Source organism: Myotis nattereri (assembly GCF_964212035.1).
Source record: "Myotis nattereri genome assembly, chromosome: 21".
Lineage (NCBI taxonomy): Eukaryota > Metazoa > Chordata > Mammalia > Chiroptera > Vespertilionidae > Myotis > Myotis nattereri.
This window is the reverse complement of record NC_138097.1, coordinates 6,146,329-6,218,417: the sequence shown is the minus strand read 5'-3', so window position 1 is coordinate 6,218,417 and position 72,089 is coordinate 6,146,329.

Below are 72,089 nucleotides of genomic sequence, written 5' to 3'. Positions count from 1 at the left end.
CCAGAGCTGGACGAAGTGGAAAAAAATAACACAATGAAAGAAACACCAAGAAAAGGAGAGAAGAACGTTAAAAAAATCAGGAAAAGTTAAGGCAGACAAACAAAGGACTCTAGGAAAAAAGGCAAAACTTCATACAATTTGGCAAATGAGACTGGGAGAACAAGACTGGGAAGTCGGTAAATAGGGAAACAATTAGAAATATCCCCTAATTAGATGCTGAATATAATTAACATTACATAACCTATACAGAGATATTCTTTACTAACAGATAAAAACTTAGTTTCAGGAAGAATTCATATCATTTTACTAAAAACAGATGCCCCATGAGGCCTTGCTTAGATAATCTTTGTTCTGTGGCCATAGCTAACTGAGATGGGCCTTAGAAGCTTTGGTGGCAAAAACAAGGTCCTATTTACCACTACAATTGTCTGGGAGAGTAAGATAAATGCTTAAGTTAATGCCATGACCCTTTAATACAGTTCCTCATGTTGTGGTGACCCCCAACCACAAAATTATTTTTGTTGCTATTTCATAACTGTAATTTTGCTACTCTTATGAATCATAATGTAAATATCTGATATGCAGGATGTATTTTCATTGTTCACGACCCACAGGTTGAGAACCGCTGGCTTAGACTAACTGGGCCTCCTAGACCAGTGGTCGGCAAACTCATTAGTCAACAGAGCCAAATATCAACAGTACAACGACTGAAATTTCATTTGAGAGCCAAATTTTTTAAACTTAAACTATATAGGTAGGTACACTGTGATTAACTTAATTAGGGTACTCCTAAGCTGGCCTTTGTTAAAAAATTCCTCAGTCTGATTGAAGTACATTCCCTGAGGTCTACCCCTTCCAACTCTCCTATCCACACTCATCTTGTATACTTGTTTCCTCTATCTTTTGTCACCCGCACACGATTTGCAGATGCGATTAGCATTAACCACTGCACCATGAGACTGCTGACTGACTGGCTCACTCAACTTGTGCATGAATCACAAGCACCTCCCCCCTGGTGCGTATCCTGTGGCCCGCCTGCACCCTGTCTCCCTTCGCCCAACCAACCGACACCCCCCACTTCTTCTAAGGCCACTTCTTCAAAATCAACTCGCCCAGGCTGAAAACCGACTTCTGCGTGTGGGCCACCAATTTTCAATTGCACTGTATGTGTGTGCCCGCACATGGTATTTTGTGGAAGAGCTACACTAAAGGGGCCAAAGAGCCGCATGTGGCTCGTGAGCCGTGGTTTGCCAACCATTGGTACAGGGTATAGCCCACAGTACAACACTTTAGAAATGTTAGTTTCTTTTCTCTGCATTTTCTTAGTGAGCATATAATTTTGAAAAATCCTACCTGCTTAAAGAGTCTTCTTTAGAGACATCACGCACTATTCAAAAAGAAAAGTAAAATATATTTTAAAACAATAAGAATACAGGACTTTAAAAGTACTGAATTGATACATTGCTAGAAAGTGTAACTTTGGGACCACACCTGAAGACTATACTAGAGTAAATATTATTGTAGGCCACTAATGCATTAAGAACATTTACTTTCTCTTTTTAAGCATATACAACTAAAAAAAGAAAAGAAAAGAAAATGGGATCTATCAAAATTTGATACTTACCTGAGCCCTGCTATATACAAGGAACAATAATCCTAACCAAACCCCATCAGACTGACAGAAAATATTATTGTTAGTGGGAACAGAACTATAGACTAACCATGTCAAACTTTAATAGCTCAAGCTTTCTGGCTTCTTCCATTAGGAGCAGTTAGAGGAGAGTATACTTATTTTTCCCTAACACAATACAAATTCTCTAGCTCTTACTAGTAGGTGCAGACTAGCTAGTCAAGGATGAAACACTGCTATCATAAGGAAACATTGTCGTGAGGCACTACACGTTGCAGCACAGTAAAATATAGTAAACAAATTCTCTCTGGCTCCATTTCCAATTGGAATGTAAATAGAAAAGACTTTGTGATTCCAGGTGTATAAAGTTGAACTACTTGAGGCTGTCTCCTTCAATTGGGAGAGTCTCTTTGGACCCATCTCGTAGAGCAGGGTGGTCCAATTGTTAGTGCTCTGCAATAGTGTGTGAGGTCATCTTTCTTAACCCTTCCCAGTAGATTTAACATGCAAATAGAAATCATTCTCTTTCAGCTTATACGGCATATATCTTCAGATCCTATGTTAATAAAAAACAACAACGAAGGCCACAGAACTTCTTGGGCAACTACATCCAATTACCTTGGAATTCATTTTTAATATTCAAAAAGATACCCACTGTGTGATTCCAACTACACAACATTCAGGAAAAGGCAAATCTAGGGAGACAGTAAAAAAGATCAGTAGTTTCCAGAGGTTAGGGAAAAGTGCAGTGTGAATAAGTAGAGCACAGAAGATTTTGGTGATAGTGAAGAGATACTATCTAATATAATAATAAAGGAATATGCAAATTAGCCAGGATACCATAATGTCACAACCAATCTACAAGAGGTGGAGAGTTCCAGGAGATTGGGGCAACAAGCAGAGAGCTACAGGAGGGTGGGGCAGCAATTACGCACAGCAGAGAGCTACCAGCATTTGTGGGCAGAGTGGCCAGCTGAGGCGAGCAGAAGCGAGCTACTCACGCACAGATTTGTGTGCAGGGCCACTACGATGATATGATTCTACATTCTATGGTGGATATTCAAATGCTTTCATGCATTTGTCACAATCTATAGCATGCACAATACCAAGAGTGAACCTTACTGTAATTTAAGGACTTTAGTTGATAATTATGAGTCAGTGCACATTCATCCATTGTAATAAATATACTTCACTGTTGCTGGAGGTAAAAAATGATCAAGCCACCAGTCCGGGGTGGCTCAGTTGTTGAGCATTGACCTAGGAACCAGGAGGTTAAGGTTCAATTCGCAGTAGAGTCACATGCCTGGGTTGTGAGCTCAATACCCAGTGTGGTGTGTGAGGAGGCAGCCTATCAATAATTCTATCTCATAATTGATGTTTCTATCTATGCCTCTTTATCCCTTTCTCTCTGAAATAATAAAAATAAATTATTACCAAAAATGAATAAGGCTGTGTATGTTTGCAATTGTGTGGTTTATGAGCACTCTATACCTTCTGCTCAATTTTACTGTGCACCTAAAACTGCTCTAAAAATATAACTTATTAATTTTTGTTCAAAATAATGTACTCCTTGCTACAGCAGGCCTAAGTCTGCTATCCTCAGAAAGTCCTTCTTAAATGGCTACCCTTCAGTTGGTGTCTGAAAACCTAAAGCGGGGGAGGCTTTCCACCTTTTCCTAACTGAGAACAATAGCCCCTTGTGTCTAAACATCTTGTAAAACCAATGGAGTTCATACTGCACACTTTCTTTCCTTCTGGGAATCTAAACTTTTAGTACATGCTATTGGAAGATGCCTTAAAAACCTCTCATTGAGTGTCACAAGACTGGTAGAGGACATATTTCACATGAGTTGTCAGAATTTGACACTGGAATATCTAAGCACATCCTGGTAACTCCACAGGGAGAGGGCTCAAGGAAGGTTGTGCCTGCTGTCCTCAATATGTTGTCACACACACCTTTACTACTTGCTGATTTTTCTCCAGTCTTTTCACTGTAATAAATCTCAGGAATGAGCACCACTATATGCTGAGTCCTGTAAAGTTTTCCAGTGAATAAGCAAACCTAGGGGTGGGTTTAGGAACCGCTAATAAGATTGCGTATGTGAAAATATTATTTGGATTGATGTGTTAGACATGATTAGAATATAGAAGTTGATTTCAAAGAATACCTGTCATTGGTTTTGTTTTGGTCCGTGCTTTTTCTGGACTTTTCTGTAGATTTATAGCTATTGGAATAAAGACATGAAAGGGATAAATCAAACACTGATGTCAGAAAATAATGTGAAATAAGCAACATTCCTATTTAGTCACAATAGGAATTACAGAATTCTAAGGACTCACAACATGTTCTACAGTATCAAAGTTTCTATAAAGGAAATGAAGACATCACACTGACCATTTTCTCCAACAAAACAAGGTTCAATTCCTTTGTACAACAGTTGTGAATCAATCAAGTAACTGGGATAACTCTAAAAGAACAGTAATTATCATATACGGTATACTAAAGGAACATTCTAATGATTACAGAGTTCTTTTTATTTATTCCTAATCTTTTTTTTTCTTATTGAAATAAAATCAGGGCTCACCTATTGAAGGCAGTTGTTGATAGGATAAGTCAAGTAATAAAAGAAATTGTATCCAAAATGTAGGGATATCCATAGGTAATCATTAAACTCAACCTGTATTGAAAAAAAACCGGTCTTTCCTGTTGAACTGTTGCTCTTTTTTGCTCATCTGATGAAGTCCTATTCTTCATGTCCAATCTAAATGCCAGTGCACCACCTGGGAACCTATGAAGCACCTTAGAATTCTCTCTCCCGACTAAATCTTTACATGCAATCATCACCACAATCATATGAACTCAACCTCTCTACTGTCTCTGCTTTATTTTGCTACTGTCAACTGCCCTTTGTCTCCCAGGCGTTTTTATGATTCCCTTCCATCTATCCTCTACATGAGGTGTCAGTAAACTAAGGTCCACAGGACAAATATACGCTGCCAACTGGTTTTACAAATAAAGTCTCACTGGAACACAGCCCTGCCTACTCATTACAGATGCTCTAGGACTGCTCTCACACTACAATGGCAGACTTGAGTAGATATGTCAGACCACATGGACTAAAATCAGGCCCTTTGCAGAGAAAGGTTGGTGATCCCTGTTTCATACCACAATGAGAGGGCCCTCATCAAATCTGATCTTGTTCCTCTTCTGCTCAAAACTCCAATGAATCCCGGCAGTAAATATGTCTGGCTCTCTACCTTAGGTTTCATTCTCGCGGGAGAACCACAGCTCATTATGGACATTCACTGTCCTGATACACAAAGAAGCTAGTATTATCTCCCTGAACTTCAAACAGGAAAAATGATTATAGTAAGCTCCTCAGAGTCACTAGTTTACCACTTACTGGTTTAGGTATGAGCACGCGATTAACCCAAGCCTATAAAAAGGTAGGGAAGCCAACTGCAAGCCTCTCAGTTTCTTCCTATTTAAAACAAAGACATAGGCCTAGCCAGTGCGGTTCAGTAGATGGAGTCCTTGGTCCATTGCACCAAGAGATCGCTGGTGACATTCCAGGGCAGGGCAGATGCCAGGGTGGCAGGCTTGATCCCAGGAGGGGGTGTGCAGGAGGCAGCCCATGGATGTGATGGTTTTCCCTCATTGTTGTTTCAATCTCTCTCCCTTTCCCTTCCTCTCCCTCTAATGTCAACAAAAACATATTTAAAAAAAAATTAAGGAAACACAAAACTCAACATCACTAATCTGGGAAACGCCAATGAAAGTCATGAGGAAGTAAATCCTCACTCCTCTCAGAATGGCTGTCATCAAAATATAAATAAATAACAAGTGTTGGCGAGGATGTGGAGAAAAGAGAAAGCCTGGAGCACTGTCCATGTGATTGTCAATTGGTACAGTCACTGCGGGGGGGAAAAAGCCTCAGCCACATTTTTAAAACTCTAAATCTCATCATGGACTTAAAGTGTCTGACACATACTAAAACCAATAAAATGAATAAATAGGGATAATTATAAGACGCTAATGAGCTCTGACACATACGAAGCACTATATAAAGTAGAGTAAGTAATAGAAATGACAATGATGCTAACAAGATCTTAGAGGGCAATGACTGTTTTTAAAATGTTTCAATTCTGCAACATTAGAATAACACTTAGTACCTGAAAAACACCTGAAAGTTAAAAGGCAGACCATTCAGCTGAAAAATGAATACCTAAATTTTGACATTTTCTTTGAAAATTCTGTTTAGAGAAACAGAGAAATAAAACAGCGACACCTCTTCCATATTATGAGCACCTCCAAGGTCGAAATGCCATTTCATCCTTGTATTTCCTATCATTTGCAAACCAACTACCCAAGTCCTCTGATAAAGGTCTACTAAGTCCAAGGTGTCCTCACACAGTAAAGATTGTACAATGAACCAGGTGCCACATCTGGCATTTTTGTTATTGGGAAACATTTTTGTACATTTATTAGAATTTGTTGAGTCCCAGGTTGGGCTATTTGAATCTTGGTTATCATTATCATCTGACCAATGGCAGCAGAGCATCTTGTTCTAAAGAAATTCCAGTGTCCTGATAATTATCAAATTAATGAAGTCAACATATCTCCTTCTGTTTTGACTTCTGAAGAATGAAGTTGATAATAGTGAGACCTTGTTGGTATAATAGAAAAAACAGGCTATGCTTCATATCAGGCATGGTCTTTCTGACGACTGTACAATGGTTATGTACCTTTTATAAACAATCTCATTGGGATTCTTCCACACTGGCTAAGTGTTGTAGCTCTTATCATTTGCCATAGATTTTGGTACCAGAGAAGTATTGTTGAGGTCCTAGATTTATTTACTTTTTTAGTGAGAAAAATCACTATGTAATAGCAAGTATTCTATTACTAAATGTAATCAATTCGCAGTTAAAACGAAAGATCCATTTTAGAACAAGTCCAATTTGTTCTTGTGAATTTAGAGGAAACATACACCACACTAACTTAACATCTTTTTTCTTTTTAACATAAAAAAACAATGTGGGATTTTAGGGGCCAGAACTAAATAAATGAACTTCTTTTCAAACCATATTGCCCCAGATTTTAAATGACCTACAATTAACTTTGTTAATCAGACTAGATACTATGGTACTAAGAAAGAGATTAAGAAAAACTATATATGCAACTTGCACATTGTTTGGTAATTTTTCCCTGTTCTTTCATTATCAAAACTTCCTTACTCTTACTTCATACATGGTGGACCCCCAAGGGAAATTCACTATCAGAAGTCTTACCAGGAGTACAACTTTCAGTTGTTTGGGGTCCTTTTTTTTCAGAAGTTAGTTCTTGCTTACTGTGTACAAAAAATGGTGATAAATAATATTACTCTCTTAATATTAACATAAGATAGTTACAAATATTGTAAATTCTTAGAATATTTCAGATAATATCAGCACTAATATTAAAACTTTATTTATACTATCTGCTTTAAATTTGTAAGTTATACAACTGTTTTATGAAGTATGGAATTTAAAAAAGTTGTAACAAGTAATGATTTGTGGGTAGTTCAATGAATTAATTAGAGTTAGCTTGACATTATCACAAATGTCTTGAACTCACACCTCTTAGTTCTATATCCCACAGCTATTTCTCCTCAAACAAGTCACTTTTCTTCGGCTCAAGGTCCTCCTCTACAAAAGAAGAATCTTACTACCTTATTTCAGAAGGTTGTCATTAGGATTAAATGAGATGATAGAGCAAAAGTACATGTTCAGTAAAACAGTAAAGAAAAAAAATAAACTTTATTTGTTGAAATTATTTTTGAATCCCAAATAAATCCCAATGTGAACTCTTCATGGTTTCTAACATCCAAATGTTGCAGTTTTCAGAAAACGTTATGAATTTTGGTTATTACCTGTACTGACATTGTGGTTTGTATTTCAGGGCATCTCAGCTATTATGTAACTGACAGCTAAATGTAGGTACTAATATATTACCTCATGCAGTCAGATAACACCATGCTCCCTGCTTTTTGCAGCGAATCATACCAACCACAGAAAACTAACAGAAGCCAGCACCTGGCCTGGACTCCTACTACCCTTCTCTGCCTCCTCACACTGTGACCCAGCAGATCTTTATGAGAACGATGCTGAATCTCCCTGGCCACCCCAATTGGCTTGGAAGATGCAATCCTACTGGTCACCCGTGGATACTGATGAGTCGTGGATGGGCCCTTAGCAATTTTATGGACCAATAACCTACTTGGGATTCAGAGCTTTCTGTTGACTGGCTTCCATGTGAGGCATAATTTACAATATTTTGAAACCTGAGGTAAAATTAAGTCGCTTGGGAAAATTTCATTGTTATGGCAAAGAGATCCCTGGAGGGGCCAACTCAGTTAGGGAACCTCAGGCAAGCTGGTGCTTACTAGTCTGGAAAGGCCTGAGGGGACCTTCCACTCCCTAAACAAAGATGCTCCACAGGCAGAGCGTGACCTGGAGCGCAGATCTGGTGACAGAGGAGGAAGGAGCCTCTGGTCTCCCCGGCAGCACCATTGGTGTCTCTCTGGCAGCTTAGCATGGTTCCAACGAACACCCGCTTCTTCTAGCCGAAGCTCTTCCGGTTTTACTGCCCCCAGCTTTCAGAAATGTTCTCTCCAAATAAAATTTTAAAAACAACAAACTAAAGTACCTGTTGTCCTCATCCTGTTTTGCACCTCTGGATATTAAAAATTCCACTATGTTACTCTTGTTTAGAAGTTTAGCAAGTGCAAGTGGTGTGAGGTCACACTGTAAAGCAGTAAAAACAATTCTTAATTTAAGAAATTACATAGATCCAAATTGAATATTAAAAATTATGAAATACCCTCTGAACTTACACATATAATATAGAAAGTAAACAAAAAGTAGCCCCTTTTGCCCTGGCCAGTGTTACGCAATGGCTGGAGTGTCAGCCTGCACATGGAAGTGTCGAGAGTTAGATTCCAATTCAAAGGTAAGTCCCTGGGATGCAGGTTTGATCCCTAGCCCCAGAGGGGGCCCCTGGCGGAGGCAACCAATCCATGTGCCTCTCTCACATAGATGTTTCTCTCTCTCTCTCTCTCTCTCTCTCTCTCTCTCTCTCTCTCTCTCTTTCTCTCCCTCTCCCTCTCCCTCTCCCTCTCCCTCATCTCTCCCTCCCTCCACTCTCTCTAAAATCAATGGGAAAGAATATCCTGTGGTGAGGATTGAAAAAAAAATAAGAGCCTCTTTCTTCTCACCCCTGTGCAGTCACTGGCTGTCCTTCCCTTTTAACATGCCCTCCACTCCCTCTTCACTAGATGAACTGCAACATCATTCTCCCAATCTCACTTCCAACATGGACAGCACTGGCTCCAAGAACCTTTGTTCCTATCGTGGTACACTGTCATGGCTTTGTTGCCTGTGGACTGGGGCTTCCTCCTCCCACTCGCTCTCACCCAGCTCCCCTTGCCGGGTACTACGCCTCCTCCTCCCACCCAACCCCAGCAGCACCATTTCCTAAGCGCCTGCCAGCAGAGCAGCCAGTCCACAGCATCACTTCACGCCCCCAGGCCTTCAGTCCTCAGTGGGCTCTGAGCCTATCTCCCACTCCCAGGCACTAACAGGAAGTTCTTCCTTCTGGGGTGGAAGGGAGGCAGAGCTTTGCCCCCTTCCATGGATGCTACATTTCTCCAGCCGCCTCTGACTGGGCTTTGGTGTTGTTTCCATGGTGACAGGGCCTGATACATTCTCTTCAGTGTATGGATGTGAGAAAGAAAATGCTTGTGCCCAGCTGCTGTGGCTCAGTGTTTGAGTGCAGACCCATGAACCTAGAGGTCACAGTTGATGACAAGTCAGGGCACATTCCAGATTTGTGGGCTCAATATTCAGTAGGGGATGTGCAGGAGACAGCCAATGGATGATTCTCGCTCATCAACGATGTTTCTCTCTCCCTCTTCCTTCCTATCTCAATACAAACATAATTTTTTAAAAAAATGCTTGTAACTAAACTAAAAACATGTATTTCAAATATTTTGTAAATAAGGTTACTTGAGCTATACCTTGTTTCTCGCTTCAATATCTGCATTGTCCGAAAGCAGCCTTTCCACTATGACTATACTGTCACCACGGACAGCATGGTGGAGCGCAGTGTCGCCTTCAATGTCCACTATATTTGGATCGGCGCCATGGTCTAGCAGCACATTTGCACAGTACGTTTTCCGGTGTTGTAGGGCCTGTCAGTATTATGTCAAGAAATAGATGATAAGTTCTAGGAATCAAAGTAAACATTCCACAAGTTTCACCAATGACTTTTAGTTCAATGAGATGAATTGATTTTTATTCTAAGTAATTAAATCAAACCCATCTCATTCTTTCACCAATGACTTATAGTCAATGAGGTAAATCCATTTTTATTCTAAGTAATTACATCAACCCCATCTAGTGCTGACATAGTTGGTGAGTGCATACCTGCATCAGAGCTGTCTGATTCTCAGCGTCACAGAGGTTCAATTCGCATCCTCTCTTGATTAGGTATTTCACGATCTTTGAATGGCCATAGGCACATGCCACATGGAGAGCAGTCCTATGGATGTTAGAGGACTCTTTAGGAACTTAAAGGGCACTGTCTCAAAACACACATTACCCATGTCATTGAAAACATGTGTCCCTATGACTTCAAAACCAACATTTCTTTTTCTTCTGCAAACAGTGCAATCATTACTAGTTCTCGTTACTCAGCACATTAATGAAAGAGCAGCCTATTTGAGTAGAGAGAAGCCCTGGGAATTCAGCTCAACGGGGGTCTGATCCTATCTTAACTGCCACTTATTAGTTATCACTTGGCCTTTCTGTGCCTCAATTCCCTCATCAACAAAATCAAGATAAAAAGAGTAATTATCTCCCAGGACATCACTGTTTGCTTAAATGAGAATCTATGCAAAGCGTTTACTACAGTTCCTAGCACACACAAAAAAGCCGGCTCAATAATTGTTAGATAACATTATTGTCATAATTACTACCACTTTATAAAGGCATTTCAATTAAATAAAATGACCTCATTATACCTACTCTGCAGACCTGTTTCAAAGATCAGAAAGAACACAGTATCTCAATGATTCTAAAATGTTTATCTTCTCACACTTTAACATCTCTGACACTGGAATACAATTTCTAATTCAGAACGTGTTACAACTATTATTGGCAGCATTTTAAAAAGTTTATTGATGTATAAAATACTGGCATCATGCCATCCATGGTGCCTTACATTAAGTGACATAACGGTGAGTACAACAGAGCTCTTGCTGTTCTAATCAATGGTTGGCATTTAAATAAATTTTAGTTCTTAAAAGCCTTATGGAGGAAAGAGACTAAAAAAGCAAAACAAGAATTTTTTTAAAGTAATTCATACTTTGATTTTCAAGAAAACATAAACCAAAGGAAATTCAGGATTCAAATAAATAGGATGACTCATTTTGTCCAATATTTAGATGTACCTGGTATAGATTGTCTGGAAAACAGATGTTCCCAATGATCAATATTATTTAATACTATTATACTTTTCAAAAGGGCAGGTAACGGTTACCCTTTACAATTTCCTCCCTTCAGAAACACTTTTGTTTTTTTTGTGTTTTTTTTCATCTTTTAATTCTTTATTAGTTAAGGAATTAAAATGTGTCATCATCACCCCCATTGTTGAAAGCAGGGAGAAAAAAGCTTCAACTGTGATTAAGTCCTAATACTTCCATTCTTAATATCTCATTTTGCTCATATTGGCCAACATGAACCTTTTAAGAATGAAAAAAGGGTCTGGGAGACAGACTGAAAGGGTCCTGAGTATACTATGTCTGCTATATAATAGATATTCAGGTTATGTTTCATGTAGAAATGGATTGAAAGAATGAATAAACAGTGGGAGAGTTCAATATTTTTAAAGAAAACTTTTATAAGTTAAAATGATACTTCTGGAATAGTAATAATCACTTCTATTTTCTACTTTTTTAAAGAAATAATCCAGTTGAAGAAAGACAAATATTACATTATCTCACTTATATGTGGAATCTAATGAACAAGATAAACTGATGAACAAAAAATGTCCAGAGGTATGGATGCATGGAACAGAATAACAGATCTCAGGGTGGGGAAGGGGGAACAGGAAGAGATTAGCCAAAGAACATATATACATATATGGACAACCCATGGACATGGACAATAGTTTGGGAAAGGCATGTGGTGGGGTGGAGGCTGGGTTGAGGGGGGACAAAAATGGAAAAAAAAATAGGAGACATCTGTCATACTGTCAAAAACAAGACAAAAATAAAAAAGTTTTAACTATAAAAAATTATTTTTAATTCATTCTAGAGAAAGAGGGAGGGAGCGGGGGAGAGTGAGAGAGAAAAAACATCAATGTGAGGGAGAAGCATCAATCAGTCCCCTCCCATAGGTACCCCGACCAGGGATGGAACCCACAACCTAGATATGTGTCCTGCCCTGGAATGAACCCACACCCTTTCAGTTCAGAGGAGGGGTACCAGACAACACTCCAACCAACTGAGTTATACTGGGCGCTATTTTTGATTTTTGATTTTTATAAGCACACAGCTAAAATGATTAATCTATAATCATTTCTAGGTAATAAATATGTATATAAAATAATATATAAAACACATATGTGTGTAATTAGATATAAGCATACACTCTACAGTCACATATAAAAAGCAGCGCAAGTGCCCATCGTCAGATGAGTAAAGATGTAGTACATTTGCACAATGGAATACTATGCTGCTCTAAAAAAGAAGGAACTCTCATATGCTTTGTGACAGCATGGATGAACCTGCAGATTATTATGCTGCGCAAAATAAGCCAATCAGAGAAAGACAAATACCGTATGATCTCATTTACATGTGGAACAAAATAAATTAACAAACAAAATAGGACCAGAGGCATGGATATAGGGAACAGACTGACAGATCTCAGAGGGAGGGGGTTGGGGGAACTCAAAGAGATTAGCCAAAGAACATATGTGCATATTTGCACAGCCCATGGACACAGACAACTGTGAAGTGAAGGCTAAAAGGGGCTGGGTGGAAAGGCACTAAGAGGGGAGATGGGGGTGGGGGATATCTGTAACAGTGTCAACAATAAAAAGAAACGTAAAAAAAGATTCCCTTTACTTCTGAAGATACCAATCCTCAAAAATCTTTCAAACATAAGTCCAAAAAATAGGAAGTAAGCAACCAATTTTATCTGTGTGGGATTCATATTATTGCTCTTCCCCAGGATTATTTCATTCATAATAATACTTACTAGAATTTTTGTACAGGATCCTTGCAGAAATCAGATTTTTTTAAAATGTTCATTTTTAATTCAAATTCTCAGAAATAAATTGTATCACATTTTGCATTTATTTTTGGCTATGATCATAATCTGTTTTTGTGTTTGTGTAACCAGACTGACCTTTTTCTTCTCATTATATTGCTATTTTAAGCAGTGCTGAATAAAACAAACTATGTAAATTGTCTATTTCATAGAGATATTTTAGTATAAATAGAATTGATGGGTATAGGAAATATAAATATGTTTTTAAATGTGGTACTCAGCACCAAATTGCCTATGGACAAAGTCAGAAGCAACTTAAACATTAAGCAGCAGTATAAGGATAATCACTGGTCATCTTCACAAACCTTGTGGATGGAAAATATTATTTTCCTCTTTTAACTTAAATTCCTTTTGCTACCAAGGACAGTAAATATTGTTTCCTTTGTCATTGGTCACTTGCACATATGCAAAAAGTACTTTGTCCACTTTCGAATTAGTTTTTTTCTTGCCAATTTCAAAAAACTTCTCCATAAAGTGAGGACTTTTTTTTCTCTGATAAACATACATTGCAAATATTTTGCTAGTACTTCTTCTTTTAGCCTGCTAATATTATTTTCTGACACACAGAGGGTTTGAATTTTTTATATTGCTCAATCAACCTCCAGGGGTTTGAAGGGTTTAGAATCATTTAACAAAGTATAAATAGCCCTAGCTGGTTTGGCTCAGTGGACGGGGCATCAGCCTGGGCACCGAAGGGTCCCGGGTTCAATTTCGGTCAAGGGCACATGCCCGGGTTGCAGTCTCAATCCCTAGTGGGGCCCATGGTGTGTGTGCATGAGGCAGCCAATTAATGATTCTCTCTCATCATTGATGCTTCTATTTCTCACTCTCTCTCTTACTCTGTGAAATCAATAAATTTTTTTAAAAAGGAAAAAAGTATAAGTCGGTATTTGTGTTTTCTTCTGGTACTTTTCTTATTTTGTATACCTAAACTTTTTAATCTGGAATTTATTTGGAGGTGATAAAAATCTAGCTAGTTTTCTCCAAATACTCAACAGATATTTCTCCACCAGTTGTCAATGACCTTTTCCTACAAACATGAAATGTCACCAGCATCAAGTTCTAAGTCTTACATATATTTGGGTGTTTGGGCATTTTCCATTCTGTTCCAATCATTTACCTGTCTTTTCAGCTATTAGTAAACAACTACTTTGTGGAAATCTATAGCACACGCTGATATCTAAAATGATCAACCTGTGCCTACTATACAAAAATGTTCTTAATCTCATCACAATGATAAATGATAACATGTAACTTGAAAATTTTAAACCATATCTATTTGCTTGTAAAATTGATAAACATAGCACACATTTTGAGAAATTGAATCTTCCTAAACAGGACCACAGCCATCTCCCCAGTTCAAATTCCTTCTGAGGTCGCTCCATAAAGAACATAGGTGAGCCCTGATGTAGCTTGGTAAGTGAGCTTCAACCTATGAACCAGGAGGTCACAGTTTGATCCAGGACAGGGCACAGGTCTGAGTGGTGGGCTCAATCCCCAGTGTGGGGCATGCAGGAGGCAGCTGATGAAACATTCTCAACATTGATGTTTCTATCTCTCTCCCTTCCTCTCTGAAATCAATAAAATATTTTTAAAACATAGGCATACATTGATATAAAGTGGTTATTGGATTTTATCCAAAGAACTTTTAACCTAGAGGTTGATCTATTATGGGAATTATCTCTCTCATTATTCACTTTCCTATACTATGCAACATTATGGTATAAAATGTGTACATCAAATATAAAGTGCAATATATGCTCAATTTTGTTTCAATTATTGATATGTAGTTAAATCACTTAAAACTTGCCAGTAAAGGGTTCTGTAAGAGGAATTATGAGTGCGTCTTTCTGTTTTTGTTTTTGCTGCTCACAAAGTTGGTCTGAGAGCCCAACCCCAGGTCAGGTGTCCACCAGGGAGGTGCTGCGGGGCCCTGGAGGGGAAGTCAGCCCTGCACCCTGGCTGACAGGAGGGCTGATCTCCAGCTGCTGAGCCCAGGCCAGGGTGTGCCTCTCCCAGGTCTACCCACCTCCTCCCAGTGGACCCCAGGCCCCAGCCTTGCAGTCCCTATTACCTGGCATTCTTGTCTCTTTCGTTCACATCACTTATCCCCAAAGAGAGGATTAGCTGCAATCTCAACCGGTTGTTATCTCTGGCAGCTCTGTGGATCTCATGCAGACTTTTGTCTAGAATGCAGGGATCTCTGAATTCCCTGCCACGGGACCCCTGGCTGGTAGCGCAGACCTTGGCCCCTCTGGGAGGAGTGACCACATCCCCGCTGGTAGAGGAGTCCATGACTCCTTTGGTAGGGGAGACCTTCGCCCCTCTGATAAGGGATTTCTTCACCCCATTCGTAGGAAAGTCAACCACACTGGTAGGGGAGACCTTCGACGCCCCCCTAATAGGGGGTTTCTTCGACCCGCTGGAAGGGGAGTCCTTGCCTGCCACGCTGGCATTCTTCAGAAAAGAAAACACTTTCTTCATCGTGGAGAGTCTAGGCTTCAGAGAAGCCTCACCTTCCCTTCACTTTTAGCGCCTCCTGAGCCCAAAACTAGCTCTCTAGCCAACCACCTCCCACCACAGCATTCCAGCAGGGCAGTTGGGCAGTTGGGCATCTCCCAGCTCAGAATCATTGTAACCAAGCAACAGCCTCTGACATAACTGCCCATGTGCACAGAGCCTTGTGGTCAAGGGCAGCCAGAGCCCATGTGCAAGGCCCAAGCCTCTCAAATCTCAGCAACTGCCTGTGGGCAGGTGTGGGTCCTGTTCAAACTCCCTGGGAGTTGGCCAAGTGTTTCCAGGCACTTGCAAAGGTTACTCACCACAGTGAAAAGGCAGTCTTTGCCTAAGACCAGGGCTAGGGTGGTGTGGAACTTCAGGATGCTCAAGGTCTGGGGCCCCAGAAAACTCCCCTTAAAAACTTCTCCAAATCTCCTTGTGACTCAGTTTATTTCTCTTCCTCATCCCTTGGTGCCCCAGCCAAGCTCCAGGGAATGCACCTAATGCAAGAACAGATGGATGTTTTCATGGCTTCAGAGATTGTGGCGATATGTGTCTGTAAGTGCAAATTTGTGGGAAACCAGTGCCTGTTCTCCAGATGAAATAAAACCTCTTTCCGCGTGCCTCTTAATCCCCCCTGTGGCCCACCTCTTACACTTACATTTCCTTTCCCCCAAATAAATATTTAACCAATCAAAGATTCATTTCGTAGCATGGTATTAACTTTTGAGAACTTCTTGTTAAAAAGGGGCAATTCACCTGTCACAAACCACCTTCTCTCGCCTAGTTTAAAATGTCACTTTACTGTGCATTCAATTCTCAAGTTATGCTTTTAGTTTTGGGGTTTTCTGTTCTCATCCATCAAATGGTCTGCTTCTTTTTGCATCCGTGATACCGCTGTAATAAACCCAGTTACAAACAAGGGGAGAGGAGCAAAGGGAAGGCCAAATTTCAAAGGCATGTCTTTTGTGCAGCTTTGCCAGAAAATGGCAATGTAACACTCCCCTGGGGTTTCGCCCCAGAGGGCAGGGGGAAGGGACTGGACAGGGGAAGAGTAGATGCATGCCCAGTCATGTCTCCGTGAAATAGGGAAGGTACTTACTTGACTGTCAGTAACACCTGGGAACAGGTCATTGGTTACAATAGGTGTGGCCACTGCAAGTGTGAGAAGATGTAAGACACTTGCCTCCTAAACAAAGGAGTTCTCTTCCTTGCTAGGCACACAATCCTGGCCTGCGGGACTCTCGTGCTCCTGCTTTTGCCCACAGAGCCCAAGGCCGTGTGGACCCCACACACAATGGACTAATGGACTGCAACTAAGCTGATGTCATGCAGGACCCAGCTCCTCCAGGGGAAGGAAACTCTGGACACTGGCTCTGCTTCAAGCTCTGCTGAGTCCCCAGCTGCACATTTTCCAGGCCTGGATTAAGGGACACGGGACTTGGCCAACGCAGGGATGTCAACCACTCCTCCTCCAGTGTGAGTCTCAGACATTTCTTTTTCTCCAGATATTGTAAGGACCCGACTCCAAGCACCCAGTGGGGAAGGGGATGCCCACTTCCACTGATAACACTGTGTGGGGACTTTAGGTCTCTGAGTGTAAGGGCTGCCAGGCACCTCCCCTGAGCTCGTCAGGTTTAGTATGTGGTCACGTTTTTGTTCACACTTGACCTGTTAAGTCTTTGTTTATTGTCTACTTTCTGCCAACTAGAATGTGCCATCCGTGAGAAAGCTAATCATTTTCTTCACCATCTATCTGCATTGCTTTTAGAAGAGTAGATGCTTAATAGTTTCTCATTAACTAAATGACTGAACTATGAAATTGCCTCACTTATATGTCTAATTTATATCTTTATGTCTCCACCGCTTCTCCACATAGAAATACTTGAAGACAGCTGTATAGGGGTAGAGGAGATTCATGCAACCCTATTTACAAACCATAATGGATTTTAACTGCTGTATTTTCAGATCTCCCCACATTCTCTCAGGAGACTCCCATCCACAAAGCCACTGGGGTTATTCCAGTCAGTCAGTCCTTGGCTGTGAAAAATGGGGGGGGGGGGGCAGAAAGGCCCTGTGCATATGCATTACTTCTTGTCATCACTTGATCTTTAGAATATATTCCAGAAGAATAATTGCTGGATCAAAGGGTAATTCCACATGTAAATTACATAGCTATTGCCTAACACCACTCCCATCCCTATCCCCAACCCTACCCACACACTGCACAGGGCACAGCCCCCATAAGCGCACCCACAGTCTGTTCCCCCCAGAGGAGGCCTGGGCTGCCCTGGGTCATGCAAGCAAACTGGCTACAGAAAGAGGCCCCGAGACTCATACAAGTTCTCCTGGGGACCCCGAGCCGCTGTGCTCAGCCCTTGGATGGAAGACACCTGCTGCCGCACCCTGAGTCCCGCAGAAGGCTAAGGCGCCATGGAGTCTGCTCCTGGCGGAGGTCGGACGCCTGCTGCTGCAGGTTGAGCTGCTCCTCCAGGGGGACTCCCGGGGGCACCGCTGAGCTCCGGGCACAGCCTGTTCTAGAACCCGAGCCCTTCCAGCTGCACCCAGAGACACCGGCCCGACAACATCAGCACCCGGGTCCCCTGAGCCAGTGCCCAAGGCACCAGGAGATTTGTAAGTTCCCCGTGTGAGTGTAATAAACCGTGTGATCCACAGCTGCATTGATGTCTCTGCAGTATATTCCTCCGGTGGTTCTTGTACTGCTAAGTGGAAAGGAATTAATAAGCCCTCGAGCCTTAGTGCCCCCTAGAGGAGCCTCCACGGTGCAAGACCACTTGCAGTCCTGCCCCGGACTCACTCCTGTGCACGCTAATAACGTTTATAGTGATGGTTTAGCTGAAGGAGATGAGTCCACATAGCCTACTGACTGGGACATCACTCAGTCCTCAAGGACTCAACTTCTTTCTTTGCCATTTGGAGCTATCTGTCTTGAATACTGGGAGGAACACTGTTTTTCTAAAATTGTATCCTATATACAATTTAAAGCCCACTTGCATGATACACTTATAAGATTAACCTGCGTTGCTAGTATTCTCCACCATTCAGTTTAAGTTGAAGCATTCAATAGTATATCTATGCCCTGACAGGTTTGGCTCAGTGGATAGAGCATCAGCCTGCGCACTGAAGGGTCCCAGGTGTGATTTGGGTCAAGGGCATGGACCTTGGTTGCAGGCACATCCCCAGTGGAGAGTGTGCAGGAGGCAGCTGATCGATGTTTCTCTCTCATCGATGTTTCTAGCTCTCTATCCCTCTCCCTTCCTCACTGTAAAAAGTCAATAAAATATATTAAAAAATAGCATATTAAGTGAAGTATTGTAGTATTTGTCCATTTTTTCCTGGTGTAAATACTCTCATCATCATCACTTTCAGACTTCAAAAGTGATAGCACTGAATATGGGCTGATGAGATATTTCAGTAGTAAATTATTATATTTTATTTCCAACCAATTGTTACAATAGGTATAAACATGCTCAAGAACTTTCATAATAAAATAGAAAAATAATTGGGAAGTGGCAAGTTTTAATCATTTCTTAAACTTTGTTGTAAGTATAATTGATTTAAAACATACATTTAAAAAATATTTTCATTGATTTCTGAGAGGAAGGGAGGGGGGAGGGATAGAAACATCAATGATGAGAGAGAATCACTGATAGACTGTCTCCTGCATGCCTCACAATGGGGAGCCAGACCACCACCTGAGCATGTGTCCTGACTAGGAATGCAACCGTGACCTCCAGGTTCATAGGTCAATGCTCAACCACTGAAACATGAAGCAGGAGGTCCCTCAGGGGTGAGGACCACGGAGCCCAAACGCGCTAGGGCGTATGCATGCACGACTCCGGAGACCAGGTTCAGTGATGAGATCCGTTTTATTGTGGAACGACAAGGGTATATATAGCATGAGGGGACCAATCAGAGGGAGATACATTATGTTAATGAGATAGTAACTGGATGCTAAAATTTTCCACTCTCTGCTCCCAATATTCAGGGTCAACGTTTCAGAGAAATGATGCAAAATTTATGAACCTAGAGCTATTTTAAGGAAAATTCATAACAATGACACAGAAAACAGGATGAGGCCAACTGAAACCACAATAGAGTGAGTGCCAGCTTAGCACAGTGATGAGCATGATGCAGACATTCTATCTCATTTAATCCACTCAAAGTCATCAAGGTGTTCCATGAACTCCCATTGACTTAGCTGTATTTTGGATCTCAGAGATGCAGAAATTTAAGGAGTAATCCAAGGTTATCTTTCCTACAACTTGGTTCCATGACCTGGCCAGTGTGGCTCAGTTGGTTGGAGCACCGCTCTACACACTGAAAGGCTCTGGTTTCAATTCCCAGTCAGGTTTCATATCTAGGTTGGGTGTTCAGTTCCCAATGGGAGTGCCTATGAGAGGCAACCAATTGATACTTTTCTCTAACATCAACATTTCTCTCTCTCTCTCTCTCTCTCTCTCTCTCTCTCTCTCTCTCTCTCTCTCTCTTTCTCTCTCTCGTAAGCATACCCTCAGGACAGTATTTAAAGACAAAATGAGTTCCACTAGGTCTTAGAAGGTAATTTTCAAATTTTAGTTTAAATTCTTGCCAAATTTCGCAATAGTTTCAAAGAATACCTTGGAGTAAACTAAACCAGCAATAACATTCCTTTATTTATATAAGCAGTTTTACTGCACCTGAGCCTGGTCCACCTGGCTTAGTGATTGAGTACCGATCTATGAGCCAGGTCAAGGCACATGCCCCAGTTGTGGGCTCAAACCCCAAGGTGGGTGTGATGGAGGTAGTCAATCAATAATTCTCATCATTGATGTTTCTCTCTCTTCCTCTCTCTCTGAAACCAAATATAGATAGATAGATAGATATGATGGAATCCTTTTTTAAAAAACTAAAAATAATAAAGGAAGGATAGAGAACTCACCCTGATTAGAGAGGGCAGTTGGTCTCAGCTATGGCCCACATAAAAAAACCTGGGAAGGATAAACAGACAAGCCCCCTCTCCTCCTAGGATAACACCTCTGGTCCTAACACCTCTGGCTAACACCTGTGGGGCCTCTTCCAAAGTGATCAGAAAGTTCTAGGATGATTCTGCTGTCCAGTCCAGTCCAGCACCACAAGGTAAGGGTGGAGGATGCTTAACTAACAGGGACTCACTGCACACAGGCCAATCACAGGGTCTCACCACAGAAACACAGAAACCTGACTGATTGCCATTCAGTCCCTCGGAACTCTTGCTGACCAGGCCGGTCACCTGACTCACAGCTCCAACTACCGCCCAGACTTCCACGATGGGTCCACGGCCACAGGGAGCTCAAAGCACTTATGAGTGAAAGTGACTCCCCAAAGCTCTTAGCAATTGCCTCAGCTTCTCTACAGGCTCAGGGTCAGAGCCCAGAAACCTCTGCATGTCATTGTCCTCAGTACCAACATCTTTTCCAGCATCAAGCGAATCCTAAAAATAGAAACACACGAAAGAGAAAGCCATCATTTCAAATTGTCTGTACACTGACCTTCAACTTGGGAAGAAATAAACCAACTCTGCTGGTGGCCATCACTGCTGATAAACCTGATGGTCTGAGGCAGACCATCCCTCTCCCGCCTCTGCAGCCTTTTAACATCAATCTGACACTGAGCTTCCACCAGACCTCCACTGGGGCCTTGACCACTACCCACAAATCTCTGGTTGTTCCTCTCCTGCTCTCCCACCCCCAACTGTTTCCACTGATCCCCCCACTTATGCTCCTCCCTCCTGGCCGGGTGCTCTGGGTCACCCCTCCTCTCCACAGGAGTTGCCATTCCTTCCCGACTCCTGGGCTGTCCACTCTTTTAACTTTTAACCTGGAAATAATGCCATACTGAGAGAAAGGCTGTGGGAACAGTACAGAGACCTCCCAGATATCCCGTGTTGCTATTTCTGCAAAGGTTGACTTTTTATTGATATAGTTCACATACCATCACTCACCCATTGGAGTTCCTGCAGAGAGCGCAGCGAGAAGGGGAGCGCGGCCTTCTCTGGGCTCCCGCGGCCTCCTCCGGGCCCCTCCAGGCCCCCGGCCCTGGCCGGCGTGTGAACTGGGGAGCCCGGGGAAGGGCAGCAGGCTCTGTCCTGCGGACCCCGAGCCCTCCCTGCGGGTGCCCACTGCCCAGGTCCAAGCTCAGAGGCAGCAGCGAACCTCGCTCTCCACCCCCACCTCCATCTCTGCGACCCGAGGGCGGTGGCCTCCCCCAGGCCCATCCTGTGCACCGCGGGATCTCCAGCCTAACCCTCCGTGGCCTAAGGGGAGCCCCGGAACCCCCGCCAAGCCACCGCGACCCGCCCCTGGAGGCGACCAGCCCCTGAGGCCGCGCTGCCTTGAGCGATGGGCTTGGCGGGCAAGAAGCATGGCGGCCGCTGGAATGCGCAGAGGGAGGCCCTTAGGGCCTCGGAGGCCCAGAGGCGGGTCTGCATGGACACAGCTTGTCCACCCCCAGGGCTGGAAGCGGCGCGGATGGGCGCCTGGGGTGACTCCTCTGTCCCAGTGGGAGGAGACCTCACCTCGTCTGGACCACGATGGACAAAGGCCTTCATGGGCCGAAGGGGAGCGGAGCCCCCTCCATGGCGGGTGGAGCGGTGAGCGGGCCTTCGGGCGGTTGGTCTTCATTCTACTATAAACCTTGATTTCGGAAGAGAAATGGCAGAAGAATATGCCACATCTGGCTACTAGGAAGGGCCCGCCACCCTTTGCGAAGATTTACTGGCCCTTTATAGGCACCTGTGTATATAATATGAAAAAGCTGCTCGCAACTTTCCCCCTAACCTTTCCAAAGAGAACTTTGCTACATCTAGGCCTTCTAGCTGTAAAGAGGTTGCCAACGTATGATAAAGTAGAGTTAGAAAATCACAGGTCTTGCAAACGCCCATTTAAAAAAATATATATCAAAAGAAATGTCGCCGAAACCAGTTTGGCTCAGTGAATAGAGCTTCGGCCTGCGGACTGAAAGGTCCCGGGTTCGATTCCGGTCAAGGGCATGTACCTGGGTTGTGGGCACATCCCCAGGGGGAGATGTGCAGGAGGCAGCTGATCGATGTTTCTCTCTCATGGATGTTTCTGACTATCTCTCTCCCTTCCTCTCTGTAAAAAATCAATAAGAAAATATATTTTAAAAAAAGTTAAAAAAAAAGAAAAAAAAAACAAAAGAAAAAAGAAATGTCATCTGGAAATGACTTTGAGATGGAATTGTCAGACTACCTCTAGAAACGGCACGCGACACCCGGAGCAACACAGCCACGGTCGCCCGTGGGTCAGAGGACCTGGAGGGAAGACCGTGAGGAGAAGGAAAGAAGCTTCTGTGCCAGACGGGTCATGTTCAGAAGACATTTTCATAGTATAACCAGTGTTTGATGTGTGCATTTTATTCCTCACTGCTGTACAATAGTAGAAAATGCCAAGTACTTTTTTGAAATACCTATCTTTCTGTATGTTCTGAAGTGACTGATCAAAGTAGTGGTAGTAAAAAAAAAAAAAAAAGGACATCTTAGTAAATACCTTGTTAAAATTCATATCAAATACTCTTATTTTGGGAAATGGCCAAACCACCTCTTTGACAGTACACATTTGTGCACTGGCTCAAGGGAGAAGGAAGGGCAAAGAGCTCGATGCCAGTGTGTTTCAAAAGGAGGCAGATTCACCATTGTCCTTTATGTTCATGCATTTAGTTTTCCTTAGCTGTGTATATAGTGTATATAATGGACAAATGAGTCCTCGTTTACAACATCTACTCTTTCTAGATGTTAAAGAGGTTGCCAGTGTACGACAAACGTAGAGTTAGTAAACTAATGCATTTTGTACATTTGTGCTAAAATTTCTAGGAAAGATTGTCTTCTGAATATTTGAGCATTGCAGCTTCCATGGTTGGTGGAGGAGGGCAAGAAGGGAAAGATGGGCTTAGGCTACAATGTCCCTCTTTCAAAGGCACTTTCAGATTATAACTGTTAAATGTGTGCAGTTTATTTAAAACTGCTGTGTGGACAAATTAAGTCCTTTTTTGAAACATCTAGTCCATCTAGATGTTTAGAAGTGCCCCACGTATGTTCAATGTAGAGGTAGTAAAATATCACTTTTGTAAATATCTTTTTACTAAAATTCATAGGAAATACTATCTTTTGGGAATGGAATTGTTAAACCACCTCTGTGAGCAATATAATATAGTCGATATTTGTTCAGTAGTTTGGAGGAGGTGGGAGGAAAAGAATTGCAAAAGGTAATATGCTAGTGTGTTCATATTTGGATATTTTCAGATAAAACCATTTTTATACGTTATGTGCATTTTGTTATGTGCTGTGTATATAATGGACAAATAAGTCCTAAAATTGCAATGGCTAGTCTTTAGATGTTAAAGAGGTTGCCAGTATATGACAAAGTAGTAAAATTATCATATTTTGTACACTTTGTGTTGAAATTCATAGGAAAGCTTGTCTTGTGTAAATGACTTTTGGATATGAATTTGTTCAACCACCTCTAAATATTACACACACCTGTACTTGTCCACTGGATTGGTGGTGAAGAGAAGGGAGTGAGAGGGAATGGTTCAGGCCAACATGGTTCTATTTAATAGATACCTCGGATTATAACCATTGTTAGCATGTGCAATTTTAACAGTGCTGTGCACATAGTGGGCAAGTAAGAATTATATGAAATATCTAGTCTTTCTAGACGTTTAGAAGTGCTTGATGTACTTAAAAGTAGAAGTAATAGAATGCTTCTTGTAAATAGCTTTTAAAACCTGATAGAAAATACTGTCTTTAGAAATGGAATTGTTAAATCACCTCTCTGAACAGTGTACTCTATGTACTTGTTCACTACTAGGTTGAAGGAGGTGGGAGGGAAGAAATTGCAAAAAGATGCTTTGCTAGTGTGTAATAGAAAACTTTAGCTTATCCTTTGCCGCTCTATATGTTACATGCATTTCATTTACTTTTACTGTATATATTGTGAATATACTGGACAAATAGGTCCTAATTTTATAATATCTAGTCTCTAGATATTAAAGAGGTTGCCAATGTATGACAAAAGTAGAGTTAGTAAACGAACACATTTTGTACACTCTGTGTTAAAATTCATAGAAAGGCTGTCTTCTGAAAAGGACTTTGGCAATCAGATTGTGAAATCTACCTGTAAGTGACACATGTGCGTACTCAACCTGTTGAGTTGATGGTGGTCAGGAGGAAATGAAGGGTTCCAAACTAGAATGTTCCTATAAGGAAGACACTTTCAGATATAACCATTGTTACATGTGTGTAGTTTATTCAACACTACTGTGTATATAGTGGACAAACTTAAGTCCTTATTTGAAACATCTAGTCTTTCTAGATGTTTAGAAGTGCACAAAATATGTTAAAAGTAGAGTTAGTAAAATGACACATTTTGTATATATCCTTTCGTTAAAATTCATTTCAAATACTATGTTTTGGAAATGGGATGATCAAACCACCTCTCTGAGTAGTACACATTATTGTATTTGTACTGGTTCAGGGAAGAGGGAGAAGAAAGTGCAAAGGGCTTTATACCAGTATGTTTATAGTTAGGCAAGATTAACCATCTTCCCTTGTGCCTGTGCATTGCGTTTTACTTAGCTGTGTATATATTGTATGTGAAGGACAAACTGTTCTAATTTACAACATCTAGCATTTCTAGATGTTACAGAGGTTGCCAGTGTGTGACAGAAGTAGTTAGTAAACAAATACATGCTGTACAGTTTATGTTAGATTCCTAAGAAGAACTGTTCTGAAAGCATAAGTAAAATTGTTAAAATCCTCTCTAAGCATTACAGATGCTTATTGTACTGTCCACTGTGTTGATAGAGATGAAAAGGGGAAGGGTTTTAGGCCAGAAAGTTCCTTCCTATTCAGAAGACACTTTTAGATTATAGCCTCTGTGTGCAGTTTAATCAAATCCTTATTTGAGATGGCTAGTCTTTCTAGATGTTTGAAAGTGCACAACATATGTTAAAAGAGTTAAAGTAACACCCTTTAAGTATTTTTTTCTGTTAATATATAGGAATGGTGGTATTTGAGAAATGGAACTGTAAAATTTGATGTCTTAGAGAGTATGCTAACTGTTCACAAGGGAAGGGGGAGGGAAGGAAGTACAGAAAAAAGGGTTCTGTGCCCCATGAGTCTTTAGAGAAATTAAAATTATCTAACCATTATTACATATATGCATATTAGTAAATATTGCCATGTATTCAAGGATAAAGCCTGAAGTATATAAAAAGTAGAGGTAGTAAAATAATCCCTTTATCAAAGCCCTCTTGTTAGTTTTTAGGAAGGACTGTCTTCTGGGAGTGTCTTTGTTAAGCCACCTCTTGGAGCCAGGTGTTCTGTATTTAGTCACTGACGTGGTGGAGGAGGGAGAAGAGGAAGGGTGAAGGGAAGGGCTCTTTGCTAATATCTCCATACCTAGAAGAAAGTTTTAGGTTATAACTATAGGTCTAGATGCATTTTTGTAAAGTTCCTGTGTTTATTGTGGACAAGGTTCTTTATTTTGCAACATTGGAGCTTTTTAGATGTCCTGAGGTGACAATGTCTGATAAAAAGTAGAGCTAGTGAATTAACCAATTTGTAAATATCTTTTTGTTATAATTGTTAGAAAAGAGGCATCTTGGACATGGAGTTGTTGAACCATCTCAGAAATGGACATCAGGACTTGTTCATACCGAGGGGTGTGTGTGGATGTGTTCATATTCACATTGTGGTGATAACCACTGATGTGCATGCATCTCTTTAGACTGCTATAGGAATATGTTGTTAAGTACTTCCATCAAAACTTGCCACCTTGCTAATATTTTAAAGTATAAATCATAATTCTCGTAGAAGCATTATACTTTGTGTACTCTTGCTTTGGGTCTCATTTTTAATGGAACATGAAGGGAACACATTATTTTAATTGTAACTTTGTGAATATCTTTTATCTAGAGGTTTGTTGCTATTTTTGTCCTTTATGAAATTTTTGTCACCGAGTAAGGCAGGATTACATTTTCTTCCAGATTGAGTTGATGTTGGGTATGCTTGGTTATCAAAATACTCATAGCTTTGGGACTTTGAAATGCTAAATATTCATGATGTGTGAGAAAGCATGATACATAACTGTACCATCTTAATTACATAAAAATGAAAGCTTAGTTGTGTAGATACACAGGACTTAGAAGGACACGTCAGACTGTAAACTGCATGTGATTATGGATGGCTAAGTTCTTTGCTTGTGTTTTTCAGTTCCCTATATATGCACATGTTAAATTTAAAAAAATAAATGTTACTTTAAAAGCCAAAAAAAACCCCACAAAAACAAAAACTCACTCATTCAAAATATACACTGAGTATATTAAGGGTTGTGCATCCATGTCCACAATTTTACATCATTTTCAGTGCTCACCAAAAAGCAGTTCCAAATACAATTTAACAGCCACACCAAAATTCCCCGCAACCCACCAGCCCTAGGCAACTAGGAGAGTACTTTCTGCCTCTGCTAACTTCTGTGCTTTTTAAATTGATTTATTTCTAAAAACATATTGCCACAGCTGCTTTGACTCAGTGGATAGAGCTTTGGCTTGTGGACCAAAGGGTCCTGAGTTTGATTCTGCTCAAGGGCTCAGTTGCAGATTCCACCCTGGCACAGGCCTTGGTTTGGGGTGCATGCAGGAGGCAACCAATAGATGTGTTTTCCTCACATTGATATTTCTCTCTGTCTTTCCCTCTCTCTTGCACTTTCTCTAAAACAACCAATGAAAAATATCCTCCAGTGAGGAGATGTATGTGTGTGTGTGTGTGTGTGTGTGTGTGTGTGTGTGTATATATATAGTATTGATTTCAGAGAGGATTGAAAAAGGAGAGATGGAAGCATCAATTATGAGAGAATCATTGCTCGGCTGCCTCCTGCATGCTCCACACTGGGGATGGAGCCCACAACCCAGGTATATGCCCTGACTGGGAATCAGACCATCACTTCCTGGTTCAGCGGTCGACTCTCCACTACTGAGCCAGGATGGCCAGGTTGAATTCTCTGTTTTAAACCTGATCTCTGTGCATTCAATATGGGGAAACTTCTTCTCTGGAACACTCCAGCCTGGTTCCCATGACCTTCCTCCTGCTCTTCCTACCCTCAACCGCTCTTCTTCCCAAAGCTCTGAATGTCAGTGCTTCAACCCTGAGGCCTCCCACCTCAGAGCCTCAGGACCTCCTCAGAGGGCTCAGAACACACCTCCTAACAGTGAACATTTCGGGATTTCAGAAAAGAGCCCATCTTCCCTTTTGAGTGTGGGTCATCTGCATGTACTGCTGTCCACCGAAGGCCCAAGCTGAGAACATGGGCTCACCCTGGCCCTCCCTCCCACCCCTCACCCACCTAGTCAGTCCTCACTGCCACAACCACTGCAACTGAGCTAATCCTCCCACCACTGGCTCCATCTCCCTGCCTGACCACCTCCGTCTTCTACGTTGTAGCCAAAGGGACCATTAGCATGAAAACTTCCTTTGCCATTTTCCCACTCAGAACCCTCTGGTGCCTTTAGGATAAAAGCCCAAATTCTTGCAATGGCCTCTGCCTGCTCCTCTGTGGGCCCCACACAAACCCTTCTCCTGCTCCTCACACATTCTGGGGCTTCCCTGTCCTCCCCTACTCTGATCTGCAGAAAAGAAACAAGGTAGGAGCCATGCTCAGCTCTGCTTTCTAGAAGGGGAAACTGAGGCTTGGAAGGCTCAGGTACAGGGCTGTCCACTGGCTGAGCCGGAAGTCCAGGTGAGCTGACACCTGAGCCCCAAGACAAGTGGCCTTCCTCAGTAAATAATTTTTGAATACATGAATGTTAAATAAATCAGTTCTTAAACTCAAGAACTATCCTGTTTCTTAATAATGAAAAAAGGCTTGTTCACATCATCCTATATAATAAAAGAGTAATATGCAAATTAACCATCACTCTGCAAGAAAGATGGCGGCGCCCATAGCAGCCAGGGCAGGACGCTGGCTGCGTCACCCCGGCAATGTGAAGCCCGCAGGCACTGCCGTGGTGACCTGGACCAGGCAAACACCCAGCAGGGCCTGCTGGCGGGTCACCCCGGCAATCTGCGAGCAGGCAAGCATGGCCCGAATGCAGCACCCAGCAGGACCTGCTGACAGGTAGCTGGGCATGGTGGGTCGCCACGGCGATCCCCAAGCAGGCAACTTTGGCCTGCAGGCAGCACCCACCATGGCCTGCTGGTAGATCACCATGGGGATCCCCAAGGAGGCAAGCACCCAGCAGGGCCTGCTTGCCATCTCCATGGTGTGGAGCAGGCAGACCCCACAGAGAGCCGAGAACCTCAGGGAGCGGGCCTAAGCCATCAGTAGGACATCCGCTGATGGCTCCCAGATTGGAGAGGGTGCCGGTTGGGCAGAGGGACCCTCCCCTTCCCCCATCTTGTGCATGAATTTCATGCACAGGGCCTCTAGTATATAATGAAAGCCCAGTGACCAAACAGCAGAACGACCAGAACAATGACCAGTCACTATGAAGCGTAATGACCAATAGGGGGCCAACACTCCATGTAGGATCTGCCCCATGGTGGTTAGCGCGTTCCTATAGTGCTGACCAGAATGAGCAGCACTTCCTGCAGGCTGATCCTTGCAGGCCATGCCCCCCCACCCACCCACCAGTACATGAATCCCTTGCTCTGGGCCTCAAATATATATATATATATATATATATATATATATATATATATATATATATGCCTAATATGCTAATTGTCTCTCCAACCGTTCAACCCATTGACCAGATGCTAAGATGCACACTGATCTCCAGGGGTCAGATGCTGTGACTGGTAGGTTAGCTTGCTGCTGGGGTCCAGCTGATCAGGACTGGGGTAGATGGGACAGACACGCCCTGGAGCCCTCCCACGATCCCTCCCTGGCCCAATCATCCACCAGTGGGGTCCCTCGGTCAGGCCTGCACCCTCTAGCAATCTGGGACTCCTCGGGCATGTCGGAGAGCTGAATCTGTGCACCGGGCCTCTAGTTTTAAAGGTTAAAATATCAAATCACAGAAGCAGAAGATAACAGATTACTAGGCAATGAAACATAGCATTTACCCCACTTATTTCTATGTGCTGGTCAGCTTCTGAACACATAGGTACTTAGGAGGCAGGTCAAGTGGCCCATTGTACCTTGTCTTGTCCTGGAACTTGCCAACTGCCCTGCTGGCTTTGGCCTGGGTGTCTGTGATCACTTAAAGTGACAAAACATTATCTTTTTTCAACAAAAAGCCCACATTTCTCAGCATTAACACATTGCGTACCGCCTAGAAATATCTAAAACATACGCCAGGGACCGCACGTTTTTGGGCAAACTGCACATTATTTAAATCATCATAATGCACTTTAGGTGATGTTTTTCAATAATTGTAACACTTTTATTTACAAAAACAATTAAACAATTAAACAATTAAAGTTCCTAGTACTTTTCAAACGTATGGTACCGCGTAAAACATTTTCCTCTATGATGAGGTACCAAACAAAATTTACATAAGTATCTAGATTCGCTCCTTTTTCCTTGGGCGTGCAAAAGGAGAACACTTGTGAGCGGTCCTTAACAGAGGACAGGCGAAACATGAGAAAACTCCTGAGCGGTAGGAAATGTGTTAATAGGATCAGTCCCAAACCTTTCTCTGTGAAATTTCTTGTAAGTTTTTCCAAAATGACTAATATGAAGAGAGACTGTACCAGGTGGAAGTCATAAAAATAGGCAATGATGGTGAACAGGTTGTCACACTCTTTGCCTTCATTGCCCTTTTTACAGACGTCATCAAACTTCCTCACTGTGGCCTCCAGATTGGGAGCTTTCACCTGCACAAAGGAAACAGACGAAACGTTCTTGCAAACACCTGACAATTGTGGCAGCAGGTTCCTCTCAGGGATCCTTTTTTCAACAAGCTGTAGTGTTTATGCTGAAGGAGTCAGTACTTTTAAAATCAACGCATCATTATACACATGGTAGGATGCACAGGCCCAAAGGACATACACTTTAAAAACATGTCTGAGTATTGATACAGTATTGATGCACAGCAACACAGACCGGCAGATGCAGCACAGAGCAATCTGCCACAGCACTGGGGCCTCCCCTGTAAGCACACCCTCTCGTCTTCTAAGCCTAGGGTGGACTGCCTCAGCAAGCAGCCATCTGGCTCCTTGGAGAAAGACCACCGCACATCTCTGTCTGCAACACTGCACATCTAATGGCACTCATTCTGAAGTACCCACTGAGCCTGGAGGACGAGGCATAGAATGGTGTCAAAGGTCCAGTTGGGAAGTGAGACCCGCACAAACACAGTCCTGCTGGACCTGGGATCGAAGACCCCGAGACAGAACTAGCAGTTGCGACCAGCAACTAAGCAACAGGACGTAAAAGATTAAACTCTGAGGAACAGAAGCTGGAAATGGAAACCTGAGGAGAAGAGCAGGTTATGGGGGGCTGCTTCAATTGTGGGTGCAGGTGAGCTCAACCAGACAGGTTACAGTGTGATATACACGTGTCATTGCTGAAGGGCAAACACTAAATGCTAGAAGACTCCAGAGAAAGGCACAGTTGGGCAGATGAGAATGACTTCACAGAGGCCAGTGTCCATAGACAGGGGATATTCTTTAGGGAACAAATAATTAATATAACTTGTAAACTCCCTATTGGCGCCCCTCCATGAAAATCAACTTGAAGAGCATACTATGACCAGGGCATTAAGCTCAAATATAACTTAAAGAGAGAGAGAGAGAGAAAGAGAGAGAGAAATTACCCAGCCAGCATGACTCAGCGGTTAAGAGTCAACCTACGAACCAGGAAGTCGTAGTTTGATTCCTGGTCAGGGCATATGCCCAGGTTTCGAGCTCAGTCCCCGATGTGGGGTTTGCAGGAAGCAGCTGATCAATGATTATCTCACATCACGGATGTTTCTATCTTTCTCCCTTTCCTTTCCTCTCTGAAATCAGTAGAAATATATTTTTGAAAAGAGAAGTTAGAATTCTGCAGACATAAAAATAAACTTATATAATAGAAGCGTAGTATGCAAACAGTCCACTCCATGGGAGGTTGTCCTGGAGTTCAACCATGGGACAGGGCTGGCTGGGGAATGGAGGGAGTATCCAGCTACCAGCAGGCAGCTGCTAGGGACCCTACCAGTGCATGAACTTCGTGCACTGGGCCTCTAGTTTATGTATAAACTACTCATGTTGAATGTTTTCAACACACGATTGGAATTAATTAATTACATCAATGTTTCTCAAATTTTGAATTTATCTGGTGTCTTCAATATAAACTACAACTTAGGAGAGCGTTTAAAACCAGCAATACCATTCACGTTGCCGACGTTATTAAGCACTTACATGAGCTCTGATGGGGCTTGCACACACTCTGCGGAGACCTGATGTTTGTTGATAAAAGACTCAAGAGCAGCGCAGGGACCGTCCCCCTGGGCTGGTGACACACTCTGGGTCCCCCGAGGACGCTCCTGTCCCCACAGAACCGGAGCTTCATGGACGCCCATCCGGAGAGCTCATCCCTCTGGCACAGGTTTCAGGGGACGCCATGCTCCCAGGCGCCATGCCGAGGCCCCTGCACCAGTCCTTCCTGGTGTCCTTCAGGCCAGGAGAGAAGTCGATGTGCGAAGTGGACCAATGACCTCCTGTGCCCACGTCCAGTGGACGCCTGACCTGCTGCAGGGGGTCAGGTCTATGGCGTTTATTCCAACTCGGTGACATTCTGTCTGAGCCCAGACCCTTGGCCTGAGGAGGATCCCGGTCCGTCACAGGAGGACTTGGGCCCAGGAAAGCCCTGGGACAGCGCCCTGAGCTGGGGCCACACAGGGCACAGGCAGCGCGGGCTCCATCACCCTCTGCGGGAGGGCGGGCCTGGCCCGTGCGGAGGAGTCTTTCTCAGAACCCAAACCCCGACTTCAGAAGGCGGCTCCCAAGCAGCTGGTCCACGCAGAGTGGGGGTCCTCAGCCAGCGCCCCGCAGCCCCCACTGCCCATCTTTGCTGCAGAAGCTGCCTGACTCCCTGCAGGGAGCACACCTCCACCAGGGCTGCCCTCTGAGGACGCCTGCACGCCCTCCTCCCCGCAGGGCAGCCGCCTCAGGGCTCCGCCCGCCGCCCCCAGGCCCACGTCCCCGCTGGAGGCTTCCGGCCCCGCGCTGCCAGCAGCCACACAGCCGAACAGTCCTGCACCCCTGGACTCCGCTGTCTACTGGATACACCTTGCTGACTCCCAGCAGAGGCGGGACTTCCAGGTGGTGCTGGAGGGCAGAGCACTGCGACAGGCGACGCGTCGCCCCCTGGTGGCGGGAGGCTGCAATGTGTCCACTGTCAGAACTCTGCTCTGAGTAGGTGAGTGCAGAGATGGGCTCTCACTTCACACAGGAAAGCCCTGCAGGTCCTGGTACGGAGGCCTCATGCCTGTAGGAAAATGTGCCCTTGGGCCTGGGCGTGCATTTACCAGTATTTACGGGAAATTTCTACTCAGCTTGCTGTTCTGAGACTGGTGTTTCCACTCAACCCCGGGCCTCGATGTCTCCGTGTGCCCTGTGATACCTGTCCTGAGGTGTGTTCTGCAGGGTCCCCACATCCATGCGGACGGGACACAGCGACCGTGGCCTTATTTGGGAATGGGGCCTTTGCAGTTGTCATCAAGCTCAGAGGAGGCCTTGGCTCTTGGATGGCTGGGCCCTCACTGCAGTGACAGGTGTCCTTGTAAGAGGGAAATTAGACTCACTGGCAGAGAGAAGGTCATGTGACTTGGACACAGAGATGGGTGGGGAGGATGGGTCTCTAAGCCAAGGAACCAGGGATAGCTGGCACCGCCAGAAGCTGGGAGAGGTTTTCCCTTGCAGCCCCAGAAGGACCAACCATGTCCTCACCCTGATTTCTGGGGGTGAGTGTTTCAGAGGCAGTGTGGAGAGCTCTGGTCCCTGCCCACCTGCCCAGATCACTGTCTCCTAAGCTCCTGCAGAGAAGGCACAGTGGAGGAAGGGACTCCCAGCTGCAGCCTCCAGGCTGGGGGTGAGGAGGAGGAGGGGGAATGCCTGGGGTATTGGCTCCTCACTGCCTCCCTGGGCACCTACCATCCTGTGCCTTGACAAGTGGACCAGGGCTGATATCTGCCCAGAGGACCTGAGACCAGGTGTGCAGAGCTATGCGAGGGAGACTCAAGAGCAGACATGACAATGTTCGTCTTCCATCTGTCCCACCTCCTCCAGTGTTGCATATACTCAGCACCCTCACTACACCCGCCCAAGTCTCTACAGGCTCTCCCTCCGGTCTTACACCCTGGACAGCATGCCTGTCTCTCATTCAATCATTTCCTGGTGATAATTGGGAAGAGGGAGTCAGTCACCCTTTTTGTCACCACATTTAACAGGAACTACATGAAGTAAATCCATTTGTTCCCGCAGAGTGCTTAGAAGGAGTCTGACCCACAGTAGCTGCTCAGTGAATGAAAGTCAACACCCTCCCCAGGCATTCAGGGCAGTTGGTGGACAGAAAGTTCTGTTTCTCTGGACCTCGTGAAAGGGCTGGTTGCAAATACAAAACATCCCATGAATGACACAGGGGCCGATGGGTGTGCAACAGGGCTAGTGGTAGGGCCAGGGTGCTATACAAGTACACTATAAGAAATTGAGGCTGCCATTCAGAAAAGGACTACCTGATTGAGTGAGGTTCTCATAGACACCTTCAGCTTGTTTTACTTGCTAGCATAAAAGAAAACATCATCCAACATTCACGTTGGAACCACACTCATCTGTTAGTTGAGGGCAAGCATAGGTTGGCTATAAATACAACTGTTTGGCAAAATCAATGAGAACTTTCTAAGGGAATCAATGAGCTGTGTGCATACATGTATGTGTGTGTGTGTGTGTGTGTGTGTGTGTGTGTGTGTATGCATGCAGATAAACATATTCCGTCCCCTTCCTCTGGTTGGTTGATAAACACTTGGCTGTATGCTTCCCAAGCTTTTTCCAAACTTTTCTAATTTTCTCACTTTGCTGTTCTCCCCAGGGGGAGTGCCCCTTGTCCCATAGGTGATCCCCCTGTCTCTGCAGGCAGACCTCAGCCCAGAGCTGTCACGTGGATATTTCCCACTCCCCAGATCACAGAGATCTCAGGCCAGTGTAGAGGTGCATCTCTGAAGCTCAGTGGGGAATGGTTTGGGATGCCCTCTCAGCAAGGGGACCACATGGTACTGCCCAGGGACCCACCACCTGGGTGTGGCTGGGTATTTGAATAAAACATTAGAGTTGGAAGCAGCTGAGGGAGTGATGGATACCACACGGTAAAGAGAGAGGGGGATACTCCACATGGTCTGTGTGGAGAGCGGCTACTTTGTTGGGACAGGTTCAAGCTTCAGACTAATAAGAGGACACGATCCTGTCATGGGAAAGCCACATGCAAGTCCCAGCACAATTATAGCCAAAGGCTATAGTTGTAAGTTTGACCTTATGGTCCGAACCTGTGGTCCATGTCGCTCAGTGAGGTAGGCTGTGGGAGGTGCTTCATAGAGTTCAGGTGCATGTAATTGAGTAGATTAGAAACCTGGGAGAATATTGTGAACATCTTGACCATGCCCTTACTTTGTTTCATGGAGTCTGGCTGTAAAAGTAGACTCGGCTTGCAGGCCATGGCACTGTCTCTCTATTCAGAGGGCAGCGTCCCACCTAGCCCCAGCTTTATTCTCTTGTCTTTCTTCTTTAATCCTTCACCATTGCCACCCCCCACCCTTTCAGGCTGGCACAGCACAGGTCTGGATGGGGGACAGAGGTGATGAGAGGATGAACAAAGAGGCTTTGGTGGGGGGAGGATGGTGAACCATGTGCTGAGCATTTTGAGTTGGAGGTGTCTTTGGGACATCAAAGCTGGCAACAGATCTGGAGGTTCCCAGGAGAGGCTGGGGCTTGAGGTGTTTGGAGCCTAATGGGAAGATTGCAATGAAAGTGGCGGATGGGTATGAGCTTGAGCTGGAGGGTGGTAGAGTGTTGGGTGCATTCTGAGGTGACCCATGGAGAAGCTAGACCACGAAGGGATGGAAGTAGCTAGTGTGGAGGCTGAGGGAGGGAAGGTTCAAAAAGGAAGGTCACCCGGGGTGAATGCCAAGAGGTTGCATGGGGCTGAAAAGTTCAGGGACACAGGCAGACCAGCTGATAAGCCCCTGCCAAGATCCAGGGAATGGGGTGTGTATGGGACCTGGGATGAGAACAGTCATCTAAGATGGAATGGGCAGATTTGATAGACATTCTCAGGTTCAGGGGACCTATCAAATGAGGGATATGGAGAGAGGTGGGGTCCAGCCTGCACCATAGGCTTTTGGCTTCTGTGATTGACTGCTGGTTTGCTTGAATAATTAGGGAGCCCAGAGGAGCCAGGAAGAGTGGAGGAAGCCTGTAGCCTGGACAGGGGATCTAAGGCAGCCGACCTCAGGCTTGACGCTTAGGAGTGGAGCTTCAGACCTAGGGGAGCAGGTGGTCAACCCTGCAGAGGGGGCCTTGAGGGAGGTACCTCCATGGTGGAAGCAGTCAATGAGTGTTCATGGAAGGAATGAGTGAGTGGCAGAGCGACTGGGGAGTGTGAGCCCTGTCCCAGGGGAGTGAGAATCATGGGACAGAGGCTGAGAGCTCCAAGCGGTGACTGGCCAGTGTCAGAGCCTGCAACAGCCAAAGGGGCACGGGAGGAGGCCTGCAGGTGGCGCTGCTCAGTTTGGCTCAAAGCATTGGGGAGGGCAGCGAGGCTGAGTGGGCAGCTCCCACAGCTGCAGGACCTCAGGAAAAAATGGGGAAGGAAGTGACAGGAGGCAACTTACAGGAGAGGTTTGGTGAGGAAGGAAGGGGACATGCAGACGGCAGTTGGACAGAACACCATTAGATTAGGTCTGGAGGGGATCTCTACCTGCCTTCCTCCCTCCCTCCTTATCCTGACATTCCTCTTTGAATGGCCTTGGAAAAATCCAATGGATCCCTTTAAGCTGACCTCCTGTTGTGATATAAATCTCCTATAAAAATGGGATTCAACTAATAGGAGCATAAGATAAACGCTGTTGCAGGGTAAGCAGGAAACCTCGCTTTCCCATGCTCTCCTCCTGGCAAAGGGAGCTGGTAGATGCCAGGGGCTCAGAAAACTGGGGGGCTGAGCAGGGAGCCCAGAGACCCAACGCCCCAACAGTGCTGCCAGTGACGAGCGGTGAGGAAAACTAGGACTCAATTCTACAACATCTCATTTTATTACAATCCCATCCTTGTGTTCCAGAATCAATGGCTACTTAATACAAAATTCAAAGCACTCAGAAAATGGACCATGTTAACATTTCTTTCTCAGTACTTTAGCTCAAATGGAGAAAATCCTTATAGAACCCAAATCACCAGGTTCAGTACATCCCACAATGAGCACCTTTAGTAAGCAAGAGGAAACAAAATGTGTCACGAACCCGGCCAAATACACACAGCAGCAGATGAGACTCCCAATGCAAACACATGACTCCCTATTGAACATTCATAGAGTGTCCCCCAAGAAAGGTATACAGAGATCAGACTCCCAATGAATATGAATGACTCCCTTTGGAATATAAACATGGAGTGTCCACAAGAATGGTGTACAGAGGTCAGACTCCTGATAAAATGAATGACTCCCTATGGGATGTAAACATAGGGTGGTCCAAAAAATGTGCACACAATGAAAAGAAATAATAAATCAACTCCTGAAGGACAGAATGACTGCCTTTTGAACATAAATATAGGGCGCCCCCCCTCCAATGTACACACAGGTAAGACTCCGGTGGAAGAGAATGACTCCCAATGGAACAGAAAGTAGAGTTCCAAAAAAATGTGCACACAGATTAACAGCTGACAACTCACTGAATTTTCACCCCTTTTCAAGTTTAACTGATTGGGAAAAATGGGTGAAGCCAAACTAAGCTTTGAATGAAGAAAATTTCTCCACTAGGCTTTTTACGGGGATACATAAAAGATAAAGCTGAGGAATCCAGGGCAGCTATGGAAAGAGATACGTACAAACACCAAACGGAAGGAACGATTCTTGTTGTTTGCACCGCCTTCTCTTGCCTTAGTTCTGGTCCAGGCGCTGCTGCTGAGGAAGCAACGGAATCGCAAACACCAAGAATCACTGCGTTTTGTCTGTTCACATCTTCTGTCAACAGCAGCTTCGATGCCTGGACTGTGGCCCTTTCTGTGCCAGACACCTCATCCTTTATGTGTCCCCAAAAGAAAGTCCAGGGGATACATCTTTGTTCAAAGTTTAGTCTGGCTTCACCCATTACGTCAAATCTGTTAACCCTGAAATGGAGTGAAAATTGAGTTATCAGCCGTTAAAGTGTGTTTACATTTGGGGGGACACCCTGTAGTATATATATTTTGGGGACACTCAAAGCACATACATTTCACAAGTGTGAACACATGTATGTAATATGTTACATTTGGTTCTTACCCTTGGAAGTCACTCAGAAATAATAAATCAAAGTGTCATCCTCAATGGGGGACGCTGGGGCACTGCAGCCACTTTGCAAATCAGGCTGCACTGCCTCCTGCACATGTTCCCCCCTGCACACTGTGGACACTTGCTGGGAGGGAGCGGGCAGGGCTTTCACTGCCCCATCACCCAGGATGGGCAGACTCAGTGTTTATAGAAATGTGGCCTCAGGAGCCAGCTGGAGAGAAGCAAAGCCTGAGGCCACCTGCCTGGAAGACTGCCCTGGCCTGAAGGACGTGGGGCCCAGGCCTGGAAAGGCTCTGGGTTAAGAGTGAGCCTGACTCCAGGGTCCACCCAGGGCCTCCAGGTCTTTGTGGTTTGGCGGGTCTGGGCTTCTCCTGGGACCACCAGGCTTCTGGGAGAGGGAGTCGAGTTGCCAGACCACAAGGGCCCAGCCATGAGCCAGTGCGTGCATGTGTGTATCTGCTCACCTGCACTTGTACACGCACATGCATATGCACACACATGCTTTAATGGAGGTGAAGTAGCTGACACGTGTCCTAAGGGGCATGCTCACACAGTGTCTGCCTCTGGGAATGCGGTTTGTCATTGCACTGTGAGCATCCCCAGGCCAAAGTGGATTTGTTCAAAAGTTACCCGTGGCTGGAGGTTCAGACAGGAGTTTCGCATATGGGGGTGTGACCCTTAGGGCTGGCACAGCGTTGTCACTAACAGAACAAATGGAAGCAGCACGGGAACCCGTTCCTCCTTCTACAGCCGCTCGGGCACCGCAGGCCGACAGGAGAGGAGGCCGTTGTCTTCAGAAGGCGTGTGGGTAGTTTGAAGGCTCTGATTCATTTTTTGTGTTTTCTTTTTTTGGGTTTTTCATAAATGAGGGAGGGTATTTGGTGGAGGAACTGGTAAAAGGAAGGGAATCTCCAGTACCGGGAAAAGGGAGAACCTATTTTGAAGGGGGCGGGATGTTCAAGGAAGATGAGGACTGACAGCGTTTCAACACAGCCGGGCGGGCCAATGGACACTTGTCTTTGTTCTTCCCTTTGTTCTTTTTGCGCCCAGTGGCTAAATGGTTATCCCCAGGTCACCAGGAGAGGAAGAAAACAACACAAAACAGCAAATAAATGAATTGAAGAACAAATGACTCTACATTGGCTAAATGTACTTGGGAAATCAGAATCCTGTCCTGCCCAGAAGAGATGGAAACAATCCCCATGGCACAACCAGAATCAGGACTCGGTGAATGATTAGGCTCTGACTCCATCTAATTAATTCAGTGGCAACCTTGTGCCAATGCTTTACTGAGCAAGTGAGGAGAAGTGCCCCTCCCCAAGCTTAAGTAGTACAGGTAAGAGAGAACAAAAACTGCGCTATCCTGCCACCTACTGGACAGCTAAAGAAAGACCTCTAATTATCAACCTGCTGAATTGTGGAAAGGAAAATGTTCCTAAATAAGAAAAGTGCTCACCACTTCAAATGTGCCAGCAGAGGAACAACCCATCAAGCAGCATGGACCACCAAGGTAACAATTACACAGGAAGACAATGACTATATTCTCCAGAAAGGAACTCAAAATAATGGGTGATTGTGATATAAAGGAGAGAGAAATCAAAACAGCAGTCATGCAGACACTCAACGAGATACAAGAAGGCAGTTCAATGAGCTCAGGAATAAAATTAATGAACAAAAGAAGGACCTTACCAAAGAGATGAAAACTGAAAAATGAACCAAACGAATTATGGAACTAAAAAGCTCAATGAATGAGATAATGAATGGATATATTAATAACTGATACGCAACAAAAGCTAGTTGCTATGTCAAGATGGCCTGACATTTCCATCTTAGTCATCAGTCATTCAAGGGCTGGCAAGATGTAGACATAAGTGAACTTCACTTAAAAATGCAAATATATAAAATAAAAATTCAAGTATTTCCTTCATTTCACTATTTAGAAAATGTACAACTGCTCAGTAAGACATTTTACAAAAACTGAAATAAAAATGCTTAAGGAAAGTAGCAATTAAGAATGTTCTCTATGTAAGAAGATGGCAAAAATTTTCACTTAAAGACAAATATGAACAGTTTAGTATTACAAGTTTATTTGATGCATAAAGAAAGATTCTCAGAGGAGGAACACCAAGTTTCCTATTGCCTGCAAAGCTGTCCTCAGGATTCCCACCACCAGGTGTCTCCAGGACCGGCCTCATGTTAGCAGCACTCAGTCATCTGCTCTGTTGTTCCTGCCAGAAGGAGCACTTCGGTGCTGCCCTCTGCTGGCTGCTTCTGAGCCCTGTGAGGATGGTAAACAGCAGATGCTTAGTATTTTATTTTTCCCTCAATGACTTGCTTTTTTTTTTTTAAAAATAGCCACAATAATAAATGGAATTTCTCATTAAATTGCATTTTAACAATGAAAATGTGTCAGAGCAGAGCTACTCGATTCAAGTATAGGTTCTAAACTGTTCTGAAACGTACTTATGTTTCTAGGGAGTGGGGAGAGGGGGTCCCAGCTAAGGAATCCAAAGTCAGGAGGCTGCCAGCAATGCAGATGGCTTATCGGGTAATACTTGCTGCCTCTGGAAGGGCGGTGCTTACAAGATCCTTGAAGATGCCCTTGGACATACTTAGTAGCCACTTTAGAGATTTTTTAAAAAATCCCTCAAAGACATTGCCAAGCATTTGCCTTCACCACCCTTGTACAATACACTCATTACCTTGGAGATGTTAATCATTTGACACTGAGGCATAATTTAGAGCAACAACCTCTAAGGAGAACAAGATAGCCTGGCTGGTGATCAAATGACCGAAAACAGCTCCAGAGGCCATTGCTTATACCATTGCTACCAAGGTGTTGGAGGTGGGGTCTGCCCTTTCTGTCTTCCCCACACCCTCCTCCTGCAGATCACATTATTTTTAGCCACTTTGTCAATTTACTGCCCCTCACCCCTACGTTAATCTCTCCCTATTTAACATGTATGTCTTTATATAGAGTAGAAAACTATAAAGGACAGTTTGTCTAAAGACGCCCTCTAGTGATAATAACAAAGGTCACAATCAAGAAAGTAAATTTACCAAGCACCTGATTGTGTTGGAGTAACTTAACCCATTGTGTTTAAGTTATTATCTTAAATGTTTCTATTTAGGGGAATTCTGGCAAGCGATTTTATAATAGTCCTAGAGGCCCGATGCACGGAATTCATGCACTCGGAGTGGGGGTCCCTCAGCTGGGCCTGTGCCCTCTTGTAGTCTGGAAGCCCTCGGGGGATGTCCGACAGATGGCCTAAGCCAGTGATGGCGAACCTATGACACGCGTGTCAGAGGTGACACATGAACTCAGGTTTTTGGTTGATTTTTCTTTGTTAAATGGCATTTAAATATATAAAATACATATCAAAAATATAAATCTTTGTTTTACTATGGTTCCAAATATAAAAGAATTTCTATATGTGACACGACACCAGAGTTAGGGTTTTTCAAAATGCTGACACGCTGAGCTCAAAAGGTTCGACATCACTGACCTAAGCAGTCAGTTGGACATCCTTAGCACTGCTGTGGAGGTGGGAGAGGCTCCTGCCACTGCCGCTGCACTCGCCAGCTATGAGCCCAGCTTCTGGCTGAGCAGTGCTCCCCCTGTGGGTGCGTAATGACCACCAGGGGTCAGCTCTGCATTGAGCTTGTGCCCCCTGCTGGTCAGTACGCATCATAGCGACCAGTCGTTCCACCTTTTGGTCCATTTGTATATTAGCCTTTTATTATATAGGATTGCTAAATTTTAGAGCTTCAAGACATTCAGCTTAACGACTGGTAGATCAGGTTAACTGTATGAAAATATTAAGGGGAAAAAATTAAAGGTACATGAAACCAAAAAAGGAGGAGAGATACAACTGTCCTGGAAGAACATCTGAATGGTAAGTTCATTTGCCAAAGTCATACTATTTAGTTAGCTTTCACGCCCCACTAATTTCATGAACCTGGCACAATAGTAATTATGTTTTAAGTTTAGAGGCTAATTACTGAGTTAAGTTTATTTTCTCTGATTCTGCATTTGACTTACAAAGTTCGTTTCCTTTCCAATCATTTGCTGCATTCCAATACTTCTTGGTAGAGTCACATGTGTTTTTCTGATTCTCTTTCTGCTATCATCTTGAGAAGTTTGCAAAAGCGGTGTTCTGAGTTCCAGATGACTTCTATTTGAAGCATTATGAGTACATGTTAATGGCTCTGAGATTTCTTGAGACGCTCTTTGTGTCTAAAGCAAACAAAAAGGATACATTTTTAAAGTATGTATAACATGAACAGTTACAATTGTCTTCTTTAGTTTTGAGTCAACGACTCAGAGGTCAGTTTTAAGTGTGAAAAAAAGCTGACATTTAAAATATTTATCATCAATGTCCACTGAATTAAATCTGAGTTATAAGGTTAATCATTCTTCTATGAGTACTCATGTAAACTGATAAATCAAGGAATAATAGAATCAGTTTAAAAATTTTAAAGTAGAAGGATATAACTTAACTCAAGAGTATGGAACAATTTTTAAATCACATTCCCCTTTATTTTTTTTTTTTAAAAATATGTTTTACTGATTTTTCACAGAGAGGAAGGGAAGGGGATAGAGAGTTAGAAACATTAATGAGAGAGAAACATTGATCAGCTGCCTCTTGCATACCCCCGACTGGGGATGTTCCAGCAATGAAGGTACATGCCCTTCGCCGGAATCGAACCCGTGACCGTACAGCCCACAGGGCTACGCTCTATCCACTGAGCCAAACCGGTCAGGGCCCCCTTTTCTTTCAAATAGTCTTGTTTAACATCAACTGGTCTTAAAAATAAAATGATCCTCCACTAAGAATCATTCAGAAAGATCAATTCAGTGATAATAATGATGGAAATTGAAATACTAAAAAGGGAAAAGAAATGCCACCTTCTTTCCAGAAATCTGTAAAATAAATTGCCATTAAAGGAAGTAAAGGAAAGGCAAAACCCCTGTATTTATCAGAAACGTATTTTGCAGTGAAGTGATTTATAGCACATTAAATCAATAAATTAACCTGTAAAAATACATCGAGTTGTGTCATGTTGTCTGTTATATCCTTTACCAATTCATCAAGCTTCGGTGTATGCTTTTCTACTTCAAAGTCTTCTGCCATATGCTTGTCCTGATATCTTCTGAGCATTTTTACCATTTGTTTCCACTGCTCTGTCTCAGCCTCTAGTTCTTTACATTCCTTTAGAAGTGCTTCCCTTGATAACTCCTCTTGAGCTGTCTTTTCTTCATCCAGACGTATACACTTTGAAGATGACGGTTGCAGTTTTCCAATAAGATCATCATTCTGCATGAAGAACAGGATCTAGTTTGGTTATGAAGGTGTGTTCACCAGTATGACATTTTGAAATGAATTCAATGGCAATAGCATGTTATCTGTATGGTGGTAGAGTCTTGGAATGTGGAACCTTCAATTACTCAGAATCAAAACTAAAGTTAAAATGACCAGGAGTCACAAAAATACATGTATAGGTGCCGCCTTTGCCCCACAACATCTGCACTTGACTTTATGCTCCATTTCTATGACTGTTTCATGTCTTTCCTTCACAAAATGACTACCCGTTGGCCCTTAGTAGAAAGTCTCTTACCTCTTCCCCCATCTTACCTCTTCACAATGTTTAAAAAGGTTTTAGAGATATCATATTGTGGTTTTCAGAACTGTCATCAAATGCTTCCCAAGATAAGACTTTCAAAATGAGACTAATTCATGACTCTTACAAATATGGATTCTAATGCCATAGGTCTTTTACTGAACCAAAAACATTTGGTGCTAATTAGAATTGCATTCCAAGAAGAAATGATTCCCTGGATTGCGGAGAAATTAAAACTCTTACTGTTAAAGTTTAGCGCCATAAACTCTACATTTTTTTCAGAACCAAAAAAGTGGGCGTGGGAGGCTTAACTCAATAATGCTGTCTTGAAAATCTTTGTTACTTCCCACAAAATAAGGGAACATAGTAAACAAAACAACATCATCACCATCAACAACACACTTGCTGGCAGGTCAGTGATAATGGTGACGGCTGTGTCTGGTGCCCTCTGACTCTCTCCCCAGGGAAGCTCACTCTGGGAACCCAGCCACCACGGTGTGAAAAACGAAGCAGCCCCGGCCACATGGTCAGGCCTCATACCGGTGTCCAGCTGAGACTGCCTCAGGAAGCGTCCCAGCCAGAAGCCCACTGCACCTGACCAACCCATGAACAAACAAGCCTTTAGATAAGCAGTTCTCAACCTGTGGATCGCCAACCTGCGGGTCGTGACCCCTTTGGGGGTCGAACGACCCTTTCACAAGGGTTGCCTCAGACCATTAGAAAGCACATATATAATTACATATTGCTTTTGTGATTAATCACTATGCTTTATGTTCAATTTGTAACAATGAAAATACATCCTGCATATCAGATATTTATATTATGATTCAAAACAGTAGCAAAATTACAGTCATGAAATAGCAATGAAAATACTTTTATGTTTGGGGGTCACCACAACATGAAGAACTGTATTAAAGGGTCCCGGCATTAGGAAGGTTGAGAAGCGCTGCTGTAGATGATTCCACTTCCCAGCTTCAAGTCATCCCAGCTGGTGGCAAGTGGAAATGAAATGAGCTGGCCTCACTGCAGATTTGTGCACACGGTAAGTGCTGCGTTAAGACACGAGGTTTGGAGGTGGTTTATTAAGCAGCAATAAGTAACTGGCACAGATACTGACATTGAGAACAGAATGCTGGTTTTCAAATGGCGGCCAAATAGGTGGACGTGTCCTACGCCTTCTCACGGAGCAGATAGAAGGGACAACTAAGTCGAATAACATCCACTCGGAATTGGCGAGTTAAACAGCTGGTGAGACAATCCATGACCCATATACACGCTGTATACAAGAGACCCTCCTCAGAACAAGGGAGTCCCACAGACTGAAAGTGAAGGAATGGAAAATATCTGCCAGGCAAATGGAAAGGAAAAATAAAGCTGGGGTAGCAATACCTGTGTCTGACAAAATAGACCTCAAAATGAAGGACATAACAAGAGGTAAGGAAGGCACGCGCATGGAGATGAATTTGCTGGCTCCTTCTTTCCCCCAGGCCTGAGCCTCCAAGCAGCCTGGGATGAGCTGGTGATCCCAAAGGCCTGACAGTCAGCCTGGTCCTCCCGCCACCCACCCCGATCCCCTGTTCACCATCGCTGGTCCATCGGAGCCTCGGGTTGGGGGGGGGCAGGAAGGCCAAGAGGTCAGCAGTTCAGCCTGCTCACCAGTCCCCAGTCCCGCCTGACCCCTCTCGTGGGCTGTGGGGAGAGACCAGCAAGTGGTCAATGCCACCTCACGGCGACGGGTCGTTTGGTCAGTCTGGTCATTTGGTCAGTCTGGTCATTAGGGACATTGGCTTTACATATATTAACCACAATGAAATACACAAGAAAGCTGCCATGAAAAGTAGTACCCTAAAACACTTTATATTATTTAACCAGCTATAGATTAACTGATGACAGGTTAAATTTCATACATACTTGACTTCTGCTTTGATCTAGCTTGTTCTTGAAATCTGGTTTCTTATCTTCTAAATGCATATGATGACGTGATTCAATCTCCAGAAAAGTCTCTGTTGTAGATAGTTTTCTCTTGGTATCAGCCAGTTCTTGTTGAAGTTGTCTCACAGTTGCCTAGGAAAATATTTCTGTTACTGATTTTATAAATCAGGTTATTTTAAATTATGTTACTAATTGACTAATTATTGGATTGTTCTCCATACAAACAACTATAAACCTACTTTTGCCCTACTCTGGGTATATCTTGTTAGAGTCATATATTATTATCATAATGTTATGACAATCATCTATGACTGGAAAAATATCACCAGCTACATCAATTCACCTTCTTTCCCTCATATGGACATGGTCCTGTTTGCTTAATCAGGGTAAAGTCACAGAAAATTTAACCCTCCTGCCTCATCAGACAGCTGATTCAGTCCCACTCTCTATCCCCCTCCCCCATAAATCTCAAAGCTTTACAATCTACTAACATCTCAAAGAGAAATGGGCATTAGGTGGATCAAGTGGTAGTAAATTCGATATTATGGAAAATTTTCTCTTTTTATTTATTTTTTAATCAGAGTCTTCAATTAACTTCGAGTTCCTCACACATTCAATCTCCTGCTCAAATCCTCCCAATAGGTTCCTAACTTAGAAGGAACCTATTACCTGGCCTTCAAGGCCCTAGGTAATCAGGCCTTCACCTCCCTTCCTGCTACACATAAACCCTGCCAGCCCTCACTAATCTGAAATGGAGATCCAATGCCAAGGTAATGAATCACAGAGAGCTACAATTCTCTCTGAGTTGGACAAACTTATCCCCAAATGATAGTAATTAGGCCTCAAAATGAGAAACATAAGCACATTATTTGTAAAAGTATTCAAAGAATATTATAAATAATAGGGGGAAGATGAAATCAAGTATAGATTTGCAAAAACTCATCATATTTGTCCCAAATTATGATGTAACGAAAAGTAGATGCCTTGAAAAGAGTTGAGAGGTCATATGAATATATTACTTGAGACTGAAATATTTCCAAATTTAATTCAAATTGGCATGAATAAAAATAACATTATACCAACTCAAATATATAAGATGCTACTGAAGGAAAGGTACTATATGATACAGCATCTACATTTCAGTTCATCTGGAAATCTGAACTTAGCTGTCAAATTAATCCACTTAATTGAATCTTAATTTCAAAATACTCATTTTAGGTAGAGCATTTCCATTTATCTACTTCCTAATGGTTTTAAATTTGGTGACAGAAAGATTAAAATTATTATGCTATCAATGTAAGACCAAATTATTAATATAAATCTATATCTATTAATAGTCTATAATGTAACCTCTTAAAATTTCATGGGCAGCAAATGTCTTTACTCAAAACAAAGCATCTATCAGGTCTAATGTTCATCTACTGGATACAATGTCTGCTTTGAAGCTGACAGAGCAAACACATTTATAAACTATACCATATATATATATATATATATATATATATATATATATATATATATAATTCAGAGAAGAAGGGAGAGGGAGAGGGAGATAGAAACATCAAAGATGAGAAAGAATTATTGATTGACTGTCCCCTGCACTCCTACTAGGAACTGAGCCTGCAACCGGGCATGTGCCCTTGAGCAGAATTGAACCTGGGACAATTCAGTCCTCGGTCAATGCTCTATCCACTGAGCCAAACCAGCTAGGGCTATAGTCTCTACGTTTTTAATATTCAACTAGATTCAGCATTTAGCCATCATCAAATATTACTCTGAATTTTCTCTTAGGAAATTTGAAAAATACTTATGTGCCTGGATACTTACATTTCTTTCTGCATTAGTATTTTCATACTGATATACTGTTTCTTTAAAACCATTCCATTTGGTGATTAAGTCCATCATTATTCCATGCAGCCGAAGAACATACTTTTGATTTTTACGATCAAATATTTTTATGATATCCCGAATCTGAATCTGATCTTGGGTGTTAATTACCGTCTTTTCTTCTCTGTCAGCTTGGTTGTGATCCTGATCCAGTTGCTGCTGAAGCAACATCATTTCACTCTGTAGCTGAGATAGCCTCTCCATGAAGGATTCCTGCTGTCCAATGTCTTTATCCACTCCACCTGGCTCCTTTTGATACACGTGTTCAGTTTCCTCCTTTTGACACTGTTTTTGACTGAGGTCTCTTTCTACACCTTCTGAAACCAATGTCCTTTCTTTGAGAGCATCTCTCATGTGGTGAAGCTCAATTTCTAAGCTACTGTTTTTACTTTCCACTTCAGAAAGTCGTTGAGAAAGAATCTCATTGTTATGTTTTAGGTTAGACATATCCAAATTCATTTTGTCCCATAAACAAAAATATTCACCTCTTGCTCTCTGGAAAGCCAGTTGTAGCTCTCTTTTGGATGCCTGACAATGCTCATGATCCTGTACAGCTGTAGCTAGTCTAGACCGGTATGACTCAACTTGTGCTTCCAGTCTTCCTCGGTTTTGTTGTTCAGTCTCCAGTTTATGGTTTAGCATCCTAACCTCAGCTCTCAGAACTTCAAGCTGCGCATTGTGTTGAGATACTGTTTCTGTTATTGTCTTTTGAGGATGGTCCTTCTTTTCTTTGCCAATTGCAATGTCCTCAAAATATCCTTTTCCCATTTCCAGGGTCTGATTTTTTACGGAGTCCATTTCCAGTCTTAGCTTGACAATTTCATCCCACAACATGCGCTTTTCATCCAATCGACATTTTTCTTTTTCAGAACTCCCAGAAACCTGAGGGACACAAAGGAGACTGTGAGCTAAAACACTGAAATGACACGTCATGATCGCCTCTGAAATTAAAGAATAACCTGTGTTATGATAAAAGGTTGCAATAGGTGTATATCTCACTGGAGAAAAATAGATTTGGATCCAAACCTCTAACTTTATACAAGCATAAATTCCCCAAAGTTCAAAAATATAATGTAATATGATAAATTTTAAGTGAAAAAACACACAACAGAATTTTAAGAGTCTCAGAATTAGAAAGGGTTTTTCTAAATCACCACTAGCCCAGAATGCATTTAAGTAAAAGATTAATAATTCTAATTACACTTACAAATGAGATTACAGTCTGAACATACCCCACAGTAAGAGTATTAACCATGCCTATAATAGGATAAACTAAATTTCCCCAAAATTCTTTTTCCCCAATATTATCCCATAGATATTCTACTTTTCTAATACTTTCATAGTCATTTATACAAACTATCTCTACTAATAACTGATAACCCAGCATTTTCCTGAGCACTTCTACATCCATCAATGAACTCATTCAGTTATCACAATCTGGAATGGAGGAGTTAAACATATAAGCAAGTTCAGGATTTCCCTCAGGTTTTCAGACTCTACAATTTGTGATCTTGCACCAATCCATAGTTCTCCTTTAGTGTAGATACAGAAACACAAAAGAAGCCTATTTTTCAAAAAACAGGTAGTGAATAATATAAAATTTACAGAGCTCTTTTTAGAAAACTGTGAGATTCTATGCTGCTTCAATAACCTTTATTTCTTGTTCATGATGTTTAAATTAGTATTAACTGTGATATGGGGAGGGTGGTTACACTGATCTACTTTACTAGGAATAAATTACTTACCAATAAATGGTCACTAAATATATATTATGGCCTGCATTCCCTTTAGAAGCCTCTTCTATTAAAATGGGATGCTACTTAGAACAAATTGTTAATTTTCTCAAAAGTAGAGGAATGACATCTAAATTATGATCTCTGAACCTGCTGTACTTTTCTCCTTACCATCACTGGAAGTGAAAACTAACCTCTATATGAATATATCAAGGAAATGAAATCACCACCAAAATCTGGAACATTTGTTGTTAGTAGCAATACCTTTGAGATCATGGACAACACATTGATTCCTATGGTAAATATTAAAAGCCTTCTCTTTGGATGAGGCCATTGTGTATGCCACTGGTTGAGACAAATGGATTTGAATTAACAATATCATTTTAGCCCATGGGCTCCAAAAGCCACACCTGTCTCTCTCTCTCTCTCTCTCTCTCTCTCTCTCTCTCTCTCTCTCTCTCTCTTATATACTTTTTAAATCCTCTTGTTACCATGTGTACAGTATTGATTTTTAAAATATAAACAACCTCACACATACATACATTTGAAAATGACTAAATAAACTACCTCAGAGTTCATTTTTTATAGGCTATTTCTTTTTTTTAAATATGTTTTATTTTATTTTTTTCAGAGAGGAAGTGAGAGGGATAGAAAATTAGAAACATCGATGAGAGAGAAACATCAGTCAGCTGCCTCCTGCACACCCCCTACTGGGGATATGCTGGAAACCAAGGTACATGCCCTTGACCAGAATTGAACCTGAGACCCTTTAGTCCACAGGCCCAAGCTCTATCCACTGAGCAAAACCGGTCAGGGCTCTTATGAACTATTTCTATCACCTTTGTTTTGCAAAGTTATTTGGTCAGAATTCCATCTTGTAATATGCTGGTGTTCTGTTCTCCAGAAGGTCGCCTCTGAGTGTAATTTTGCTCTTCTACAACCTAGGCCGTGCTCGGCAAACTGCGACTCGGCAAACTGCGACTCGTGAGCCACATGTGGCTCTTTGGTCCCTTCAGTGTGGCTATTCCTAAGCTTTAGGAGGACCCTAATTAAGTTAATGACAATGTACCTACCTGTATAGTTTAAGTTTACAAAATTTGGCTCTCAAAAGCAATTTCAATTGTTGTACTGTTGATATCTGTCTCTGTTGACTAATGAGTTTGCCGACCACTGATAGGGTCACATTTCATTTAGTTTTCAGTCTCATTTCATTAAAAAAAAATTCCAAAGCTTAAGAGCAGTACCTTACGTAAACTGTGAAAAGGATGTAGCCTTTTAAAGCACAAGGATCTTTCCTTTCCATGAAAAACTGAAATTTTAAGTGATAGCTACATTTGTCATAGAGCAAAAATACAGTACACTGAAATAAAATCTCTTTATGAACATTTGACTAGTTCTATCACCGTCTCAAGGCAACTTAGCTTGTATGTAACATTTACTAAGAGTCAGAATGAACATTTATGTTAATGGGTAGGCTCAATTTATTTTCAATTTCTTCATTTAGAAAACATTCACAGAGCATCTATTCGATGCCAAGGACAGTAATAAGTTAATAATAATTGAAATCATAAAGGTCACAGTTCACATTTTGAATGAGAATATTTTTTGTTTTTTTTTAAATTAATAATATACATTAAATGACAGGCTATAACTATTGACGAAGTACTGTTAGAAATAAGAGATTTTCCCCAAAGATAAATTTACCTCATTGTCTCTTATAATCGCCAGTGTGATGTCTTTTGCTCTAATCGTGGTTTCAAGTGGTGGGTTTATTTCAACTTCTTTAATACAGTGCTCTTCTTTCTTTCTTAACTGCACCCTATATTTTTCACATATCAGATCACCTTTTCGTCTCTTCTCTTTTTCTTTTCTTAAGATAAATCTGCAGTTAAATATAACCAATGATGTGATCCACATAAGATAAACTGTTATAAGATGTCATATAAATCTCATGGTAACCACAAAGCAAAAATCTTCAGCACACTATGGAAAATTTTCAATTCACAAAAGAAGGTGGCAGGAGAGGAAGACTGGAACAATGAAACTACAAAACAGCCAGAGAACAACTAGATAGCATTAGTGAGTCATTACATGCCAATTATTACTTTTATGTAGATTGAATTCTCCAATCAAAAGGCATAGGATAACTTGGGGTGGTGAACACAGAATGCAGTGTAAAGATGATGTGTTGTAGAATGTGCACCTGAAACCTGTGTAACTTTGTTAACTAGAGACACCTCAATAAATTCAATAAAAAGACAAAAAGTAGAGAATGTCTTCACGGATTAGAATAAGACCTAACTATATGCTGCCTACAAGAGACTCAATTCATTCATTTTCTTAATTTTTTAAATCTTCACCTGAGATTATGCCCAGTGGTCTTAGCAAGAGGGGAATGGAAAGAGAGACAGACAGACAGACATACAAACATTAATGTGAGAGAGAACATCGATTGGTTGCCTCCCATACATAGCCAAACCAGAGATCAAACCCACAACCTAGGTATATGCCTTGACTGGGAATCAAACCAATAAACTTTTGGTATAAGGGATGGTGCTGCAACCAACTGAGCCACACAGGCCAGGGCTCAATTCATCCTTAAAGACACTTAAAGGCTCAGTGGGAAGAGATGGAAATGTTAACCTTGAACCAAACATTAGACCAATGGATTTAACAAACATTTAGAGAGTAGTCATACATTTTTCATCACCACCTCAAAGAGATAGCTGCACTCCCATGTTCACTGCAGCCTTATTCACAATAGCCAAGATGGATAACCTATGTGTCCACCAATTAATGAACAGTTAAGAGGATGTGGTATGTATGTATGTGTATTTAGTATGTGAATGTACATGTATATGTGTGCTTATATAGTAAATGTGTGTAAACACATATATATGTACACACACACAGTGGAATTTTTCCAGGGAAAGAGAAAGAAGGAAATCCTACTGCTAGAGGCAGAAATAGATTGCAGAGACCAGCTATAGTTATAACAAGTATTAATCGTGCTCTGTTAACCGTGATTGTTTTGTGCCACTTAAAGAAAACATATTCTCATCTGGCAGGGAGTTCTCCCCACCCGCCTTGGACTTGGAAATTAATCAGGAAATGTGGTCCATCCTCCTTAACTACCTGTTATCATGGAAAGATTAACCATCTTGTTGATGAAACACTGGAGTCCCAGCCTTCATTGGTGCAATCTGTAACCATTATACCCATTTTTATTCCTTCTGCATACTGCCTCATGCCTGTAATATCCATTTTTATTGCATTTGCACCATACCCATTCTTATTTCTTTTGCCTACTGCCCCATGTAATCTTTGTCTTTCTACCCCATATAAACAGCTGGCGTGTGGTGTGGGGGTACAGAATAGATTTTCTTGGATGACCTCCTGCTCTCTCATATTGCCAACATTATTTAAATAAGTGTCATATATGTTCATATACGATTACACCCTGCCTGATGTGCAGCATGGTGCTTATAGTTAACAGTACTGTATTATATACTTGAAGGTTGCTAAGGGAGTAGATCTAAATGTTCTCACCACAAAGAAAGAATGGGTAACTATGTGATGTAATGGAAATGTGAACAAAGAATCCCGTGGTAATCATTTAACAACATAAATGTGTATCGAATAAACACACTGTATCCCTTCAAAATATACAATGTTAATGTCCATTATAGCTCAACAAAGCTAGAAAAAAGTAGAAAATAGAAAAAAATAAAATACCTGCATGTCATATATACATAGTTAGAAAATGGCAAGAATCCAATTAGTTATGGTTTTCTTTGAAAATGAAATTACTTGGTAACTTTTTGCATCTAATCTTAATATAAAAAGCTAAATTTACCAACAGAAAAGTATACTTCCTTTTTTTATGGAATAAATGCATGCATAAGAATAACATGATTATATACCTCCACAAATGTACAACAATGCCTGGCTGGGTGGCTCAGTTGTTTGGATCATCATCTTATACACGAAAAGGTTGCCAGTTTGATTCCTCGTCAAGGCACCTACCTGGGTTTTGGGTTCAGTCCCTGGACGGGAAGCATACCAGGAGGCAACCATTGGACCTTTCTCCCTCACACTGATGGTTGTCTCTATCTCTCAAATCATTAAGAATATACCCTTGGGTGAGGAATAAAACAAAATTAGAACCTACATATAGTTACACAAATTACTCTCCTGGTTAAAACTAAACATTTAAACACTAAGCATCAATGGATGAGCATCGACCCATGAATCAAGAGGTCACCAGACCAATTCCCAGTCAGGGCACATGCAGGGTTGCTGGCGTGATCCTTAGTAATCGGCATGCATGAGGCAGCTGATTAATGATTCTCTCTCATCATTGATGTTTCTATCTCTCCCTTTCCTGTCCTCTCTTTCTAAAATTAATTAAAACATATTAAAAAGGATTTCCCTGAGAGCAATTATTCAACAATTCCTCTTGACCCAAACTTCAAAAATAAGTCTATAATTATTGAATATGAAATAGTTTTCATTTTGAACCTAGCAGATGGAACCAGCGCCTACCCAGGTTTTGGGATCAATCCCTAGTTGGAAGGCCTGTGGGAGGCATGTACTTTGAGTGAAATAGGCAATTAGAAGGTATTGACCAGAGAAACAATACAATCTGACTTACCTTTTAATAGGCCCATTGTGTTTAGAATTGAACAAAAGACTAGAATTGATGGTAAGAAAGTAAATAAGAAGAAAATGGAAGGAGAGAGGCAGGGAGGAAAGGAGGGAAGAAGAAAGGAGGAAGGAAAAGAGGAAGGAAGGAAGGAAGGAAGGAAGGAAGGAAGGAAGGAAGGAAGGAAGGAAGGAAGGAAGAAAAAAGTAAGAAGAAATTCAATTAGCTGACTATTAAGCTAATCTACATAGCAGATGGTAGTGACCTGGCCTGGAAGATGTGATTGGATTCTGGATATACTGGTACAGTAAACTCTTGATTTTTGTGGACCTTCAATTAACAGACTTTGGATTTAACAGATAAAACTTCTGGTTTGTATGTCATATGTGAATATTAATGAAAGCAACCTTTAAATTAAAAATGCAATCAAGATTTGCTTATAATTAAATTAACAGGTTATTTTTTGTGATTAAATCAGTTATTTTTAACAAATTTTATAAAATAGGCCATATGTTGTAAAACCACTGTAGTAATTTCACCACTTATTGACAAATATAGTCTGCGTATTTAAATCCACGAGTCACTGCTCCTAAACAGTGTTCGGCAAATGATCAGGACGTGATCACACCACATGGAGTGTGGACAGTTGGTTTTGTTGGTGAGTGGAGTGACTTTCTGCAGAAGTTTTAACATGTGCTGCCTTCATTCCCAAGTGCACTGAGCTGTGCCCCAGCCATGTGCATTTTCTCATTCTTGGTGACTGGAATTCCTACACCTATTCAGTATAAAGTTAAAATTATGTATGTATCTTAAAACACATCATTCCAACCCTGACCTTAAAATATAATTATGGCAACCAAATGAATAGCTGCAAAAAGTTTTTAGAGGAAGTAAGGGTTATATTGCAGAAGGAAGGTAATGATGAACATACAAGAGGACAGTGTACCTTACAAAACTTACGGTTTCTAAGAGTTACCATTTAAAATCAGCAATTTTTGAATTTTGTTGCAGCATGAAAAGAAGTGAAAGTGAAAACCGTGGAAAATGGTTGGAAGAATGTTCTTGACGAGGAAGGGAGACTTGCATTGAGAAGGGCTGGAGGTTACTGATTACTGCGGGACAACACCGAATATTGGTGGAGAAGAAGTAGCTGAGGAAGGTGTTTTACAGTGGTTAGAAGATGAAGGTGACCCTGGGTATCACGCTATGACTGAAAGTGAAGTAGCAGATGAGGCGATGACCTGGGAGGATGAGGATGGGAGTGAAGATGAGGAGGAAGAAGAAACAACACGCCCCAAAAACAAAGTTATCAGCGCTTGGATCCCATCTCCACAGTCTAATAACATTTATTGACAATTCACCAGATAAGGAAATTCAGCTTCATTAAACCCATTTTTTAAAACATTAGGGAGTTAATTATAAAAAAAATAAAAACCAGCAGACTTCAAATGTTTAAGCTAAACAGGATAGTTTTTTCAAAGCAGGATTACCTACAGCAAGCCCCTCAAGATCACACATTAAAGTGATACCTCAATTGGAGTGTCGGGATAGATCATCATCCAAAAATGATTAAAAGGAAAACTTTTTTCTGTTCTTATAAAATTTAAATTTTGTTTGTTTTTAGGACATTGTTCATTTGTTGAGTTAAATATAATTAAAATGTATTTTCTGCAAAATGGTTATTTCCACTTAGATTGCATACTTATTACAGTCTCAAAACTACGGTGAATATATTAACAATAATGCGTTTGGAAAACTTCTCTGTGAAATTAAACTTTTCATACATACAAATGTGTCTACATATGCAAAAGCAGGTAAACTAATGTGTAAATTTTTTTCACATACACATTCAGAAAACCTACTTTATTATATATAACTGAATTTCATCTTTAATGTATACCCCTTGCCTGAATTAGTCCCTTATATTCAGGTTCCACTGTATTTTGAAAGTAATCTCACAAGATCTGCTGACACATTACTCAATCCCCAGTAGGGGGTGTGCAGGAGGCAGCCTATCCATGATTCTCTCTCATCACTGATGTTTCTATCTCTCTCTCTTTCCCTCTCCTTTCCTCTCTGAAATCCATAGAAATATATATTTTAAAAAGAGATATTAAGCCGACAGTTTGATATATAGGTCTGGCATTAAGGAGTGAGATCTGGGCTAGGGATATATTTTGAAGATCATTAGTGTATACAAGGTAGTAAAAGTCAATTTTGGTAGAAAAAAGACCAAAGACTGAATCCCAGAACATTTGAATGTGTAAAGGTGGGAGATGAGGAGAAGCCAAACGACTAAGAGACAGGCTAGGCAGGCAAGGGAGAAACCAGGTGAGTGTGTTTTCACCCCCTGAAAACTCAAAGTCCTGAAAGCCAAATGAAAGAAGAGTTTTCCATTGGGTCAAACATTGCTGAGAGGTTATGTAAAACCAGGTCTAAAACATTATGTCTGGATTTATTAGAGGGAAAACAAGTACTAACCTCGAGAAAAACAATTTTATAGAAGAGGGGGCACTGAAAATTACTAGAGTGGGCTCAAGAGTGCATGGAAGGGAAATTAGAATCAGTGAGTACAGATAGTTCTTTGAAGGACTTTGAATGATCTCATCTTCTTCATGTTAACTGTAGCTTTCAATCCTTTCATAGTGACTAGGAAGTATTTTGTAATACTTAAAAGTTTTTTTCATATCACCGTGACATTCCATGGTTAAAAACATGCCAAATTTACAATACTATACAAGTAAAAGAACCCATGAAATTTCTCTAGATAAGTAGTACAGGTAAGAGAAAACAAAAACTGCGCTATCCTGCCACCTACTGGACAGCTAAAGAAAGACCTCTAATTATCAACCTGCTGAATTGTGGAAAGGAAAATGTTCCTAAATAAGAAAAGTGCTCACCACTTCAAATGTGCCAGCAGAGGAACAACCCATCAAGCAGCATGGACCACCAAGGTAACAATTACACAGGAAGACAATGACTATATTCTCCAGAATGGAACTCAAAATAATGGGTGATTGTGATATAAGGGAGAGAGAAATCAAAACAGCAGTCATGGAGACACTCAATGAGATACAAGAAGGCAGTTCAATGAGCTCAGGAATAAAATTAATGAACAAAAGAAGGACCTTACCAAAGAGATGAAAACTGAAAAATGAACCAAACGAATTATGGAACTAAAAAGCTCAATGAATGAGATAATGAATGGATATATTAATAACTGATACGCAACAAAAGCTAGTTGCTATGTCAAGATGGCCTGACATTTCCATCTTAGTCATCAGTCATTCAAGGGCTGGCAAGATGTAGACATAAGTGAACTTCACTTAAAAATGCAAATATATAAAATAAAAATTCAAGTATTTCCTTCATTTCACTATTTAGAAAATGTACAACTGCTCAGTAAGACATTTTACAAAAACTGAAATAAAAATGCTTAAGGAAAGTAGCAATTAAGAATGTTCTCTATGTAAGAAGATGGCAAAAATTTTCACTTAAAGACAAATATGAACAGTTTAGTATTACAAGTTTATTTGATGCATAAAGAAAGATTCTCAGAGGAGGAACACCAAGTTTCCTATTGCCTGCAAAGCTGTCCTCAGGATTCCCACCACCAGGTGTCTCCAGGACCGGCCTCATGTTAGCAGCGCTCAGTCATCTGCTCTGCTGTTCCTGCCAGAAGGAGCACTTCGGTGCTGCCCTCTGCTGGCTGCTTCTGAGCCCTGTGAGGATGGTAAACAGCAGATGCTTAGTATTTTATTTTTCCCTCAATGACTTGCATTTTTTAAATAGCCACAATAATACATGGAATTTCTCATTAAATTGCATTTTAACAATGAAAATGTGTCAGAGCAGAGCTACTCGATTTCAAGTATAGGTTCTAAACTGTTCTGAAAAGTACTTATGTTTCTAGGGAGTGGGGAGAGGGGGTCCCAGCTAAGGAATCCAAAGTCAGGAGGCTGTCAGGGATGCAGATGGCTTATCGGGTAATACTTGCTGCCTCTGGAAGGGCGGTGCTTACAAGATCCTTGAAGATGCCCTTGGACATACTTAGTAGCCACTTTAGAGATTTTTTTAAAAATCCCTCAAAGACATTGCCAAGCATTTGCCTTCACCACCCTTGTACAATACACTCATTACCTTGGAGATGTTAATCATTTGACACTGAGGCATAATTTAGAGCAACAACCTCTAAGGAGAACAAGATAGCTTGGCTGGTGACCAAATGACCGAAAACAGCTCCAGAGGCCATTGCTTATACCATTGCTACCAAGGCGTTAGAGGTGGGATCTGCCCTTTCTGTCTTCCCCACACCCTCCTCCTGCAGATCACATTATTTTTAGCCACTTTGTCAATTTACTGTCCCACACCCCTACGTTAATCTTTCCCTATTTAACATGTATGTCTTTATATAGAGTAGAAAACTATAAAGGACAGTTTGTCTAATGGCGCCCTCTAGTGATAATAGCAAAGGTCACAATCAAGAAAGTAAATTTACCAAGCACCTGATTGTGTTGGAGTAACTTAACCCATTGTGTTTAAGTTGTTATCTTAAATGTTTCTATTTAGGGGAATTCTGACAAGCGATTTTATAATAGTACTAGAGGCCCGGTGCACGGAATTCATGCACTCGGAGTGGGGGTCCCTCAGCTGGGCCTGTGCCCTCTTGTAGTCTGGAAGCCCTCGGGGGATGTCCGACAGATGGCCTAAGCCAGTGATGGCGAACCTATGACATGCGTGTCAGAGGTGACATGCGAACTCCTTTTCTTTGTTTGATTTTTCTTTGTTAAATGGCATTTAAATATATAGAATACATATCAAAAATATAAATCTTTGTTTTACTATGGTTCCAAATATAAAAGAATTTCTATATGTGACACGACACCAGAGTTAGGGTTTTTCAAAATGCTGACATGCTGAGCTCAAAAGGTTCGCCATCTCTGGCCTAAGCTGTCAGTTGGACATCCTTAGCATTGCTGTGGAGGTGGGAGAGGCTCCTGCCACTGCCGCTGCACTCGCCAGCTATGAGCCCAGCTTCTGGCTGAGCAGTGCTCCCCCTGTGGGTGCGTAATGACCACCAGGAGTCAGCTTCTGCATTGAGCTTGTGCCCCCTGCTGGTCAGGACCCATCATAGCGACCAGTCGTTCCACCGTTTGGTCGATTTGTATATTAGCCTTTTATTATATAGGACTGCTAAGTTTTAGAGCTTCAAGACATTCAGCTTAAAGACTGGTAGATCAGGTTAACTATATGATAATATTAAGGGGAAAAAATTAAAGGCACGTAAAACCAAAAAAGGAGGAGAGATGCAACTGTCCTGGAAGAACATCTGCATAGTAAGTTCATTTGCCAAAGTTGGACTATTTAGTTAGCTTTCACGCCCCACTAATCTCATGAACCTGGCACAATAGTAATTATGTTTTAAGTTTAGAGGCTAATTACTGAGTTAAGTTTATTTTCTCTGATTCTGCATTTGACTTACAAAGTTTGTTTCCTTTCCAATCGTTTGCTGCATTCCAATACTTCTTGGTAGAGTCACATGTGTTTTTCTGACTCTCTTTCTGCTATCATCTTGAGAAGTTTGCAACAGTGGAGTTCTGAGTTCCAGATGACTTCTATTTGAAGCATTATGAGTACATGTTAACGGCTCTGAGATTTTTTGAGACGCTCTGTGTGTCTAAAGCAAACAAAAAGGATACATTTTTAAAGTAAGTATACCATGAACAGTTACAATTGTCTTCTTTAGTTCTGAGTCAATGACTCAGAGGTCAGTTTTCAGTGTGAAAAAAAGCTGACATTTAAAATATTTATCATCAATGTCCACTGAATTACATCTGAGTTATAAGGTTAATCATTCTTCTATGAGTACTCATGTAAACTGATAAATCAAGGAATAATAGAATCAGTTTAAAAATTTTAAAGTAGAAGGATATAACTTAACTCAAGAGTATGGAACAATTTTTAAATCACATTACCCTTTCTTTTCTTTTTTTTTTTTAAATGTTTTATTGATTTTTCACAGAGAGGAAGGGAAGGGGATAGAGAGTTAGAAACATTAATGAGAGAGAAACATTGATCAGCTGCCTCTTGCATACCCCCGACTGGGGATGTGCCCGCAACCAAGGTACATGCCCTTGGCCAGAATCGAACCCGGGACCATACAGCCCGCAAGGCGACGCTCTATCCACTGAGCCAAACCGGTCAGGGCCCCCTTTTCTTTCAAATAGTCTTGTTTAACATCAACTGGTCTTAAAAATAAAATGATCCTCCGCTAAGAATCATTCAGAAAGATCAATTCAGTGATAATAATGATGGAAACTGAAATACTAAAAAGGAAAAACAAATGCCACCTTCTTTCCAGAAATCTGTAAAATAAATTGCCATTAAAGGAAGCAAAGGAAAGGCAAAACCCCTGTATTTATCAGAAACGTATTTTGCAGTGAAGGGATTTATAGCACATTAAATCAATAAATTAACCTGTAAAAATAAGTCGAGTTGTGTCATGTTGTCTGTTATATCCTTTACCAATTCATCAAGATTCGGTGTATGCTTTTCTACTTCAAAGTCTTCTGCCATATGCTTGTCCCGATATCTTCTCAGCATTTTTACCCTTTGTTTCCACTGCTCTGTCTCAGCCTCTAGTTCTTTACATTCCTTTAGAAGTGCTTCCCTCGATAACTCCTCTTGAGCTGTCTTTTCTTCATCCAGACGTATACAGTTTGAAGATGACGGTTGCAGTTTTCCAATAAGATCATCATTCTGCATGAAGAAAAGGATCTAGTTTGGTTATGAAGGTGTGTTCACCAGTATGACATTTTGAAATGAATTCAATGGCAATAGCATGTTATCTGTATGGTGGAACCTTAATTACTCAGAATCAAAACCAAAGTTAAAATGACCAGGAGTCACAAAAATACATTTACTGGTGCCGCCTTTGCCCCACAACATCTGCACTTGACTTTATGCTCCTTTTTCTATGACTGTTTCATGTCTTTCCTCCACAAAATGACTACCTGTTGGCCCTTAGTAGAAAGTCTCTTACCTCTTCCCCCACCTTACCTCTTCACAATCTTTAAAAAAGTTTTAGAGATATCATATTGTGGTTTTCAGAACTGTCATCAAATGCTTCCCAAGATAAGACTTTCAAAATGAGACTAATTCATGACTCTTACAAATATGGATTCTAATGCCATAGGTCTTTTACTGAACCAAAAACATTTGGTGCTAATTAGAATTGCATTCCAAGAAGAAATGATTCCCTGGATTGCGGAGAAATTAAAACTCTTACTGTTAAAGTTTAGCTCCATAAACTCTACATTTTTTTTAGAACCAAAAAAGTGGGCGTGGGAGGCTTAACTCAATAATGCTATCTTGAAATTCTTTGTTACTTCCCACAAAATAAGGGAACATAGTAAACAAAACAACATCATCACCATCAACAACACACTTGCTGGCAGGTCAGTGATGATGGTGACTGCTGTGTCTGGTGTTGTCTGACTCTCTCCCCAGGGAAGCTCACTCTGGGAACCCAGCCACCACGGTGTGAAAAACGAAGCAGCCCTGGACACATGGTCAGGCCTCATACCGGTGTCCAGCTGAGACTGCCCCAGGGAGCATCCCAGCCAGAAGCCCACTGCACCTCACCAGCCCGTGAACAAACAAGCCTTTAGATAAGCAGTTCTCAACCTGTGGATCGCCAACCTGCGGGTCGTGACCCCTTTGGGGGTCGAACGACCCTTTCACAAGGGTTGCCTGAGACCATTAGAAAGCACATATATAATTACATATTGCTTTTGTGATTAATCACTATGCTTTATGTTCAATTTGTAACAATGAAAATACATCCTGCATATCAGATATTTATATTATGATTCAAAACAGTAGCAAAATTACAGTCATGAAATAGCAATGAAAATACTTTTATGATTGGGGGTCACCACAACATGAGGAACTGTATTAAAGGGTCCCGGCATTAGGAAGGTTGAGAAGCGCTGCTGTAGATGATTCCACTTCCCAGCTTCAAGTCATCCCAGCTGGTGGCAAGTGGAAATGAAATGAGCTGGCCTCACTGCAGATTTGTGCACACGGTAAGTGCTGCGTTAAGACACGAGGTTTGGAGGTGGTTTATTAAGCAGCAATAAGTAACTGGCACAGATACTGACATTGAGAACAGAATGCTGGTTTTCAAATGGCGGCCAAATAGGTGGACGTGTCCTGCGCCTTCTCACGGAGCAGACAGAAGGGACAGCTAAGTCGAATAACATCCACTCGGAATTGGCGAGTTAAACAGCTGGTGAGACAATCCATGACCCATATACACGCTGTATACAAGAGACCCACCTCAGAACAAGGGAGTCCCACAGACTGAAAGTGAAGGAATGGAAAATATCTGCCAGGCAAATGGAAAGGAAAAATAAAGCTGGGGTAGCAATACCTGTGTCTGACAAAATAGACCTCAGAATGAAGGACATAACAAGAGGTAAGGAAGGCACGCGCATGGAGATGAACTTGCTGGCTCCTTCTTTCCCCCAGGCCTGAGCCTCCAAGCAGCCTGGGATGAGCTGGTGATCCCAAAGGCCTGACAGTCAGCCTGGTCCTCCCGCCACCCACCCCGATCCCCTGTTCACCATCGCTGGTCCATCGGAGCCTCGGGTTGGGGGGGGCAGGAAGGCCAAGAGGTCAGCAGTTCAGCCTGCTCACCAGTTCCCAGTCCCGCCTGACCCCTCTCGTGGGCTGTGGGGAGAGACCAGCAAGTGGTCAATGCCACCTCACGGCGACGGGTCGTTTGGTCAGTCTGGTCATTTGGTCAGTCTGGTCATTAGGGACATTGGCTTTACATATATTAACCACAATGAAATACACAAGAAAGCTGCCATGAAAAGTAGTACCCTAAAACACTTTATATTATTTAACCAGCTATAGATTAACTGATGACAGGTTAAATTTCATACATACTTGACTTCTGCTTTGATCTAGCTTGTCCTTGAAATCTGGTTTCTTATCTTCTAAATGCATATGATGACGTGATTCAATCTCCAGAAAAGTCTCTGTTGTAGATAGTTTTCTCTTGGTATCAGCCAGTTCTTGTTGAAGTTGTCTCACAGTTGCCTAGGAAGATATTTCTGTTACTGATTTTATAAATCAGATTATTTTAAATTATGTTACTAATTGACTAATTATTGTATTGTTCTCCATACAAACAACTATAAACCTACTTTTGCCCTACCCTGGGTATATCTTGTTAGAGTCATATATTATTATCATAATGTTATGACAATCATGTATGACTGGAAAAATATCACCAGCTACATCAATTCACCTTCTTTTCCTCATATGGACATGCTCCTGTTTGCTTAATCAGGGTAAAGTCACAGAAAATTTAACCCTCCTGCCTCATCAGACAGCTGATTCAGTCCCACTCTCAATCCCCCTCCCCCATAAATCTCAAAGCTTTACAATCTACTAACATCTCAAAGAGAAATGGGCATTAGGTGGATCAAGTGGTAGTAAATTCGATATTATGGAAAATTTTCTCTTTTTATTTATTTTTTAACCAGAGTCTTCAATTAACTTTGAGTTCCTCACACATTCAATCTCCTGCTCAAATCCTCCCAATAGGTTCCTAACTTAGAAGGAAAGTCATTCCAATGGCCTTCAAGGCCCTAGGTAATCAGGCCTTCACCTTCCTTCCTGCTACACATAAACCCTGCCAGCCCTCACTGATTCCTAATCTGAAATGGAGATCCAATGCCAAGATAATGAATCACAGAGAGCTACAATTCTCTCTGTGTTGGACAAACTTATCCCCAAATGATAGTAATTAGGCCTCAAAATGAGAAACATAAGCACATTATTTGTAAAAGTATTCAAAGAATATTATAAATAGTAGGGGGAAGATTAAATCAAGTATAGATTTGCAAAAACTCATCATATTTGTCCCAAATTATGATGTAACGAAAAGTAGATGCCTTGAAAAGGGTTGAGAGGTCATATGAATATATTACTTGAGACTGAAATATTTCCAAATTTAATTCAAATTGGCATGAATAAAAATAACATTATACCAACTCAAATATATAAGATGCTACTGAAGGAAAGGTACTATATGATACAGCATCTACATTTCAGTTCATCTGGAAATCTGAACTTAGCTGTCAAATTAATCCACTTAATTGTATCTTAATTTCAAATTACTCATTTTAGGTTGAGAATTTCCATTTACCTACTTCCTAATGGTTTTAAATTTGGTGACAGAAAGATTAAAATTATTATGCTATCAATGTAAGACCAAATTATTAATATAAATCTATATCTATTAATAGTCTATAAAGTAACCTCTTAAAATTTCATGGGCAGCAAATGTCTTTATTCAAAACAAAGCATCTTTCAGGTCTAATGTTCATCTACTGGATACAATGTCTGCTTTGAAGCTGATAGAGCAAACACATTTATAAACTATACATTTTATATATATATATATATATATATATATATATATATATATATATATTTCAGAGAAGAAGGGAGAGGGAGATAGAAACATCAAAGATGAGAAAGAATTATTGATTGACTGTCCCCTGCACTCCTACTAAGGACTGGGCCTGCAACTGGGCATGTGCCCTTGAGCAGAATTGAACCTGGGACAATTCAGTCCTCGGTCAATGCTCTATCCACTGAGCCAAACCAGCTAGGGCTATAGTCTCTACGTTTTTAATATTCAACTAGATTCAGCATTTAGCCATCATCAAATATTACTCTGAATTTTCTCTTAGGAAATTTGAAAAATACTTATGTGTCTGGATACTTACATTTCTTTCTGCATTAGTATTTTCATACTGATATACTGTTTCTTTAAAACCATTCCATTTGGTGATTAAGTCCATCATTATTCCATGCAGCCGAAGAACATACTTTTGATTTTTACGATCAAATATTTTTATGATATCCCGAATCTGATCTTGGGTGTTAATTACCGTCTTTTCTTCTCTGTCAGCTTGGTTGTGATCCTGATCCAGTTGCTGCTGAAGCAACATCATTTCACTCTGTAGCTGAGATAGCCTCTCCATGAAGGATTCCTGCTGTCCAATGTCTTTATCCACTCCACCTGGCTCCTTTTGATACACGTGTTCAGTTTCCTCCTTTTGACACTGTTTTTGACTGAGGTCTCTTTCTACACCTTCTGAAACCAATGTCCTTTCTTTGAGAGCATCTCTCATGTGGTGAAGCTCAATTTCTAAGCTACTGTTTTTACTTTCCACTTCAGAAAGTCGTTGAGAAAGAATCTCATTGTTATGTTTTAGGTTAGACATATCCAAATTCATTTTGTCCCATAAACAAAAATATTCACCTCTTGCTCTCTGGAAAGCCAGTTGTAGCTCTCTTTTGGATGCCTGACAATGCTCATGGTCCTGTACAGCTGTAGCTAGTCTAGACCGGTATGACTCAACTTGTGCTTCCAGTCTTCCTCGGTTTTGTTGTTCAATCTCCAGTTTATGGTTTAGCATCCTAACCTCAGCTCTCAGAACTTCAAGCTGCGCATTGTGTTGAGATTCTGTTTCTGTTATTGTCTTTTGAGGATGGTCCTTCTTTTCTTTGCCAATTGCAACGTCCTCAAAATATCCTTTTCCCATTTCCAGGGTCTGATTATTTACTGAGTCCATTTCCAGTCTTAGCTTGGCAATTTCATCCCACAACATGCGCTTTTCATCCGATCGACATTTTTCTTTTTCAGAACTCCCAGAAACCTGAGGGACACAAAGGAGACTGTGAGCTAAAACACTGAAATGACACGTCATGATCGCCTCTGAAATTAAAGAATAACCTATGTTATGATAAACGGTTGCAATAGGTGGATATCTCACTGGAAAAAAATAGATTTGGATCCAAACCTCTAACTTTATACAAGCACAAATTCCCCAAAGTTCAAAAATATAATATTATATGATGGATTTTCAAGTGGAAAAACACACAACAGAATTTTAAGAGTCTCAGAATTAGAAAGGGTTTTTCTAAATCACCACAAGCCCAGAATGCATTTAAGTAAAAGATTAATAATTCTAATTACACTTACAAATTGAGATTACAGTCTGAACATACCCCACAGTAAGAGTATTAACCATGCCTATAATAGGATAAACTAAATTTCCCAAAATTCTTTTTCCCCAATATTATCCCATAGATATTCTACTTTTCTAATCCTTTCATAGTCATTTATAAAAACTATCTCTACTAATAACTGATAATCAAGCATTTTCCTGAGCACTTCTACATCCATCAATGAACTCATTCAGTTATCACAATCTGGAATGGAGGGGTTAAAAACATAAGCAAGTTCAGGATTTTCCCCAGGTTTTCAGACTCTACAATTTGTGATCTGGCACCAATCCATACTTCTCCTCTAGTGTAGATACGGAAACACAAAAGAAGCCTATTTTTCGAAAAACAGGTAGTGAATAATATAAAATTTACAGAGCTCTTTTTAGAAAACTGTGAGATTATTTGTTGTTTCAATAGCCTTTATTTCTTGTTCATGATGTTTAAATTAGTATTAACTGTGATATGGGGAGGGTGGTTCCACTGATCTACTTTACTAGGAATAAATTACTTACCAATAAATTATCACTAAATATATATTACTAGAGGCCTGGTGCACAAAAATTTGTGCACTTTGGGGGGAAGGGGGGGGTCCCCTCAGCCTGGCTTGTGCCCTCTCGCAGTCTGGGACCCCTCGGGAGATAACGCCCTGCTGGCTTAGGCCTGCTCCCTGGTGGCAGAGGGCAGGCCCAATCCCTAGGTGCAGCCCCTGGTCGGGCTCAGAGCAGGGCCGATTGGGGTGTTGCAGCGCCGCCCCCTGTCGTGCACAGAGCAGGGCGGATCGGGAGGTTGCGATGCCACCCCCAGTCACGCTCAGGGTAGGGCCGATTGGGGGGTTGGGGCACCGCCCCCTGTCACACTCAAGGCAGGGTCGATGGGGAGGTTGCGGTGCCACCCCCTGTCACGCACAGAGCAGGGTCAATCAGGGGGTTGGAGAGCTCCCCCCTGTCACGCACAGACGAGGGCCCATCAGGGGGGGTGGGGAACTCCCTCCTGTCATGCACAGAGCAGGGTCGATCAGGGGGTTGGGGAGCTCCCCCCTGTCACGCACAGAGCAGGGCCCACCAGGGGGTTGAGGAGCTCCCCCCTGTCACTCAGAGAGTAGGGCTGATAGGGGAGTTGGGGCACCGCCCTCTATCACCCACAGAGCAGGGCTGATCAGGGGGTTGGGACACCACCACTGTCACACTCAGGGCAGGGCCGATGGGGAGGTTATGGCTCTACCCTGTCACACACAGAGCAGGGCCCGTGGGGGGTGGGGGGTGGGGCGCCACACCCTGTCACACACAGAGCAGGGCAGATCAGGGGGTTGGGGCACCGCACCCTGTCACACACAGAGCCGCAGGGTGATCAGAGGTTGGGGAGCTCCCCCGTATCAGGCACAGAGCAGGGCTGATCAGGAGGTTGGGGTGCCTTCCCCTGTCACGAACAGAGCAGGGTGGATAGGGAGGTTGTGGCCCCACCCCCTGTCACACACAGAGCCGCAGGGTGATCAGGGGGTTTGGACGCTGCCCCGTCACGCTGATACTGGTGCCAGGAGGCCTCTCGGCTCCACTGATCCCAGTGCTGGGAGGCATATTACCCTTTTACTGTATAGGATAGAGGCCTGGTGCATGGTTGGGGCTGGCTGGTTTGCCCTGAAGGTTGTCCTGGATCAGGGTGGGGGTCCCCACTGGGGTGCCTGGCCAGCCTGGGTGAGGGGATGATGGCTGTTTGCAGCTGGTCACACACCATTCAGGGTGGGGGTCCCCACTGGGGTGCCTGGCCAGCCTGGGTGAGGGGCTGAGGGCTGTTTTCAGGCTGGCGGGTCACGGAAGCTCCCAACCGCTCCTTTTTTTCTTTTTTAATTCTGGGCCAGCTTTAGCTCTAAGGCTCCAGCTCTTAGGCCTCCGCTGCTGAAAGTAGGTAATCGAAACAATGTATAACTCCAGCTCTGACTCCAGCTCTGAGATCCCAGCTCGATGAAAGCTGGTTTCTGGGTTGTTTTTTTTTTAGCTTCTATATTTGTTAAAATGTTTCAAACTGCAGGCTCAGAGGCCTGCAAGGCAGGCGGGGAATATTGGTTTCCTCCGTCACTGAAGCAAGCAAGCCTCATGTTAGTTTCAAGCTGCCTGGCTGCCGGCCGCCATCTTGGATGACAGTTAATTTGTATATCGCCCTGATTAGCCAATGGGAAGGGTAGCGGTTGTACGCCAATTACCATGTTTCTCTTTTATTAGATTAGACTAGAGGCCCAGTGCACAAAAATTTGTGCACTCGGGGGGGGGGGGTGTCCCTCAGCCCGGCCTGTGCATTCTCGCAGTCAGGGACCCCTCGGGAGATAACGCCCTGCTGGCTTAGGCATGCTCCCAGGTGGCAGAGGGCAGGCCCAATCCCTAGGTGCAGCCCCTGGTCGGGCTCAGAGCAGGGCCGATTGGGGAGTTGGGGCACCACCCCCTGTCATGCACAGAGCAGGGCGGACTGGGAGGTTGTGATGCCACACTCAGTCACGCTCAGGGTAGGGCCGATTGGGGGGTTGGGGCACCGCCCCCTGTCACACTCAAGGCAGGGTCGATGGGGAGGTTGCGGCGCCACCCTGTCATGCTCAGAGCAGGGCCAATCAGGGTTTGGGGCGCTGCCCCCTGTCATGCACACAGCAGGGCCCATCAGGGGGGTTGGGGCTCCGTACCCTGTCATGCACAGAGCACGGCCCATCAGGGGGTTGGGGAGCTCCCCCCTGTCACTCACAGAGTAGGGCCGATAGGGGAATTGGGGCACCGTCCCCTATCACACACAGAGCAGGGCGGATCAGGGGTTGGGGGTGCCGCCCTCTATCACCCACAGAGCAGGGCCAATCAGGGGGTTGTGGCGCCGCCACTGTCACACTCAGGGCACGGACGATGGGGAGGTTATGGCTCTACCCCGTCACACACAGAGCAGGGCCCGTGGGGGGGGGGGGTTGGGGTGCCGCACCCTGTCACACAAAGAGCAGGGCCGATCAGGGGGTTTGGGTGCTGCCCCCTGTCACGCTGATCCTAGTGCCGGGAGGCATATTACCCTTTTACTATATAGCATAGAGGCCTGGTGCACGGGTGGGAGCCGGCTGGTTTTTCCTGAAGGGTGTCCTGGATCAGGGTGGGGGTCCCCACTGGGGTGCCTGGCTAGCCTGGGTGAGGGGATGATGGCCGTTTGCAGCTGGTAACATACCCTTCAGGGTGGGGGTCCCCACTGGGGTGCCTGGCCAGCCTGGGTGAGGGGATGATGGCTGTTTGCAGCTGGTCACACACCCTTCAGGGTGGGGGTCCCCACTGGGGTGCCTGGCCAGTCTGGCTGAGGGGCTGAGGGCTGTTTTCAGTCTGGGAGTGACTGAAGTTCCCAACCGCTTCTTTTTTCCTTTTTTTTTTTTTTTTTTTATTCTGTGCCAGCTTTAGCTTGAGGATTGGCTCCAGCTCTTAGGCCTCCGCTGCTGAAAGTAGGTTTCTGGCCTTTGCTTACAATGTTGTGATCCCGCTGGCTGAAGCCCGGCGGTATTTGTTACAATGTTTGAAACTGCAGGCTCAGAGGCCTTCAGCTGCAGGTGGGGAACGTTGGTTTCCTCCGTCACTGAGGCAACCATGCCTCATGTTAGTTTCAAGCTGCCTGGCTGCCGGCTGCCATCTTGGCTGACAGTTAATTTGCATATCTCGCTGATTAGCCAATGAAAATGGTAGCGGTCGTACGCCAATTACCATGTTTCTCTTTTATTAGTGTAGATGGCCTGCATTCTCTTCAGAAGTCCCTTCTATTAACATGGGATGCTACTTAGAACAAATTGTTAATTTTCTCTAAAGTAGAAGAATGACACCTAAAATATGATCTCTGAACCTGCTGTACTTTCCTCCTTACCATCACTGGAAGTGAAAACTAACCTCTATATGAATATATCAAGGAAATGAAATCAGCACCAAAATCTGGAACATTTGTTGTTAGTCGCAATACCTTTGAGATCATGGACAACACATTGATTCCTATGGTAAATATTAAAAGCCTTCTCTTTGGATGAGGCCATTGTGTATGCCACTGGTTGAGACAAATGGATTTGAATTAGCAATATCATTTTATCGAATGGGCACCAAAAGCCACACCTGTCTCTCTCTCTCTCTCTCTCTCATATGCTTTTTAAATCCTCTTGTTTCCATGTGTACAGTATTGTTTTTTAAAATATATACAAACTCACACATACATACATTTGAAAAGGCCTAAATAAACTACCTCAGAGTTCATTTTTTATAGGTTATTTCTTTTTCAAAAATATATTTTCTCGATTTTTTTTTTTCAGAGAGGAAGTGAGAGGGATAGAAAGTTAGAAACATCGATGAGAGAGAAACATCGATCAGCTGCCTCCCGCACACCCCCTACTGGGGACATGCCAGAAACCAAGGTACATGCCCTTGACCAGAATTGAACCTAGGACCCTTCAGTCCACAGGCCATCTTGTAATCTGCTGGCGTTCTGTTCTCCAGAAGGTCGCCTCTGAGTAAGGGATGAAGATACATTTTGCTCTTCTACAACCTAGGCCGTGCTCGGCAAACTGCGACTCGTGAGCCACATGCGGCTCTTTGGCCCCTTCAGTGTGGCTCTTCCTAAGCCTAGGAGTACCCTAATTAAGTTAATGACAATGTACCTACCTGTATAGTTTAAGTTTAAAAAATTTGGCTCTCAAAAGCAATTTCAATTGTTGTACTGCTGATATCTGTCTCTGTTGACTAATGAGTTTGCCGACCACTGATAGGGTCACATTTCATTTAGTTTTCGGTCTCATTTCATTAAAAAAAATTCCAAAGCTTAAGAGCAGTACCTTACGTAAACTGTGAAAAGGATGTAGCCTTTTAAAGCACAAGGATCTTTCCTTTCCATGAAAAACTGAAATTTTAAGTGATAGCTACATTTGTCATAGAGCAAAAATACAGTATACTGAAAGAAAATCTCTTTATGAACATTTGACTAGTTCCATCACCTTCTCAAGGCAACTTAGCTTGTATGTTAACATTTACTAAGAGTCAGAATGAACATTTATGTTAATGGGTAGGCTCAATTTATTTTCTATTTCTTCATTTAGAAAACATTCACAGAGCATCTATTAGATGCCAAGGACAGTAATAAGTTAATAATAGTTGAAATCATAAAGGTCACAGTTCACATTTTGAATGAGAATATTTTTTGGTTTTTTTTAATTAATAATATACATTAAATGACAGGCTATAACTATTGACGAAGTACTGTTAGAAATAAGAGATTTTCCCCAAAGATAAATTTACCTCATTGTCTCTTATAATCGCCAGTGTGATGTCTTTTGCTCTAATCGTGGTTTCAAGTGGTGAGTTCATTTCAACTTCTTTAATAGAGTGCTCTTCTTTCTTTCTTAACTGCACCCTATATTTTTCACATATCAGATCACCTTTTTGTCTCTTCTCTTTTTCTTTTCTTAAGATACATCTGCAGTTAAATATAACCAATGATGTGATCCACATAAGATAAACTGTTGTAAGATGTCTTATATAAATCTCATGGTAACCACAAAGCAAAAATCTTCAGCAGATTCACAAAAGATAAAGAGCAGGAATCAAAGCACACTATGGAAAATTTTCAATTCACAAAAGAAGGCGGCAGGAGAGGAAGACTGGAACAATAAAACTACAAAACAGCCACAAAACAACTAGATAGCATTAGTGAGTCATTACATGCCAATAATTACTTTGTAGATAGATTGAATTCTCCAATCAAATGGCATAGGATAACTTGGGGTGGTGAACACAGAATGCAGTGTACAGATGATGTGTTGTAGAATGTGCACCTGAAACCTGTGTAACTTTGTTAACTAGAGACACCTCAATAAATTCAATAAAAAGACAAAAAGTAGAGAATATCTTCACGGATTAGAATAAGACCTAACTATATGCTGTCTACAAGAGACTAAATTCATTCATTTTCTTAATTTTTTAAATCTTCACCTGAGATTATGCCCAGTGGTCTTAGCAAGAGGGGAATGGAAAGAGAGACAGACAGACAGACAGACTGACAGACAAACATCAATGTGAGAGAGAACATTGATTGGTTGCCTCCCATACATAGCCAAACCAGAGATCAAACCCACAACCTAGGTATATGCCTTGACTGGGAATCAAACCATTAAACTTTTGGTGTAA